The 72,089-nt window shown below is 36.0% G+C and overlaps 1 protein-coding gene across 2 annotated transcripts; it reads right to left on the reverse strand.

Moving 5' to 3' along the window:
• Nucleotides 1-22,038: 22,038 nt before the first annotated feature.
• LOC131153376 (plasmodesmata-located protein 8) lies at nucleotides 22,039-25,567 on the reverse strand. Of its 2 annotated transcripts, XM_058105647.1 has the most exons (3): nucleotides 24,732-25,567; nucleotides 22,541-22,648; nucleotides 22,039-22,233 (listed from the first exon to the last, which is right to left on the reverse strand). In XM_058105647.1, exons 1-3 carry the CDS (start codon nucleotides 25,492-25,494, stop codon nucleotides 22,229-22,231), a joined length of 876 nt encoding a protein of 291 aa, XP_057961630.1. In that variant the 5' UTR covers nucleotides 25,495-25,567; the 3' UTR covers nucleotides 22,039-22,228. The 2 variants fall into 2 exon arrangements, with proteins under 2 accessions (XP_057961630.1, XP_057961629.1); XM_058105646.1 differs by lacking the exon at nucleotides 22,039-22,233 and having other exon boundaries at nucleotides 22,533-22,648; nucleotides 24,732-25,505.
• Between the last annotated feature and the right edge of the window lie 46,522 nt (nucleotides 25,568-72,089).

The following is a 72,089-nucleotide window of genomic DNA, read 5'->3' on the forward strand; positions in this document are numbered from 1 at the left end:
AGCCTGTAGGCAACTGACCCCACTCTCTCTAGTATTTCAAAAGGGCCAACAAACCTAGGGCTCATCTTGCCCTTCTTCCCTAACCTCATAACCCCTCTCAGAGGAGCTACCTTCAAGAATACCCGATCCCCCACATCAAATTCTAACTTCCATCAGCAAGTGTCTGCATAACTTTTCTGCCGACTCTGCGTGGTACTGATTCTTTCTTTAATTAGTTGGACCTTATCATATCCTGCTGCACTATTTTCGAACCCAAAACTTGCCTCTCACCTACTTCATCCCAGAAAAGAGGAGAACGACACCTTCTATGATACAGTGCCTCGTAAGGTGTCATGCTTATGCTAGCCTGATAGTTGTTATTGTAAGCAAACTCAACCAACGACATAAACTAGGTCCAGCTACCCCCAAAATCTAGCACGCACACCCGAACCATATCTTTTAATGTCTAGATTGTCCTCTCAGTCTGACCATCCGTCTAAGGATGAAAAGTAGTGTTGAATGCTAACTGTATACCCATAGCCTCCTGAAAGCTTTTCCAAAATCGTGAAGTAAACCGAGGATCTCGGTTTAAGAGTATGGATACCGGTACACCATGAACATGAACTATTTCCTAAACATATATTTCTACCAATCTGTCCATGGAATAGTCGACTTTAATGGGGATGAAGTGAGCGATCTTCGTCAGACAATCAATGATCACCCAAATAGAATTCAATCCATGTCGTACTGGTGGTAACCTAGCAATAAAATTCATAGAGACGTGATCCCATTTCCACTCCAAAATAAAGAGTGGCTGCAACTGCCCTGTCGGTCTTTGGTGCTCAGCCTTAACCTGTTGAAACATCAAACACTATTGTACAAATTCAGCAATTTCCCTTTTCATTCCACTCTACCAAAAATACTCTCGCAGATCCCTATACATTTTAGTACTTCCAGGATGGACTATATATAGTGATCTGTGAGCCTCTTCTAAAATCGTTCTTCTAATATCATCATTTGCAAGCACATACAATCTGGTGCAAAACCTCAGAACTCCGTCATCAGAGATACTGAACTCCTCTCCCTGACCATCTCGTACTCTAGCTATTACCTTTGCTAATTCTGCGTCATCACCCTAAGTGGTCTTAATCTTTTCATATAGTGTAGGCTGCACAATCAAGTTAGCAATAAATTCCTGAGGATTATCCTTTACTAACTCTATGCCAAGTCTCTCCAAATCCATCAGGATTGGGTGTTGAATCTCCATAGCTGTCAGTACTGGTCCCATTGATTTCCTACTCAAAGCATCTGCTACCACATTCGCTTTTCCTGGGTGGTAACTAATAGTGCAGTTATAGTCTTTAATAAGTTCTTGCCACCTTCTTTGTCTCATATTCAATTTTTTTTGGATAAAGAAATATTTGAAGCTTTTGTGATCCGTGAAGATTTTGCACTTCCTACCATATAGATAATGCCTCCAGATTTTTAAAGCATAAACCACTACATCCAATTCTAAGTCATGCACAGGATAGTTCTTTTCATATTCTTTAAGTTGTCTGTATGCATAGGCTATGACTCTTCCCTGCTTCATATTCTTGAACTTCACGTATAGCTTTCTCTCCCTCAATGTTTGCAATACTAGCCTCAAATGATGCTCGTGCTCCTCAAAACTCCTCGAGTAGACCAGTATATCGTCAATAAATATAACAACAAACTAGTCCAAGTACTGATGGAACATCCGATTCATTAAATCCATAAATACTGCTGGTGTGTTAGTCAACCCAAATGGCATCACTAAGAACTCGTAATATCCATATCTCATTCGAAATGCTGTCTTTGAAATATCTTCCGCCCTAACTTTCACCTGATGATAACCCGACTGAAGGTCAATTTTAGAATAGACCTAGGTCCCCTGAAGCTGATCAAACAAGTAGTCAATCCTAAGAAAAAAGATATTTATTCTTAACTGTCAGTTTATTTATCTCTATGTAATCTATACACATCCTCATGGTCCCATCTTTCTTCTTTACAAATAGAACTGATGCTCCCTAGGGCGACACATTAGGCCTGATAAATCCTTTATCCAGCAATTCTTGCAATTGATCTTTTAGTTCTTTTAACTCGGTTGGAGTCATTCGGTATAGTGCTTTAGATACTGGTGCTGACCCCTATAGAAGATCCACAATAAATTCAACTTCACGGTCTAGTGGCAAACCAGGTAATTCTTTTGACCACGGGAATATCGGCTTGTTTCAGTTCTTCTTTTGACAATTCCTTTATGTAGGCAACAAATCTCTAGCAACCATCTTGAATCAGTTTCTTCCCTTGAATAGTTGACGCAAGCTGTGGCAAAGAACGTACACGTGAACCAAGAAATTTGTATTCTTGCTCACCTGGAGGTCTGAAAATCACTTCTTTCAAATGACAATCGATACTAGCATGATTAACTACCAATCAATCCATACCCAGAATTATATCAAATCCTTGCATGTCTAATATCACAAGATCAGCTGGTAGTACTTTTCCATGAATGGTCACTGGAAACTTTCTGAGTATTCTCCTACATCTCACCACAGATCTGGTCGGCGTAACTACAGCCAACCCAACATCCAACAAGCGTGCCTCATACCCCGTCAACTTGGCATACACTGAAGAAATAAAAGAATGGGTAGCACCTGTATCAAACAAAACAACTGCTTTATATGAAAAAGTAGTAAGGGTACCTATAACTATGTCTCCGGCTGCCTCGACGTCACTCGGCATCAATGCGTAGACTCTCGCCGATGTAGTGTTCCTCTGCTGGCCTCCACAGGGCGCTTGATAACCACCCTGAAATGGTCTGAGAGCTTGTGCCTGGGCCAACAATCCCTAACACGACCATGACCTATACCCGGGTCTCTCACAACGATAGCAGACATCCTCTCCCATTCTACATTCACCTGGATTTCTCCAGCCATATTTAGGACAGGTAGGAATAGCCCGTCTACCATAAGGACCACTGCGCCCCATCATCCATCCCTGACTACCTCCATATCGGTCTCCTCTCCATGGCCCTCGGCTAGAACTTGCCTGAAAATCCTGAGGTGCAGGCGTCTTCCTTTGACTTTGAGCTGTGACACCCCTCTGCATGCCACTCTCAATAACAGTAGCTCTATCTACTACCTCCATGAACGTCTGAAGCCCAAAAATCGATGACTTGCTCAAACAAATTCTGCGTCAGACCTTCCTCGAATTTCCTTACTTTCTTTTCCTCATCTGGTGCCAAGTGTAGGGCAAATCAAGACAACTCAATAAATTGTGCTGCATACTGTGACATTGTCATCTGCTCTTGAGTTAAATGCAAAAAATATGCTACCTTCGCACTCCAAATGATAGCAGGGAAATATCGCTCGAAGAACGGTTCCTTGAACCGACCCCACGTCACTGGCACTAGATTAGGCCTCTATTTCTCAATCAATCGTGCTGATATCCACCAGCGCTTTGTGTCTCCTGTTAGTTTAAACAACGCAAATGACACCTTCTACTCGTCATTACATGCAAGCACTGCCAAAATCTCCTCAACATCCGGAACCCATTTTTCAGCTATAATCGAGTCAGCTCCTCCAGCAAAAGATAGAGGCTTCATTTGCGTAAATTGCTCAATCATGCAGCCACGCTCTCCCCTGCTCCTAGCCATCTCAGCCATCATCTGCTAGGTGACGCTACGCAACAATGCATTTATATCTCCACCTCCCATATTGGAGGGTCCTGGTCTATCACCTCCAATATTCGTACCACTACTCCCTGGATCCATCCTAAAAAAAAAAAAAGAACACTATTTTAGGATCCTATCTCCAGTACCGATCTAATTTATTTCATTCAACTAAAACCTCAAATTTACTATTAACTATTCCCCCTGTTCTTAATTAAAAATTCAATCCTATAACCTAAACACACGACTCGTCAATAGTTTACTATGGCTTTCCTGAAATCGTCACCCCAGGAAAAACACAGAAACCACCATGAAAATCCGGTATCCAGACCACAAAACAAAACCTCAAATCTTTTTTCCTATATTCTGGTATTGTTTCCGCTGCATTCTAGGGTCTACAAAACTTAGCAACCTAAGCTCTGATACCAAATTGTAACGACCTGCTACTTGTATCGTTTTTTTTTTTTTCCTTAATATATATAAAACATATAACCAATTTGTCTATAATACGACTGAAGGCATCTCATGCCCAAAAGAGGACTGAGGAAACTCTGTACACCATACATTCCTAAGCAGCGGTAACTGTAAAACTGTAAACAAGTATATACAATACCAGAAATCTATAAACCCCAAACCATATATATATATCCCAAAAATAGCCAGTGACATCATCAAAATCTTGGGACCTACCCCAAACCACTAACACCATAAAAACACCTACCCTTCCGGTAAGGGCAGCGCAAGAAGTCCTTTACCCACTCGCCTAGCTGAATCACCTGAAAAATGGTAAGTCACTGGGATGAGACAATGCTTAGTAAGAGGAAATATGCTATTACTAGTGTGAGGCGGCTGAGTTAGATATTTAATATACAAATATAATACCCATACTATAAAACAGGTAGGCCAATATACTATACAAATCACATGTATTATAATTTAAAATACAACTGTGTATCTAAGTTTTCTAATCATACATACTTCTAATATTATAATATAACTGCTGTTGTATGGTATATCTGTGTATATATATACCCCTCATGACAGGGTTATGCAGCTTGTAGGCAGGACTTACTCTGGTTGGCCTACCAGGTAAGTCAATTTGAATCTCTAACAATCAACAATCTGGCCCACTGTAGTCTCTCCGGGCACACTACTACTCTACCTCGTCTAATCGGCCACCTCAACCCAGCTTGTTGGGGAGACTGCAATCTCTCCTGGCACGGTTAGATGGAATTCACATACTATATGAGATATGTGGTTGCACTCCATCTGAAATAGCAACGATACCGTACTCTGCTGTTTGAATCTGACTGAAAATGTAAGAACCCGAGCCGTGATATATGGATTTAATTAATAAAGAGAAGGGTAAAATGGTAATTGAGCATGCTTCATTGACGAAGCCAGAGTTCGTCGACAAAGGCTTTCTATTACTTGGCAACGAATTTCAAGGGCTCGTCGACGAGGAGAAGTCGAGAGGTTTTGGGAATTTGAAAATCTCAAGCTTGTCGATGAGGTCACCGTCTCATCGACGAATTATCTTCAGTGCCTCGTCGATGAAGACACCTTCTCGTCACGAGGATGGCCGAATCAAAGGGCTATAAATATCCATTTTCATTACTTCTCAGCTAAGAAATCTCAAAATCTCTCTCTATCTCTTTAGGAACTCGAAACACACACTCTCTCTCTCTTTTGATTTCTTTGTCCTACGTTGCTAGAATCGTTGATTTGACATTACCACGAGGATCAGGGAAGGATTCTCTACAAGATTTACGGATCCGATCTTCGTTCCGAGCGTTTGTGGGTTTTGGTTCGAAATTGAGGTAAGGCTCGGTTTTCAATTCTATTTCAATAGTTGTGTAGAGAACAAAGCTGTGAGTATGTTATGTACTGTGCTTTGTAGGTTTTGGGAACTTGGTTCGCTGTTTAGGGACCGTAGAGTTCAGGTCATTTGGGGAAAGGTAAGGGGAATTATGTTTATGTCGGTTATTTTTTAAATCAAACTCGGTGGAATTGTGGTCCATGATCTTGTGTGCATGTTGGTTACTCATTTGGGGAAATATAATAGGTAAAATTATGGGTTTTTCATGTTACAGTTTTGGGGAAAAGGGGGTATTGGATTGCATCTCTGGTTTTGTTGGAAAACCGTAGATATGTTGTGATATATATTGTGTTATAGGGATGGTCATACCATGACTTGTTTAAACTATATGTATTTGGAAAAACATGATTTTAGATTACCAAATGGGTGTGGATTTTTTTGGTTATATGAGCATGCATGAGTTGTGTTTTGATGAAATGAAATAGGAATGGGGTTCCGAATTGTTCCAGGTTTTGAAATATGTATTTTGCCGAAGAGTGCGCAATACCACTAGATCAGCCGAATTTTGCCGAAGGATGTGAAAACACCAGATCTGCACCGGTTCAACACTGTGGGCTGATGCTATGCCACGTTACCGGGGGCACCGGCATTTATCGAAGGGTGTGAAATATCACCAGACTGCCGGCATTTGCCAAAGGGTAATATCACCAGATCACTGGTTTTTACTAAAGGGTATGAAATACCACAAGACAGTCCGGCTTCGAGCTAAGGGGTGTGACGACACTAGATTGTATTGCTTGTTTTGTGAAAATACTAGAACTGGTTTACACTGTTTGACTGTTGAACTATGCATGTTAGTATGTCATGATAATACTCATATGCCACACACTGATATAACCTGATTCTTCCTTACTGAGAGGTATCTCACCCCTGCTGTACATACATATTTTATAGGTCTTTCGAGTAACAAGAACTAGCATCCTGGTGTGGGAGCGTAGTGGTCGATATACTGCAAGTGGTACTTGGGTAAGTACTAGGACTGTAATGGGTTGTCTTTTGTGGTGTTGGCTGAGACCCGGGATTGTGTTGTACTATGGATCCTAGTTTCTTTTGTATAGACTCTGGTATGATGCGAAGTATGTATAGAATGACCTTGTTCCACTGTGTATATGGTTTGTATAAGTATGTGTATAGGGTTCCTAGGAACCCCATGGGGTTGGACCCTCATTCATTGTGTTGTATCATTGATAATTGTATGATACAAGGATAGGTTAGGTTACTAATTCACCCCTGGGTCCCATTACCGAGTTCAGGGCGTGACAGCTTGGTATCTGAGCTAACCAGGTTGTTAGGTCTTGTAGATTTGGTTAGGCTTAGTTGTGTGTACATACCAAAGTATAGGATGTCGGAAATAGGTAGAATAGGTTGAGGGTTGTTTTGTTGCTACATAGGGACTCGTCAGCGGTGTTCCGTGTTTTTCCTGGAATGACGATTTTAGTAAAATCCTAGAAAACCATTGATGAATTTCGTGTCGGTGTGATACGACAGACCTGGACCTATGAGGTGGTCGTTAACATGATTAGTTTTAGATGAGTGTGTTAACAGTACGTGTTCTATATTAATGGATTCCTATTGTGTTTTTAGAATGGAGCCTAAGGATAACAACCTGGGAAGTGGCTCCAAGGAGACTGCGAGTGATGAGTCTCCTTCCGTACCTCGAGATTTGACGAGGCAGGTTATGTGGGAGATCGGGCGAAGCGTTAAGAGACGCAAATGCTCTCCTACTGTTGCGAGGTGCACCATTGAGAGGTTCACATGCATGCATCCTTCGATGTTCTCAGGGGGGACCTAACCCGATGATAGCTGAGGATTGGGTCAAGAAGACTGAGAGAATTCTGGAGGTTTTACACTGTACAGATAAGCAGAGAGTCCTCTATTCCACCTTCCAACTATTTGGGGAGGCAGGGCGATGGTGGACTACGGTGAGTCTACTAAAGAAGCAGAGAGTCGGTCCTATGGAGATGACGTGGAGCCGTTTCAAGGAGGTTTTCTTTGAAAAATATTTCCCAGCTTCCACGCGTGACGCTAAGGTGGACAAGTTCTCGGCTCTAACTCAGGGAAATATGATGGTGCTGGGGTATGCTGCTCGGTATATAGAGTTATCCCAGTTCACGCCATGTTTGATTTCGAATGAGTATGAGAAGACTCAGAGGTTTGAGACAGGCTTAAGGAAGGACATCCACAGGCTAGTGGGGATGCTTCAGATCCATGATTTTTTGGTCTTGGTAGATAAGGCCACGGTGATCGAGACCGGCATCTGAGAGGATGAGGTGGATCAAGAGCCGAAGAAGAGGCCAGTACCTTCTAGTTCTCAGTCTGGATCTCACCAGGGATCATGGAAGAAGAGGAACAGGGGCTTGGGTTACCGCTAGAATACCGAGCGTCAGGGTTCTTAGGTGAGCCAGTCGCGTGATCGATGTATTAGGTGCCACAAGTGGCATGACGGGGAATGCCAGCTGTTTCGGGATAACTACTATAACTTTGGCCAGTCAGGTCACATGGCTTAGGATTGTCACGCTCCAAAAAGGGGTACGCCTTCTTCAAGTCAGAATCGGGGTAGTAATCAGGTATTTCGTAGGACTTATCAGGCGAACATAGCTCCGGCAAAGGTGCACTCGCTTACTTTAACGGATGCTGAGCATGCAAGGAATGTGGTGACAAGTACTATGATGTTGCTTTTAAATAGAACTATGGTTCTATTTGATTCGGGTGTGACCCGCTCCATTATATCTGTTAATTTTTTTAAATTGTGTGGGGTGGAGACCCAAGTCATGGGTGAAGGATTGTCTGTAGCTACATCATATGGGAGTGTATCATTCTGTCGGAGGATGTTAGAAGGCTACCCAGTGGTAATTCATGGGAAGTTGCTATCGAAAAATCTTATGGAATACGATATGTCAGGGTTTGATGTCATACTGGGGATGGATTGGCTGTTCTCTAGTTATGCTGTGATCAACTATCGTAGAATGGTGGTAGTGCTCAGACCTCTTGGGGAGTAAGAGTACGAATTTGTGGATCGTGTGTGCGTTCGATGCCACAGGTTCTATCGGCACTACAGGCGAGGAGGTTACTCTTGGACGGATGTCAGGGGTACCTAACTTGCGTGAGGGAACCGTCGTGGGATGAGTTAAGGCTCGAGGATATTTGAGTAGTCAGCGAGTTCCTAGATGTGTTTCCATAAGATTTACCCGGTTTACCTCCAGATCGTGAGGTGGAGTTCACGATAGAGTTTCTGCTTGGTAAGGCACTGATCTCTAAAGCTCCGTGTCGGATGGCTCTAGCAAAACTTCAGGAGTTGAAGGAGTAGTTCCAGGAATTACGAGACAGAGGTTTCATTCGACCTAGTGTTTAGCCTTGGGGAGCTCGAGTTTTTTTTGTGAAAAAGAAGGATGGGTCAATGCGTATGTGCATTAATTACCATGAGATTAACAAGGTGACTATGAAGAACCATTACCCTTTGCCTCGTATTGATGATCTCTTTGATCAGTTGCAGGGGACGAGGGTATTTTTAAAGATCGACCTACTGCCAGGATATCATCAGGTGAGGGTTAGATCCGAGGATGTGGCGAAGACTGCTTTCTAAACCAAATATGGCCACTACAAGTTCTTGGTTATGCCTTTTGGGTTGACGAATAATCCGACAATGTTCATGGATCTTATGAATAGGGTTTTTCATAAGTACGTGGACCAGTTTGTAGTAGTGTTTATTGATGACATTCTAGTATACTCGAGGAGTTTGGAAGAGCATGAAAACCATCTGGGGTTAGTATTATAGATTCTGCAAGAGAAGAAACTATATGCTAAGTTGAAGAAGTGTGAGTTCTGGTTGAATCAGGTTGTATTATTAGGCCATGTGGTGTCTAAGGATGGAATCTCAGTTGATCCTAGCAAGACCGAAGTTGTGGTCGACTAGGTGAGGCTGAAGAATATGCAAGAGGTTCGGAGTTTCCTAGGACTGGCAGGTTATTGTCGTCGATTCGTGGAGGGTTTCTCTAAGTTGTCTGAGCCTCTGACTTGATTGACCAAAAAGGGGGTGAAGTTTGAATAGACCAGTGATTATGAGCAGTGCTTTCGGGAGTTGAAGCACCTGCTGGTTACTACTTCGATTTTGACCATTTCTTCTGGGGATGGCAATTTTGTGATTTATAACGCTGCATCTCTGAAGGGTTTGGGATGTGTGCTTATACAGTAGTGTAAGGTAATAGCGTATGCTTCTTGGCAACTGAAGGAATACGAGAAGAATTACCCTACGCATGATCTAGAATTGGCTGTCGTTGTATATGCACTGAAGATCTGATGACACTACTTGTATATATGGTGTGCAATACAAGATTTTCACTAATCACAAAAGTCTCAGATACTTTTTCACGCAGAAGGAGTTGAACATGCGATAGAGACGATGGCTTGATTTGATCAAAGACTACGATTACACCAGCAGTTATCACCCGGAGAAAGCTAATGTGGTAGCCGATGCGTTAAATCAAAAGTCAGAACATGCGGTTGTATCTGTAGTTATGGCTCAGCATCACATTAGACAGGATCTGGAAAGCCTCAATATTGAGTTGGTGGTCGGAGATCATCAGGCTTTCATTGCTAGCTTGGTGGTCCAATCGACTCCATTTGAGCATATTAAAGTCGCGCAAGCTAGTGATGTGTAGTTAGTTTAGATTGTAGAGAAAGTGCAGCAGGGTTGGCTGCTAGGTTTAGCATCTCTGAGGAAGGTGTGTTGAGATTTGGAACCAGGTTATGTGTTCCGAACGACGACAATATCAGAAGGATGATTATGGAGGAAGCGCATTGTTCGTTATATACAGTACATTCAGGTAGTATAAAGATGTATCGAGATTTGCACAAAACCTTCTAGTGGAGTGGTATGAAAAGGTAGATTGCCAAGTTCGTGGAGCAATGTTTGACGTGTCAGCAGGTGAAAGCTAAACATCAGAGACCAGAAAGGCCGTTACAATCTTTAGCTATTCCAGAGTGGAAATTGAAGCATATTTCCATGGATTTTTTGACCGGATTGCCGCCAGCACTTCATGGGCAGAATGCTATTTGGGTGATCGTGGATAGGTTGACAAAATCTGCTCACTTTTTACCAATGAAGGTTAGCTATCCTTTGAGTACGCTAGCAGACATGTACGTGCATGAGATAGTTAGGCTGCACGGAGTACCAATGTCCATTGTGTCAGATCGAGACCCGAGGTTTACTTCTCAATTTTGGACGAGTTTGCAAGAAGCACTGAGGACGAAGCTTACTTTTAGTATAGTATTCCACCCCTAGAATAATGGACGTTCAGAGAGGACAATACATATTTTGGAGGATATGTTACGGGCTTGTGTGTTAGACTTCGGTGGTAGCTGCATACAGTTTATGTCACTGGTAGAGTTCACCTATAACAATAGCTTCCAAGCGAGTATCGGGATGGCACCGTTCGAGGTTCTGTATGCTCGGAGGTGTCGATATCCTCTGTATTGGGATGAGGTTGGTGAACGTCAGGTGTTAGGAACTGAACTTGTGCAGTAGGCGTCTGAGAAGGTGGGTTTGATCCGGGATAGGATTAAATCAGCTCAGAGTCAGCAAAAGAGTTACGCAGATGTTCGCCTCCGTGAGTTAGAGTTCGAGGTGGGGGATAAGGTAATTCTAAGGATCACTCCGATGAAAGGGGTGATGAGATTCGGGAAGAAGGGTAAGCTGAGCCCGAGGTATATCGGACCATTCGAGGTTCTTGAGCGAGTGGGTCTAGTAGCCTACAGGATTGCACTACCCCAGCACTCTCAAGGATCCATGATGTGTTTCACGTATCCATGTTAAGGAGGTACGTATTGGATCCTTCACATGATGGTAGTTACAAGGACTTGGAGATTGGGGATACTTTAACGTATAAGGAGGTACCTATTCAGATTATGGATCGTAAAGTTCAGAAGCTACGTACCAAGGATATACTGTTAGTGAAGGTATTGTGGTAGAATCACGAGGTTGAGGAAGCTTCTTGGGAATTGGAAGCAGAGATACGCCGAAAGTATCCACAGTTGTTCTGAGTGTGTGCATTACCCTACTTTGTATTGGAATAGGTGGTTAGTCTTGGGGAGTTTGTGTATTGGGGACTCTTGAGATGGTTTATGTATGTAACCACGGTATTCCTTCATCATAAGTGAGGGTATGTATATATTGTGACAGGGCTACGATATAGTAGTCGGCGATTATTTCTAAAGTCGAATGTGTGTTTGATTGTAGGAATGAATTCATGAATGAGAGATTGCAAATTTTGAGGATGAAATTTTTGTAAGGCAGGGAGGTTGTAAGAACTCGAACCGTGATGTATGGATTTAATTAATAAAGAGAAGGGTAAAATGGTAATTGAGTAGGCTTCGTTGACGAAGCCAGAGTTCGTCGACAAAGGCTTTCTGTTACTCAGCGACAAATTTCAGGGGCTTGTCGATGAGGAGAAGCTGAGAGGTTTCAAGAATCCGAAAATCTCAGGCTCGTCAATGAGGTCATCATCTCATCGACGAATTATCTTTAGTACCTCGCCGACGAAGACGCCATCTCGTCAATGAGGACGGCCGAGTCAAAGGGCTATAAATATCCATTTTCATTACTTCTCAGCTAAGAAATCTCAAAATCTCTCTCTATCTCTCTAGGACTCGAAACACTCTCTCCCTCTCTCTAGATTTCTTTGATGTATGTTGCATCGTCGACCGACGTTACCACGAGGATCAGGGAACGATTCTCTACAAGATTTACGGATCGGATCTTCGTTCTGCGCATTTGAGGGTTTTGGTTCGAAATCGAGGTAAGGCTCAGTTTTCAATTCCGTTTCAGTAGTTGTGTAGAGAACGGAGTTGTGAGTATGTTCTATACTATGCTTTGTAGGTTTTGGGAACTTGGTTTGCTGTTTAGGGACCATAGAGTTCAGGATTTGTCATTTGGGGAAAGATATACGGAATTATGTTTATGTCAGTTATTTTTGAAATCGGACTCGGTGGAATTGTGGTCCACGGTCTAGTGTGCGTGTTGGTTACTCATTTGGGAAAATCTAACGGGTAAAATTATGGGTTTTCCATGTTACAGTTTTGGGGAAAAGAGGGTATTGGGTTGCATCCGAGGTTTTGTTGGAAAACCGTAGATATGTTGTGATATATATTGTGTTATAGGGATGAACGTACCTTGACTTGTTTAAACTGTATGTATTTGGAAAAACATGATTTTAGATTACCAAATGGGTGTAGATTTTTTTGGTTATATGAGCATGCAAGAGTTGTATTTTGATGAAATGAAATAGGAATGGGGTTCCGAATTATTGCAGGTTTTGAAATCCGGATTTTGCCGAAGAGTGCGCAATACCACTAGATCAGTCGGCTTTTACCGAAGGATGTGAAAACACCAGATCTGCACCGGTTCAACACTGTGGGCTGATGCTATGCCAGGTTACCGGGGGCACCAGTGTTTGCCGAAGAGTGTGAAATATCTCCAGACTGCCGGCGTTTGCTGAAGGGTGTGAGATATCACCAAATCGCCGATTTTTACCGAAGGGTGTGAAATACCACCAGACAATCTGGCTTCGAGCCGAAGGGTGTGACGACACCAAATTGTATTGCTTGTTTTGTGAAAATACTGGAACTGGTTTACACTGTTTGACTATTGAACTATGCATGTTAGTATGTCATGATAAGACTCATATGTCACACACTGATATAACCTGATTCTTCCTTACTGAGAGGTGTCTCACCCCTACTGTACATACATATTTTACAGATCCTTCGAGTAACCGGAACTAGCGTCCTAGTGTGGGAGCGTAGTGGTCGGCGTATTGCGAGTGGTACTTGGGTAAGTACTAGGACTGTACTGGGTTGTCTTTTGTGGTGTTGGCTGACACTCGGGATTGTGTTGTACTATGGATCCTAGTTTCTTTTGTATAGGCTTTGATATGATGCGAAGTATGTATAGAATGACCTTTTTTCCTTTGCGTATATCGTTTGTATAAGGATGTGTATTGGGTGCCTAGGAACCCCACGGGGTCGGACCCTCATTCATTGTGCTATGTCATTAATGATTGTATGACACAGGGACAAGTTAGGTTACTAATTCACCCCTGGGTCCCATTACCGGGTTCGGGGCATGACAGAAAATTTCCTCAGGGATCTGATACTGTGTAATACTAAAATAAATAATTATATATATATATATATATATTGTTGTTTTATCATGATTTCAAAATAACCATAACACTATAAATCTGAACTGAAATATCTGACTGAAATATATGTAGTATCTGACTAAAATATCTGTAATATCTGTCTGAAATTTCTAACTGTATAATCTATAATGTTTGGGTGTTATGGTTTTAGAAAATATGTCATTCTGAAAAATACTATAAATCATATTTTCTGCTAACATATTGGCATAACCGGATATCTGTAAAATTGTATAATCACCAAACTAAACCGTAATAAACTCATGCCACACAATTGAGTAATTAAAATCTCATGCTCAATTTCTATAATTCCACTGTAATAATAATAATAATGTGGAAAAAACTGATCAATAAACTGATATATATATATATATATATATATATATAATCATAAGCTTCTGATATACATTCTAAAATCCCTAGCATAGCATATTTTCCTTGCCTAATTATCGAAAAACCCCTATTGTGTCTAGTCTTATACCCGTTGGGTTCCCCGCTCAATACCCTGAAAATAACATCTCCCAAAACAAAGCTTCAGTATTTCTCCATGTACTACATTTCTTATAACTATGGAAAAGCCAAATATTGAATAAAAAGTCCAACCTTGAATTTGGGATGAAATCCAAGGCAGCCCCACCAATGATCCACTCTGGAAAATTTGAAAAGAACTTTCCCAAGAGTGTCATGGTGGCCTCAGATCGTCAAACCGGTGAGAAACCGGCCCGAAATCTTAGAGAGAAGGGAGAAGGGGCGAATAGGAGAGAGAAAGGAGAGTTTTCGTGAGAGAAATCAGCAGAAATTTTGGTTTTAGGCTATTTATACACTGGCCTTCATCCATGAGCCACGTCACTTCATCGACGAGGTTAAGAAGGAAGTTTGTCGACGGATACCTACTCCTCGTCGATGAAATTCAAAACTAAAATATAACCTCTTGGTATCTTCTCGTCGACGAGACACGTGTCCCCGTTGACAAACCCCTCAGCGCACTCGTCGACGAACGTCTTATGTTCGTCGATGAGACCCTATTTAAATTTCCAATATTTAATTCCTTCTTCCCATCCTTCTCTTATTATTAATTACGATAATTATCCAGGTCTCTACAGTGTGCCTGTGTCTATAATGTCAGATCAAGACTTGCGTTTCACGTCACGATTTTGGAGGAGTTTGTAGGAGGCTCTACGGTCTCAGTTATCTTTCAACACGGCATTCCATCCTTAGTCAAATGGGCAAACTGAGAGGATGATTCAGATATTAGAAGATATACTTTGAGCATGCGTGCTAGATTTTGGGGGTAGTTGGATTCAGTTTATGTCGCTAGTGGAGTTTGTGTACAATAACAGTTATCAGCCAGCATTGGCATGGCACCATTTGAGGCACTTTACGATAGAAGGTGTCGTTCTCCTCTATATTGGGATGAGATGGGTGAACGGTGAGTTGTGGGACCAGCGTTAGTACAGCTAGCGTATGATAAGGTTCGGCTCATCAGAGATAGAATCAGTGCAGCTCAGAGCTAACAGAAGAGTTACGCCAATACCTGTTGCAGGAAATTGGAGTTTGATATCGACAATCATGTGTTTTTTAAAATAGCTCCGTTAAAAGGGGTTATGAGATTTGGAAGGAAAGGTAAACTTTGCCCTAGGTTCATTGGCTCATTCAAGATTCTAGAGAAAGTGGGGTTGGTTGCCTATAGGTTAGCTTTACCACCTGTGTTGTCCAGGATAAATGACGTATTCCACGTCTCCATGTTGAGGAAATACGTCCCAGACCCTTCTCATGCAATCAGTTATGGTGAATTAAAGTTCAGTAATTCACTAGTTTATGAGGAGGTACCAGTACAGATTCTAGAAAAGAAAGAGCAGGAATTACGTAATAAGAATATTTCTCTAGTGAAAATCCTGTGGAGAAATCATGCAATAGAAGAAGCTTCTTGGGAGCTTGAGGAACAGATAAGACAAAAATATCCAAAATTGTTCTATGGGGTTTAGTTATAACCAGGAAAAGTGTAAGTAAATATGTTATGTTTCTTTTGCAGGTTAGTTAGTATATGTAGTAGTTTAGTTAGTAAGTAGTATTTTGATTTTGGGAGAATTTTATTTTTCATATCTAATCTCCCAGAACTCTGAATGTAACCACGGTATTCCTCCACCACAAGTGAGGGTACGTAATAAAATAAGTAGACTGATTGTTTTTAAGGGATGGTAAACCATATGGATAGTAAATTTCGAGGACGAAATTTTTATAAGGAGGGGAGAATATAAAAACCCGAAGAATTATGGTAATTTAATAATAAGGGAAAGGAGAGAAAGGAAATTGTATTTGGAATTCAATAGGGGTCTTGTCGATGAACGCAGCACGTTTGTCGATGAACACGCTTGATGAGATCGTTGATGGGGACATGCGTCTCGTCGACGAGAAGTTACCGAGAGGCTATTTTTAATTATAAATTTCGTTGACAAAGAATAAGCATTCGTCGATGAATTCCCTTCGTAGCCTCGTCGACGAGGTGACATGTCTCGTCGACGAGTGCATGTGTACAAATAGCCCTAAACTCAGATTTAGCGTAGATCTTTCAACCAAATTAGATTCTCTCTCTCTCTCTCTCTCCTCTCTCTCTCTCTCTCTCTCTCTCTCTCTCTTGTTCGTCCCCTCTTCCTTCTCTCTAAGATTTTAGGTCCGTTCTTCACTGGATTGACGATCCAAAGCCACTACGCTACTCCTGGGGAAGTTGTTTTCAAGTCTGTTGGAGTAGATCGTTGGTGGGGGCTAACTTGGACTCCATCCCAAGTTTAGGGTAAGGCTTTAAGTTGAGTATTTGGCTTTCCTACAGTTGTAGAATAAGTAGTACTCAAAAAAATACTAAATTTTTGTTCAGGACAATGTTGTTTTCAGGGTTTGAAACGGAGAACCCTGCGGGTGTAAGACTAGTTGTTTTAGGGAATTTCCAGTAGACATGTAAGGGAGTAAACTATAGTAGTAATTTTCTATGAAAATTATTATTATTTAATAGCAAATTAATTTTCAGAAAGCATGTATTATGTATGAGTAGATTTAGGAAACATATATATTTGGTAAAATACTATTGTTACACAGAAATATGCTTTTAGTGTAAAATGTTAGAAAATGTGATTTCAAAACAAAATTCATGATTTTATTCAGTTTGTGTGGTATGAATATTATTTCACGTATATTATATTATGTTAAGTCAGATTTATAGGAAAATAATGTTTACAATTATTTTTAGGAATAATATGATAAAACAGGAAATTATGCTTTCAGAATTTATGATAAACAGTATATATGCTCAGTTTAGTATTTATGAAATGTTCGGCGCATGACCGTGATTGATACTCGGCGCAAGGTTGCAGTTATACATGTTATTCGGCGCAAGGCCGCAGTTATATATGTTATCCAGCGTAAGGCCGTGATTATTTCTGATATAACAGAATTTCAAAAAATGCTATCAATTTATTTATGTCAAAACGGTATATTATCATGTACTATATGTTATCAGAACTCGGATGATAGTTCATATCAGTTTATCATGAGCATGGTACCGTAGCTATACAGTTCAATTCAGTTCAGACTTGTGCTAACTACCCCTGCTAGTAGAGGGGGTGGGAGATGGATAGTCGATGTGGCTTTCAGTGTAGAGTTATAAATGTCCACCTGATAGTCCGCACCAGAGTGTGGCGAGCCCATCGTACTTACAAACATTTTTTACTCGGCAATTGTCGACCAGCCATTATCTAGTCCCACCTTCGGACTGCACAACCCGTTATGGGGGTCAATACATGACATCAGCTAGCTATTCATCTTGGATAAATTTCAGAATTACTAGTTATATCAAATGATTTTATGAACACTGAGATATAGTATGATTCAGTATAACTATGAAATTATATGTTTATTTAGTTATGATATTATCAATGTTTTCAGGCATGTAATATGTACTGTATATTTATTATAGCATGTAAATATTCATGTTGTCACAAAACTGTATTTAGTTAATTTCCCTTACTGAGAGGTGTCTCACCCCAGCTTAAACCATTTCAGGTAACCCAGAAAGACAGGCGGACCGAGCCCACCGTTGAGGTAGTTTTTGCTACCCCGCTAGGAGGGTGAGTTTTTGAAATAGGGTCAGTAGGTTTTTTATGTGAGATCCTAGTTTTATCTTTAGATGTCTTGAGGATTGTATATCTATGTAGTAATATGGTGGAATGTAAGTAACTCTGGTATATTGCATTCCATGATTGGGTAAATGATATTTATATTTACTACTACTTAGGTTTCCACTATGTATGACAGGTGTGTCCCCGTTACCCCCTGGTTCAGGTTGACTTTACCATATTATTAGTTATTGGTATCAAGACATTTAATATGGTTGATTGTGTAGTAAATTAAGTAGGTCGTTACACCTAGTATGTAGCATGCCTAATCTTCGAGACAAGAGGTCCAGAAGGAAACATTGGACTGCCACAAAATCCTCCAAATGAACTACCCTACGCAGTGCAGGAGCAGAACGGGTCGGCTCATGGAAGATTGCCTCAGTAAAAATGGTCGGGCCAGGAACATTCGCTGTAGCAACATTCATCGCAGCAGGAGGCTCACTCTCGCCTACGGAGACCGCTTCCCTATGGGATGATTCCCCTTCAAGCTCCCTCCTCTTCTTCTTGCTCCTGCTCGCCCTTTGCTTCTTGGCTTCACCCATGAGAGACTCATACTTGTTGAACTCCATATCTTCAAAAGGAGAAAAGCAAATAAGTGAATAGAGAACCACAGGGGTATTTGAATATACATCAGGAGATCAAGGGTAAGATAAGACTTGGAGAAATGGGGCTGATCCCCCACTACACAGGGACTCGCTCCTTGAGCAGCTCCTCGTGTGAGACTATCCCCTACCGACCAAGGGCTCGTAGGTCTTTGAGGATGGCCTACTCAAAGGGAGATAGAGTGGGAGGTATATGAAGCACCCGAGCTAATATAAAAAGAAGAAAGAGGTAAGCAAAAAGTACCTACACATAGATCGCGCATATGTAGAAAGTAAATAAAAAGAAGAGAACATCACCATCAAAAAGGGCAGACCAAACGCGAGACTCGGAATAATTCAACTCCCTGGATACAAAAAAGTACCAAAACTTCCAATTGTAAATGGAAGAGCTACCCGGGGTAAAGAGCTTATACCCGGACAAAGAGTAGAAGTAGTACAATTCCTTCTCCACGGAGTGCGTCCTCATTTGGAAGCAGCTCCGAAAGAGTGGCATCGTGGGCTGATAACCTCGACGAAGGAGGAGAACATCATAGCATACCAATGAAACGTAAAAGTTTGGAACAAGTTGCGAGGGGCCTATACGATAAAAGGGAAACACCTCAGAAATGAAAGGGAGAAAAGGCAACCTGAGTCTTAGGTCTAGATAGTTGGTGTACAAAAAAATTTCATTGGGGCCAGGATCAAAAGCAGACTCTGAACTAGTCAACAACCTAACGCTAATGTTTGCAAGGATAGCAAAGAAGAAGTAGACATTTTGCATATCTAAGGAAGAAGGATCACATCGAGCACCCCTCATCATGACTAGAGCCTTCGCTAGGGGCGCTAAAGACTCCATGACAAAAGCGAAGTACAAAATAAACGCGAAAAACAACTTACGCAAGTATACAAATGGATCAAATAGGTAAACTTCCCACAAAAACAAAGAAGTTACTGTATGAAAGAAGATCAAATAGGTAGACTCTACATAAAAACACAGCAAACATTATGCAAAAGAAGATCAAAAAGGAAAAATTTTCATAAGAATAGCAAAGAACACGAAGAACAAAACAAACATACAATGCCACACAAAAACGGAATAAAGCAACTGAGGAAGGGCAGAATGAGAGCATACCTAGCAGACAGAAGGGAACCCTTTGGGTGAGACGAGAAGCAAATGAGGGAGCCCGCGACCTTTATAGAGAAAGCCTACATAGATCCCCAAGAGAGTTAGCATCTCGATAAGGCGGGAATCCTCCAACTCGGGTGTGCATCTCGAGGGAAAGAAATAAAATCCCCGCACATACACCGACGTGGCACCAATTCCAAGGAGTATTGGTTCTCCCAAGGTACGACTCAATTGACAAGCAATTATTAACTTTTGCAGGGTGGCGAACATCATGAAAGGACTTCCACGTCGCATCACAGTGGCTAGACTGACAGGCACAGCAGACGACACGAAAAGAGAGCCCAGCAAATGAGCATAGCTCATTAGGCAAACCAGACCCAACTGACAAGCACTGCTCGTGAGGCCATGCAATAGCCTAGAAAATGAGCACAGCTTATTAGGAAAACAAGGCTTAATTGATGAGCACTGCTCGTGAGGCCATGCAACATTTCAGGAAATGAGCACAGCTCACTAGGCAAACAAGGCCCAACTGACGAGCACTGCTCGTGAGGCCATGCAACAACAGCTCAGCAAATGAGCACAACTCATTAGGCAAACAAGACCTAACTGACGAGCACTGCTCGTGAGGGCATGCAACAGCACAAAAAATGAGCAGTTCGAAAAAAATTCCTCGAAGAGCAACTCGAAAAAATGGCTTGATTAAAGATGCCTGAAAGAGTTACTCGGTAGAAATCAGCTCAGCAAAATTGCCCCCTAGAGCAGCTTGGAAAAACTGCTTGGTAAAAGTGCCTCCAAGGAGCAGTTTGGCATAACAACTCAACAAAAATGCCTCCAAAGAGTAGCTCCACAAAAACGGCTCAACAAAAATGCCTAGAAAAGCAACTCGGCAAAAATTGCCCCCAAGAGCAGCTCGGCAAAACCGCTTGGTAAAAATGCCTCCAAGGAGCAGTTCGATAGAAAAGCTCAGCAAAAAAGCCTTTAAGGAGCAACTCGGCAAAAAGGCTCGAGAGCAGCTCGGTAGAAAACATCTCGGCAAAAATGCCCCAAAGAGCAGCTCGGCAAAATCGCTCGGTAAAAATGCCTCCAAGGAGCAGTTCGATAGAATAGCTTGGCAAAAATGCATCGAAGAGTGGCTCAGCAAAAAATAGCTCAACCAAAGATGACCCGAATAACAATTCGGCATAACAGCTCCACAACAATGCCTCGAAGAGCAGTTTGGCAAAAAGAACAGCTCGTCCAAAGATGCCCCGAATAGCAACTCAACAAAACATGGAAAAAATGCTCGAAAAGAAGCTCGGCAAAAAATAAAAAACAACTTGACCAAAGATGCCCCGAATAGAAACTTGGTTGAAACAGCTCGGCAAAAAATGACCCAGACGAAATAGCCATTGAGGTCGACTCGGCAAAATCTGGTCGAAACAAAATTCCATCTGGAGGCTGCTCGACACAAACCCGCGAGGGTAGTAGGACAAGACGACCCGCTCGACACAGCCTGTCTCCCATATATCGGCCCAGCCAAGCCGTTTGAGCCACATCATCGGCTCGGACCTGACGACCTCCCGGCATCAGCTCGAATCAACCATGTTGTGCCCCTCCTCAGCTCAGATCGGCCATGTTGTACCACTCATCAGCTCGGACTAGCTGACCGAGGTTGAAATCAGCTCAGCAAGTTTGTTCAAACCCCTTTTCCCGAATTAGCTGAGGTTCTTTGAATCTAAACTAAGGGGGGGACAACTAATATGCCCCAAACATATCAGTCTTAAAAGTAGTCCATTTATCATAAAGAGCATTAAGGAACAGCCACAATTAGAGCCATTATCACTCAAGGGTAGCTGTTCTGAAGGAGTCAACCCCATGCACACCCAAGCGGTTCACGCCCGCGCCATTGACAGCTGTCCCTGGCTCCATAAAGGCTAGAGCGATTTGCGCCCGCGCCATAACTAGCCAATAAATGGTTATACGCCCTCAGGTCAACTTCAACCACTATAAGAAAGGACATAGAGAAGAGGCCAAGGTAAGTCATTCAACACTCACTCTTATTTTTGCATTTAGCTTCTTTGAAGCATTTGCCTTACTTAGGCATCAGAGTGATCCCCGGAGTACATCCTGGGTCTTCCAAGACTTTTTACTTTCATTCTTTTCAGGTCAACGGAGATCTGAGAACAATCTTATTGGTCATCGCTGATTTTATCCCACAAGGGATGGTTTATGTTGGAAGTGATATTATTGCAAAAGTGGAACATTAATGCTTAGTGGGTTGTCGTAATGACAGCGGTTGATTGATGGTGAGATCAATGGCAATATAGGATATATTTCAATTGATAAATATTTTACCATTTGGTATATTTTAATTTTATAAAAATTAAAATTACCTTAATTCTTTTGTTTAAATTTAGGTGTTTTAGAATATTATCATGGATATTGCAAAAATATTAACATAGAAAAGATGAAAAGGAGGCCAGAAGGCCTTTAGTTGGAGCACAAGGGGAAGATGTTCTTTTTTAAAGGGACAGCTCGAGTCCTACTTTATACCATGAGGATCAAATTAAAGAGGCTTAAAACAAATGTGGGGCCACCCGCTCCGGAAATTAAACCGCCGTACTCTCGCTTCTCAACCTGCATCATAAATATCAAGGTGATAATTAATGAAGATTAAAGTTTCGAATTTAAAATTACATAAATTTAATTTAGGATTACATAAATATGGAATTTTAAAGCTTCCATATGAATTTGGAGATATATATATATATATATATATATATATATATATAATGTTTTTTTATTGTATTTTAGCTTAAAATTTAATATAAATTAAAAATATAAACATTTGTCTAAAGTGACATTTGAGTTTTAAAAGGATAAGATGATAAATACATTTTTAAGAAGCGTAGGAGATTAACTAAGAAAGCAATTAATTAATTACCAACAGCTTTTCGCAAAAAGGAGAGTAAAACGATGACAACGACGAGACCGCCCAGTACTCCTACGATGATGGCCACGATTTTTCCCATGTCGTCCTTGTTGGTGGAATCTATTCACATAAAAATAGGGTAAAATTCAATAATACCCCTAAGTTTTTTAAATATGACACTCCATCCACTGTGTTTTTTAAAACTATCACAAACCCGCTAAAGTTTAAATCTATTGACAACATAAATCTTTCGTTAGTCAACCGTTAAGTACATGTGAGAAAAGTAAATTTTTGTTTTTAATAAAATAATATTGACTCAAATAAATTAAAGTAGAAAAATTGGTCAGTATAATAGCTTGAAAACTAAATAACCAAATTGGAAACTTAACCGATTCTTGAATTGAACGGTTTACTGTTCTAGTCTCTTCAGATCAATCAATTGACATAAGTATGACAAAATAATTTTATTATTATTTTAATTTTTTAAAAATATACATATTAAAATAATAATAAAAAAATGATATCAACTTAAATAAATTAATTTAAAAAATTGACTAGTGTAATATCTTGAAAAATGAATAAATGAATAGGAAACCTAACCGATTTTTAAATTGAATAGCTTACTAGGCTTATCACTTTGAACCAATCAATTGACACCATGACAAAATAATTTTCTTATTATTTTAAAATTTTCTAAAAATACATTAAAAAAATACAAATTACTAATAAATCATAACAAATGGCTAATAATTATAGTATTACAAAATGTTTGTTAAATGTAATTTAATAAAAATTAAATGACTAAACACATTATAAAATAAATAAAACATAATTCAATATTTTTAAATTCAACCTATCAAACATAATGCTAAAAAAAACATAAACTAAAATTTGAAAATTCATACTTCATAAATCAAAATTACCTATCAAACATAATTCTAAAAAAAATATAAACTAAAATTTCAAAATTCATATTTCACAAATTAAAATTATAAAGTTGAATGTTAGTTATTTTTTATGAAAGATATGAGTACTAAATAGATTAAAAAAAAAACACCCAAATTTATATTAATTGGTTGACCTTTGATCTAACCAATTCACCAATCAATTAATATTTTATCCAAGTTGTTACATTATTAAATATGAGATCCGACTCAACTCAGAAAACAAGTGGCAATTTGGTCAATCGGTTGACATGAGTCAATTTTTAAACTATAATTTAATTTTAGAGATATGTTTAGTCATTTAAGTTGCATGTAAATGGTATATAACAAATTTTGGAACAAAAAATATTTAAGTATTTTTTGTGAGCTATTAGATTATTTTTTTTCATATATCTTAAATTTTTTTTTCAAATAACAATTTAATTATAATGTCATGCTTATGCCAATAACTTAATCCGAACCAGTCAAGTTGGTTAACTCGGGAACTAGGAGTCCACTTCATTTACAAGTTCAATTTTCAAAATATATTTTACTCAACTGAACAATTTTTTCAACTTAATTTATTAAATTAATATAATTTTCTTAAGTTATCTATCACAAGTGAACAAAAAATAAAGGACAAAATTATCATTTTAATCATTTTTTTTACATATACTTAACGGTTGGCTAAGGTCAACTAACGGAATGATCATTTTATTACTAAATTTAAATATCAGAGGTTTTTTGATAGTTATAAAGAAAAAATAGGGGGCGGAGTGTCATTTTCAAAAAACTCAGGAGGTGTTGCAGGATTTTTGCCCGATAAAAATACACCAAATTAAAGCAAGAGTGAAATGGGAATTAATTAAATCGCACCATTCATAGCATGCATAAATAGATAATATTGATTGATAATAAAGTGTCTTTCGAAAAGAAAGCAAGTAAAGTTGCATTCCAATACCTGTTAATATGCTCTTTTTTACTTTATAAAAAGATTAGTTTCCCTTGGAATTTGTTGGAGTGGCATCTATAGCCTAGCTTTGGAAAATGCATAAAGCCACGGTCCGTGTCATCACAGGCACGGCTCCCAGCTTTTCCTAGCTCTCCCCGCCTCCCAATGTGAAATTTCTATATCAATTTTTCTTCTCTTTTCGAATTTCAAGCGAGGAGAGAGCATGCATTGACATATGAAAGCATGGCGTCTCCGATTCCCTTGCTACGCCAGTTTAGGAATACACGAGAAGATTAATATTCAAGGATATATGGAAAGTATGCATTACCTGAAGAGAAGTCATAGTAGCCAGAAGCCCAGTAACGAGAATAACACTTCCCCAAGAACACATCCGCCGCTGCTGCGGATCCACACAAAGTCTTCAACTGCCCCACAGCTTGGGAGAGGCAAGAAGAGCAATCAGCTGAGCTCAAATCCCCCAAGCACTGAGCAAACCCTTCCACCAGACCCGAACTGCTGACACGAAACCCCGTCCCGGCCTGCAGGCCCGCCAGAACATCATCTCTTCGCTTGACGACGTCGTCACTCGCGCTACTGGTGCTACACTTCTTGTACATCACACCCGTGTCGAGCCTTCCCAAGAAGTCCACATGCTCGTACCTCACATAACACCCCTCTAGCTGCAGCCCAGCCCCGTAGGAAGAGGGACAAACCAACCCTATTTGGCTAACTGCGCTCTGTATACACCTGGAGCAGTCCAGGGTCTTTAAATCGCCCCGGCACTGATACAGGCCGTAAACAGCGCCTTCGGGGCGCGTCGAGGTATCGTTTCCAGCGGCGAAGCTGTTGTAGGAGGCCCGAGATGCGGAGCTCACTGTGGAAGAGAGAAAGGAGTTGAGGTTGGCTTCGAAGGGTGAACCAGGTTGGTACTTCTCCGGGGAGCACCCTGCGTAGATGAAGACGCCCGCTTTGACGACGAGGCGGCCATCGTTACTGATGAGGAAAGAGAAGAGACAGAGGAGACGAATTAGGGGCGTTGGAGTGAAGACGAAGATATTGTGATTGGGGTGTGGTTGAAGCCTTCTTGACATTTTCGTCTGTCTCGGGGAATGGCAGGGTCGTCTCAGCTCTTTTTCGTTATTCCGAGGAATTTACAGTGCTTATAAATAAAGCATGGGCCAAAAGTTTTATAAATCTACAGAAAAAAAATTCAGTAATATTTTTTATGAGTACTTTGAATAGGACATTACATGATACTTTTAACCTATAATATATTTTGAAATTTGAACTTACAAATAAGAATGCATGTTCCAATAACTAGTTTAGTTAGCCAGATGACATAAAAATGACAACATAATTAAATTATTATCTTAAAAAAAATTTTAAATATATAAAAAGTAAATAAATAAAGAAAAAAAAATACTTGAATAATTATATTGTTCCAAAATATTTGTTATACATATTTCTTGCAAATTAAATGATTATATTTATATACATATATATATATATAATTTAAAAATTATCATGGATTGAATGATTGAACTCGCTTTGTATGTATGATTGAATACCATATCTAATAATATAATAAGTTAAATGAATTTAGGAAAATTAATGAATTGGCTCGAATAAAGGTCAACCAATTAATATTAATTTGAGTTTTTTTATCCATTTAGTGTTAATATTTTACACATAGAATATTTAACATTTATTTTTACAATTTTAATTTATGAAGTATGATTTTAGTTTACATTTTTCTTAACACTATATTAATTTGATAGGTTACTTGAATTTAAAAATATTGAACTATGTTTTAGTTTTTATTATGCGTCGAGTCATTAAATTTTCATGGAAATTGCATTCTACAAGCATTTTGTACCATTATAATTAGTAGGATTTTTATGATTTATTAGTAATTTTTACTTTTTTCATATATATATATTTAAAAAACATGAAATAATAGCATCATTTTTTTGTTATGCTTCTCTTAATTGGTTGATTCAAAATGATTGAATTAGCTAGTCTGGTCAGTTTGATAATTAGTTAAGTCTTCCATACACTGATTAATTTTTTAAAATTAAAAGAATTAAAATGGTATCATTTTAAAATATTATATTTTATTATGGATAAAATTTATTTTTCCACAGATATACTTAACAGTTGACTAATGGTCAATTGATCAAAGGTTCATTTTGTAAACAAAATAAAACCCAAGTGATTTTTTTATAGATTTCGAAATCAAAGATGCAGTGTCATATTTGAAAAATTCAAGGAGTATTGTTGGATTTTACCCATCTTTTACTAGTGGAAATTTCCTAACTTATGGAAAAAATCTCTCCTATTCCATGTTAGATAAAATAATAAAATTCTTTTTTTGTTGATTTTTTTAAACTTATTATATTCCTTTTTTACATTATCATGTTATTCAATTTCATTTGTATGAATTAAACATTCTGCAAACCAAATCCAACTAATTACTCTTAGTAGAAAATGAGCTTGTGCATGGCACGGAAAATTGTTATCCATAAAATTTTTAGTATAATTTAATTATGTAATTAACAAAATTTAGTATATTTGTACATTATGATCACTAAATTATTTTGTTTCCGTTTTTTTTTTTTTACCTGTGAAGAATTCTTATGTGGTTTTTATATTGTGCCAAGAATACATATAGTTTCCTTAAATCTCCAAACCAAATACCAATAATGGTATGTTTTTTGGGATGGAGCAATGTTGTAAAGCCCTAAGGCTTTTAAAGGAAAGAAAATTGGGGAAAAAAAGAAGGGTGGGGTGGGAGAGATGCCCCCAAGTTCCTAGTTTAAAATTTTGAAATGACAAAAAAGAATAGGCATTAAATAATACTATAAAAAAAATTGAGTATTATATATGTTAAAAGCCTAATTAATATCTTACAACCAACTAATATTTTAATTTTTTTAAAAAAATTAAAATTATCCAAAATTTTTATTTAAATTTTAAGATAATGTTTGATAAAAAAATTAAACACCTTTTAAGGGATGTTGATGATGAAATTGAGATGGAATGACATGGACTCGTTATGTTATCCAATGTCAAAGGTGTAAGGATAGGAATTGAATCGTGCAAATGACATGTGAGAGAGATAGGGAGGTGAAAGGGCTTAGACTAAAAGTGGGGAAAGGAAATAGGAGGGGATAGATTAAGGTAGAAGGAGACAAATAAATAAAGAGAAAAGGGGATAAAAGATACTGAGGCATGTTATAATACTAGGTTATTGCATTATGTATTTTGAATAAATTTGAAATATCTTATAAGATAGTTTGTATCCCAATTTATACCCCTTTGAGGTTAAACTTGTATCGATTCTAAGGTTACAAATCATAATTAAAGTCATAAATTCTAATCTAATTTCTAAAGTAAAAGTTTTATCATAAATTACGTTTGTTTTTAAACATTAAACATCCAACTATTATAGTTGACATTCATAATTGTCCAACACTTATCTGCCTTATCGCTTGATGACTAGGCGATCCCTGATGACTATGCAATATTTGTCGCCTAATGTCTAGGAAATCTCCATCACTTAGGAGGCCACTTATGGTCTTCTTGCCTACCTGGTGACTAAGCAATCAACGTTGCCTAATGACCTGATGACCTTTGTCATCTAGGTAACTACTTGATATTGCTAGGTAGCCTACATGACAAGTAACTTGTCTTGCCCAAGTAATTTTTCCAATATGACTCTTCAAGTGATTTCTGTAATTGGAAAACTATCATCATTCTACATGACAATGCAAAAAAAGATAGTGCAAACAATTCCCCTCATGGTTGCTCCATTTAGTTGCACTTAAATATTTATAAATGAGCTACCATAATGCTTTCGACCTAGAATATGTATTACATTCGCTATATTCCTAGGCCAAATCATCTCCTAATGGGTCAATTTGCTTTTAGGTAATGCCCCTTAAGCCTGTTGGAATTCATTTGACCTATCAATGGTGGGGATTAAAAAAAGATCACCTAATACCTAGTCTAGGCCAAACTAAAGGAGGATCCTGCGTAATTCAAATTTTTTTCTTATGAATCTAGTAATCTCCATATTATTCTTGAGATCATTTTCATTCTCAAGATTTCCTTGGCCTTCAATAGGCTTCAATTATTAAGGCAAAAATGAGTTATTCATGTTTAGCCAAGTTAGTCTTCCCTCTCCTTAATGTAGTTAACCACTAAGGAAGCTTCATAATTTTCATATTCACCAGAAAAAATATATATTTTTTGAATTCTTAATGTTCAATTGAATCAAAATCTTCTTTTTCTTTTGTATGTTTGACTGCTAAGAAATCCTCATAATTCTTGTCAGTGGTGGAATTGATCTCATAATCTTCTTCTATATAATTGACTAATAAATCATTTTTATGATCTTCATGACTGATGTTATCTGCAAAGAGATTTGATCGCGCCTTGTATTGATGTGTTCGCCAAAATCATCATAAACGATGATACGCCCAAAGGAGATGATGTTTGTGGGGTGAATGATGTTTGCCCCTCCCAGCATCCACTTGCAAAAGAGAAAGTTGTCTAAATTCATCATTGTACTTATAAGCGATGGTTCGTCTATGCCCATAGGAGAATTGTGGGCGACTAGCAGCAAGGTTTTTATGGGTGTTCTGGTGGTGAATAACTTCTAAATATATCTTTTCTCATGTTCTCCATCTAGGATCTCATCTCAATCTTCAAAATCTCCCATGATCATTTTCATCACAATTGACACCTCATAAGAAGTGTGAGAAATTCATGTAAAGACCCAGAAAAATAATAACAATAAAATAATAACAGAAAAGGGAAATTAAAAGAAAAAGGAGGAAAAGAATTTAAAAACCACTATCTGTTCATGAATTTAATATGCAAGCTTTAAATGCTTGCAATGAGGATGCAAGATCTCAAGCAAATATAGAGTTTTCCCAATCAATATTTATCAATATGAAATACTATGGGAAAAACTCTCTAAGCTAACCCTCAAAAATATTTTTCAAAATATTATGCAAGATGAGAGTTGTATGCTTAAAGATGAATGGAAATATGTACAATAATAAAAAATTCAAACTCCCTTTCAAGTTGAAAACAAAGAGTATAAATAAATGATTCTCCTTAAGAAACGTTTTTTAAAACAAAGTGTAAGGAGAATGAGCAAACATATTTTGAAAGATTGAAAATGTCGACACACCAATTTCAACAAGGCCTCCCCGAGAAAGCCGACCAAACAAGACTTGATTTCAAACCCCGACCAAAACCCTTTTGTTTTAAAATTGAGACCCCGAGTACCCCGTAACTGAGTTCCGTTGTTTTAATTAAGTATCTTGAATTTCAAAACAGTAAGGAGCTGAATTTTTAATAAAAAAACTCTCAAGTCTTCAAATGGGTTGGTAGATTGAGTCGTTTTGATCTTAAAGTCCTTTTAAATCAGAGTTCTTCAGCTTTGTTTTTAAAAATCAATTTTTAGTGTTAGTTTCCTTTTATTAGGTTCTCCAATTGAATTCACATGGTAATTCCAATTTACTCCTCATTCAGGTTCTTAAATTTTCGGAGTGAAGTGGGATACTTTAATTTTTCAAAATTTGTGAACCTTAGTTAACTCACTTGAAGCCCTTGAGTTAAGTATTTTTGGTTTTGGGTTTTTAATTTTGAAAATAGGGGTTTTGGGCAGGATTTAAAATCAATTTTAGAAAAATTAGGGAACTGTACATACCATTGGGTCAACTCAAAAGTCAAAAATCAAATTGCATCAAAAATTTATTAAGGGGACACGTATGCATGCCAAAGTGCTACAACCGGAAATCCAAAAGCACTTAAATACAATAAAGAGCATGCATACATCAAGAAATAACTTATACAAATAACAGTTGCACACTTAGCAACTCGGGGGTACATGCAGAAATTACAAGTAAATAAATATGACAATACAAAAAGCAAAAAGCAAGATCCTGCATCCTCCATTCTTAGGCCACCACCTGGCCAAGAAGGAAGGAGGGGGTGGTAGATAATGAGAGGCACCTCATGAATTCTTTTCGATTCTTTTTATTATCTGTTCAATAATCAAATAATGACATACTCCAATAATTTACATTCTTATTCTAACTCAAGTTCTGCCCCTTCACTAGGAAACAAAACCGTCAATGGATTGTCGTGATTTTCTAAACCTTTCGATTGATCTAGAAAAACATAGAAGTCTATCAATGGATTTCTGTCTCCAGGTATGCAAAGCTAAACTCAAGACCTTATTCCCATCCTAAACTCTGGTATAGTCTAATCTACAAAATCTAACAACCTAAGCTCTGAATATTTCCATAACCAGGCAGTGTGAATCACATCACACTTTTGGTTGGTTTAGGCTCTGATACCAACTGTAACGCCCTAACCCTTTATACGGCCCCAGAGTGTTACTACACTTGTATAATACACCTGTCTCTGATAAATATGCATATACAACGCGCCCTGAAAGGGGCATACGGGTGTTTTATACTGATCTGTAATCTCATGCATAGCAGAAAATATAAACATTCAAACGGAATCTAATAGACATAGCAGAGTTCTAATCGTATCCTCACATACAATCATACGTATTTAAAACATAATATGTTCTTACAAATCCCAAAAAGACATTCTGAACTAAGTCTATTACATATACAAAACACTTACGTAAACTACATACAATACTATGCTCCAAGCCCCTCTAGCAACTAAGACCCGTGCCCTGCAAGACCTGAAACAAAGGTTGTATGTTGGGGAGAGACACTTCTCAGTAAGGTGGAAGATATTACATCAGTGTGTGACAACATGTGTTTAAACCAATAGGAAGCAGTTACCTACTTAAAGCATTCTCAATCCGATAATATAGGAGATATATATAGATATAATTCCAGCAATAGATAGTTTAGCATCATAACAAGCGAGAGTTCCCAAGGTTCGGGTAGGGTACAGACCCATTCACTGTAAAATCTCTCCACCCGGTACTCAAACCTGTGACTTTACCCATTTTAGTTTTTAAATCATGTATATGCATATTTAGAACACCTTCCAACTTAGAAACAATCATAACTAAGGCCAACACTACCCCTTGGCACGGGTTGTGCGATCATAAACCCAGAACCAGCCCTACCTTGCGCAGGCACTATCAAGTAATATACATATTATAGTCTGACTGGATCTAATCCACCTGGTCCATTAATCCACCAGTGGACACACCTATCCAGCCGACTATCTTGGTACCCACACTGAAAAACAGATGTGTGGTTGCACTGTACCCAGATTATAGCAACGATACTGCGCTTAAGCTTTTTAAGGTTTCCATATAACATTGAGCTTCTTTCAACTCTCTTAGCAACAAGCTACGGTCCCAATATCATATATACAATTTACAATAAAACATATTAACCTATTTCCATTTCACAAATCATTTGTGCAATTCCAATATTTTTCACAATCTCATTCATGCATTCTTTCATACATTCTTTCTTTTATTCACACTGTGGTATAAACTGGCACGCACACTCTCGATTTAACCTTTTTCACATATAAAGTTTGATATCTAATCAGCATCTATTTTCTGCATTTCTTGATAATCATTTGGGACTTTAGTCCTCATATTTCATATACGTACTTATTTGAATTAGTATATTCCATTATAATACCATTTCATATAATATGTCACACTCATTTGGTTAAAATATACATTTCATATAAACTGGTTCATAAACTATCATTTATGCTGGAATTAATGGTTTCAAACATCTCCTACTTTAAGTTTAATACAAAAAAAGAAGTTTTTTGAAAGTTTGGAGATCATATGCCAAAACCCGAATTTTTACCAAAATCATAAAACCGACATTTTTACATGGAGAAACTTTGCAAATAAGCAGTCATATAGTACATATAAACATAAACTTACTTTTTAACGGTTTAGTTTTATAAAAATACTAATGTAAACAAATCCCCTTACCTATTTCTAAAAATAGACGGACGTTCGGAAACTGACCCTTGACCCTTTTCACGAACTCAAGAATCTGCTCCTCTAGTATTAAAGATCTTAGCTCCCTGATCCTTGTGGTAACCTTCGATTGTCAAAATGGGTGACGAACGGCGAAGGATCGAAAAGAGAGAGAGAGAGAGAGAGAGAGAGAGAGAGAGAGAGAGAGAGAGAGAGAGAGAGAGAGAGCTTTTGTGACTTCTTAACCCCTAAGCAATGAAAAATGATATTTATAGACCCCTTGACCCGATCAAATTCATTGATGAATTGATGCCTTCGTCGATGAGCCACAGAAGGCTCTTGGTCGACAAACCTCTTCCTTAATCAACAAACCCAAGTCAGATTTTTCCTGTCGGTCGGGATCTCTTCGTCAACGAGGCTCTGAATTTAGGTGACGAACCTTATAAGGGCATTCGTCAACAAGAACCTTGGCTTCATCGACGAAGCCTGCTAAAATTACCTTTTTACCCTTTTCTAATTTATTTCCTTATTTTATGGGTTGGGGTCTCTACAAGAGTTCTCTGTTGTTAGTCTTGATTAGTTGTAGACGTAAAGACACAATTGATGCTTGAACTAGTAACAATATGTTGAGTATCTTATATTATACTAAAAATTGTGGCTGACTGTTGTATTGTTGGATCATAATCTCTTGGAATGAGAAAATGGTTAAGAGAAGAAGAAATTAGAGGTATATTTATTACCAAACCAGAAATGAGAGAAATTTGCATCTCAAGTGTTATATTTATTTTCTTTTATAAGTTCAATTCAATTTCTACACATTTTCTTTAAAGTTCTTAGTTATTGGTAAATTTAGATACATAGATTCATCATTATCTTCAAGTCCTACTTGTGTTTAAACCTCATTTCTCTATTTTTGGTTTCATTATTTCAACCCCTTAACTTATTGTTTTAAGAATTTCTTGATGAACCTATACAAATAATAAAGAGCATGTATACATCAAGAAATAACTTATACAAATAATAGTTGCATAATTAGAAACTCGAGTGGTACATACAAAAATTACAAGTAAATAAATATGACAATACAAAAAGCAAAAAGCAAGATCCTGTGCCCTCCATTCTTGGGCCACCACCTGGCCAAAGTTCCAGTCCCTCCAATCCAAGCCGCCAAACTGGAACAACCCCGAAAGCCTGCCATTCCTATACAGCCACCTGGGGTTCCAATTCACCTACACACAGAAAAGAAGAATAAAAGTTAGTTAGCCAGAAATTCACAAAATCAGAAAAAAGGAAATCACATGTGAGTTTGTTAGAGGGAATTATTCCCTGCTAGGTGGAGGAGAAGGTTGTTAATTGGCGCTAAAATACATTCCCGGACTCCCTATAAATAGGGACTCACAGCACTGTACCAACACTGAGGTAGAGAGTATAGAAGCCCTATTAAAATTGAGAGAAGTGAGGAGAAATTTAGAAAGAAGGGGAGGTTCTGCCAGTTTAAAAACAGAAGAGAGTTAGAGGAATCCTGCAGAAAATTCATTTGAGAGCAGGGACCTCTGCTGAAGTAGAGAGAGATAGTAAATTGAGAGAGGAGAGAAGGAAGGAGGAGTTGCAGATAATGAGAGGCACCTCATGAATTCTTTTCGATTCTTTTTATTATATGTTCAATAATAAGATAATGACATACTCCAATAACTTACATTCGTATTTTAACTCAAGTTCCGCCCCTTCACTAGGAAACAAAATTGTCAATGGATTGCCGTGATTTTCTAAACCTTTCGATTGATCCAGAAAAACATAGAAGTCTGTCAATGGATTTCTGTCTCCAGGTATGCAAAGCTAAACTCAAGTCCTTATTCCCATCCTAAACTCTGGTATAGCCTAATCTACAAAATCTAGCAACCTAAGCTCTGAATATTTCCATAACCAGGCAGTGTGAATCACATCACACTTCCGGCTGGTTTAGGCTCTGATACCAGCTGTAATGCCCCGACCCTTTATACGGCCCTGAAGTGTTACTACACTTGTATAATACATCTGTCTCTGATAAATATACATATACAACCTGCCCTGAAAGGGATATACGGGTGTTTCATACTGATATGTAATATTATGCACATCAGAAAACATAAACATTCAAACGGAATCTAATAGACATAGCAGAGTTCTAATTGTATCCTCACATACAATCATACGTACTTAAAACATAATCTGTTCTTACAAATCCCAAAAAGACATTCTGAACTAAGTCTATTACATATACAAAACACTTACGTAAACTGCGTACAATACTATGCTCCAAGCCCCTCTAGCAACTAAGACTCGTGCCTTGCAAGACCTGAAACAAAGGTTGTATGTTGGGGAGAGACACTTCTCAATAAGGTGGAAGATATTACATCAGTGTGTGACAACATGTGTTTAAACCAGTAGGAAGCAGTTACCTACTTAAAGCATTCTCAATCCGGTAGTATAGGAGGTATATATAGATATAATTCTGGCAATAGATAGTTTAGCATCATAACAAACGAGAATTCTCGAGGTTAGGGTAGGGTACAGGCCCATACACTGTAAAATCCCTCTGCTCGGTACTCAAACCTGTGACTTTGCCCATTTTAGAACACCTTCCAACTTAGAAACAATCATAACTAATGCCAACACTACCCCTTGGCATGGGTTGTGCGATCATAAACCCTGAACCAACCCTACCTTACGCAGGTACTGTCAGGTAATATATGTCCGACTGAATCTAATTCACCTGGTCCATTAATCCACCAGTGGCCACACCTATCCAGCTGACTATCTTAGTACCCACACTGAAAAATAGATGTGTAGTTGCACTGTACCCATATTATAGCAACGATACCGCGCTTAAGCTTTTTAAGGCTTCCATATAACATTGAGCTTCTTTCAGCTCTCTTTGCAACAAGCTGCGGTCCTAATATCATATATACAATTTACAATAAAACATATTAACATGTTTCCATTTCACAAATCATCTATGCAATTCCAGTATTTTTCACAATCTCATTCATGCATTCTTTCATACCTTCTTTTTTTCATTCATACTGTGGTTTAAACTGACACACACACTCTCGGTTTAACCCTTTTCACATATAAAGCTCAATATCTAATCAGCATCTATTTTCTGCATTTCCTGATAAATATTTGGGACTTTAGTCCCCATATTTCATATACGTACTTATTTGAATTAGTATATTCCATTATAATTCCATTTCATATCATATGTCACACTCATTTGGTTAAAATATACATTTCATATAAACTGGTCCGTAAACTATCATTTATGTTGCAATTAAGGGTATAAAGCATCTCCTACTTTAAGTTTAATACAAATAAAGAAGTTTTTGGAAAGTTTGGAGATCATATGCCAAAACCCGACTTTTTACCAAAACCGTAAAATCATAAAACTGATATTTTTACATGGTGAAACTTTGCAAATAAGCAGTCATACAGTACATATGAACATAAACTAACTTTTTAGCGGTTTAGTTTTCTAAAAACATTGATGTAAACAAATCCTCTTACTTATTTTCTGAAAATAGACGAACGTTTGAAAACCGACCCTTGACCCTTTTCACAAACTCAAGAATCTGCTCCAATAGTATTAAAGATCTTAGCTCCCTAATCCGTGAGGTAACCTTCGATCGTCAAAATGGGCGACGAACGGCGAAGGATCAAAGAGAGAGAGAGAGAGAGAGAGAGAGAGAGAGAGAGAGAGAGAGCTTTTGTGATTTCTTAACCCCTAAGCAATGAAAAATGATATTAGATCGCTTGACCTAGTTAAATTCGTCGACGAATTGATGCCTTCGTCAACGAGCCACAGAAGGCTCTTCGTCAACGAACCTCTTCCTTCATCGACGAATTCTAGTCTGATTTTTTCCTATCGGTTGGGATCTCTTCATTGACAAGGCTCTAAATTTCGGCAACGAACCTTATAAGGGCATTCGTCGACGAGAACCTTGGCTTCGTTGACGAAGCCTGCAAAAATTACTTTTTTACCATTTCTAATTTATTTCCTTATTTTATGGGTTCGAGTCTCTATAGGAGTTCTCTATTGTTAGTCTTGATTAGTTGTAGATGTAAAGACACAATTGATGCTTGAACTAGTAACAAGGCTTTGATGTTTTCTTTTATTTTTTAAATTTATTATACAATATGTTGAGTATCTTATATTATACTGAAAATTGTGGCTGACTGTTGTATTGTTCGATCATAATCTCTCTGAATGGGAAAATGGTTAAGAGAAGAAGAAATTAGAGGTATATCCATTACCAAGCTAGAAATGAGAGAAATTTGCCTCTCAAGTGTTATATTTATTGTCTTTTACAAGTTCATTTCAATTTCTGCACATTTTCTTTGAAGTTCTTAGTTATTGGTAATTTTAGATACATAGATTCATCATTATCTTCAAGTCCTACTTGTGTTTGAACCTCATTTCTCTCTTTTTGGTTTCATTATTTCAACCCCTTAACTTATTGTTTTCAGAATTTCTTGTCGCCCTAAATTATAATATGATTTCTTGTGTTATAGTTGAGACTTTAATGCTTGCATAATTCTCATTGTCCCCGTGAATTCGATACAGAGATTTACCCTTGTACTACTTTGACAGCTTCTGCACTTGGGAGTCGAAACCATTAGTTGATCAAGATTCTTTAGGCAATTTCTCTAACAAGGTGACTGTCATCATTCTGCAAGAAAGTACAAAAAGACAGGTCAAACAAATAAAGTTAAGTGTTTTAGTATATTATTATGTATATTACAACAATATTGAACATCAAAAAGAAAAAAGAGGTAGGAAGGATTTTAGTTAGAGCACATAAGGGTAACCAATAGTTAACTTTTAAAAGGGATGGAGCTTAAGTGCTACTTTATACCACAAGCATAAAATCACATCAAATTAAAGATACTAAAAACAAAAACAAATAGTCCCTTTCCCCAGGAAATTAAACCACAATCTATCTTCTCAACTTAATTGCATGCACAATATTATCATGATAAATGAGGAGGTGATAATTAATGAAAATTAAAGTTTTAGATTTAAAATTATATAAATTAAGACAAAATAAAATTTAAGCAAAAGATAATGACCTTTTTTAAGGTTTGGTAAAAAGACAATAAGGCATGGTCTTTCTCGAGTCTTCAAAAATATCACAGACTTCCTTAAGTTTAAAATATGCCTCTTCATATTTGATTTTTGGGTCACTTATACTCCTTAAAAGGCTTATATTTTTATCCAATATAAGAGGAAGTATGTATCTTTTTTAAAAAAATAAAAAATAAAATTTTAAAACCCCAAGAGAGATTTTTAAAATAATTGAAATTTTAGAAAAGATTCACGTCTTTTTGTCAAATTTCAAAAAAAAAATTTAAATTAGTATTTTTACCTTAAAATTAATATAAATAAAAGACATTAACTTATTGTCTAAAGTAACAATTATTCAATTTTAATATCCCCAAATACGTAAATGCAAGTGATGAGCTTTAAAAGGATAAGACCAATATACTTTAAAAAAGCACAGGGGATTAATTAAGTAATTAATTAATTAATTACCAAGAGCTTTTTGCAGAAAAGGGGAATGCAAAGCAACTAAAGTTGCATTCCAATACCTCTTAACGTGCTCTTTTTCACTTTATAAAAAGGATTAGTCGTTTGAATTTTGTAGAAGTGGATCTCTGGCCTAGCTTCTTTTTTTATCTCCCCCCTCTGAAATGTTTATAATAATTTCTCCTCTTTTCAACCGAGGGGAGAGAGGTCTTCTCCATGCACTGACACATGAAAGCATGGCGTCTCCTATTCCCTTCCTATGCAATATGCCTGCATTCTTATATATTTATCACTAAATAATATGATACTATTTTAAATGAAGTTGACACTACAAAACTTTGAAATGAGAATTGAAAATCACTAATTCTCAGAAGGCTCGAATTCGAAGGGTTACACATATTTCAAGCAGGTTTGCTCAAGTGGGAAGAGTAAAGTTAGGCATTGGTAATCATAAAGTTCATGGTTTGATTCCTCACTCGTCGTTTACTTAGTGAATTATCAGGAATGCGTTTATGGACGGATGACAATACTTTTATTCCCTAATTTGATATCGCTTGGATGAATCCAAAAAGTTTATCCAGGTAAGAGTTTCGAATCATTATATATATGCACACACTCAATTTTGTTGGGACCAATTTTGAGCTTTCGAAAACTTCACTTGGGGTCTCATCACTTTTAGAGAAATGAGTGTGCCCACCTTATCTCAATACAATTTTTTTTTGTTTTGTTTTGTGGCTACTTTTAGTTCATGCTTTTGTGTATTTTGTCTTTCTTTGAATTTCTATAATTATTTTGGTTAATTTCATTTCAATTATTTAAAAAAAACTTTAAAAAACTATCTTTATTTTCTCATTTAAACAAACTTCCATAAAAAAATCTAAAAAATGAACCAATTTGACCTCGTTGATTTTGTCAATTTAATTTCTTTGACTTAAAATTTATGATTGAAAACAACAATTCAAATTTGGCATCAATAGATCATTTTAGCTTTTTAATTGTTAAAAAGACCAAAAAAATATTAATTTTTTAAAAGTTTTTTTTCTATCTATTAATTTGAGCTTCTAAAGTTAGTTCCCCTCTCTCACACGTGTTTGTGTACCCTCAATCTCTCACATCTCTCCTCACCTATGCATAGAAGTGAACAAAAACTAATGAAAAACCAAACACTACAAAAAAAAAAAATATGGTCTTTTTAGTGACGAAAGTATTAGGGACGAAAAAAAAAAAAAAAAACGTCACTAATAATGCGCTATTAGTGACGAAAAACAAATTTGTCACTAATAATTAAGGCATTAGTGACGAAACTGATATTCGTCACTAAAAATGCATTTTTAGTGACGGTTTTCCCTTCGTCACTAAAACTTTGGTTACTAAAAGTAGGTTTTTGACAAGAATGTTGTATTCCCAAGAGGGGGGGGGGTGAATTGAGTATTTAAAAAATCTTTCTAGGTTAAATCAAAACCACAATCAGTATATCGCCACCTAGAGTCTATCTAAGCAATTACCAATTCCACAGATATTGGGATATGCGAATATTTTAAATCATACACAACAATAAAAATATAGACATGCAAGTGTTGGAAAGTAAAGAGTATAGGTAAGAGAATAACATAGTTATTTTTATTGAGGTCCGGCCAATCCAGCCTACGTCCCCGCCTCAAGCTAACTAGCAAGCGGATTCCACTATTTGCTTATTTAGCCAAGCGGAGCGACGCCGTTTACAATACTCCTTACAAGGCGGAGTCTCCTCGGCTCAATTACGGGGCTGAGCCATAACCAGTTCTCCTTACGAGACGGAGTCTCCTCAGTTCAATCACTGGGCTAATCCAAACCAAATCTCCTTACGAGGCGGAGTTTCCTTAGCTCACTTAACCGGGTTAGAACCAAATCGGTACACCTTACAGGACAGTGTAATCCTCTTCAGGCCACGCTTGGAATACAAAGATAATAAATTTTTGTGTACAAAATAAACGCTTCTTAAATAAGTAGATGTGTATAATCAATAAAACCAATGCACTTTGTATGATGGGATTTTAAGCTCGGTAGAGTTTATGAAATATCTCTCAAAAATGATTTTATGAAATCATGTTAGAGATGATAATAAAACTAATCTTTGATTCAAATATGTAATATTCACTAAGTGTATTTCAAAGATCTAAGACTCCAATAATATCTCCAAAAATATTTTTCAACAATAAAGTGTAGGAGATTAATGATGATTAGTTTTTCAAAAGTATTTTCCAATAAGCACAAAGACTAGCTTTGAATCTTGCAATGAGTGTGCAAAGATTCCTAAGCTATAAAGAGTTTTCCCAACAATATTTATCAATGAAATAGAATGGAAAAAACTCAAGCTCACTCTCCAAAAAATGATTTACAAATATGAATGAATGAGAGAGTATAAGCTTTAAGAAATGAAATATATGATGCTCACAATGAAGAGTATTCAATTTAACTTCAAGTTGCAGTGACTTTGTAAGTGAAGAAGATGAACTAAATGCTCTCTTTCTGTAATGATAAAAACAAGCAGATATGAGAAAGAGATTGAATATATGCTTGAATATGTGAGAGTATATGAAAATATAGCACAAAATTTTAGAGAGAATTTCCAGCTAATCAAGTTGTTAATCATGCTTTGGAATGGCCTATATACAGAGTTCCCAAAAATTATAGTCGTTAGGGACATGGTGGGAATTTTGGAAAAGTTTAATTACAAAAATAAACACGTTTTGCATTGAAAATATTGGGCAACCCGAAAGGGTCGATCGACTGTGCAAAACGTTGTTTGATTGAGCTAGGTCAAATTTTGAATTATCTTAGGGTTTGGTCGACTAAGAAAGAGGTCGGTCGGCTGACCATAGGTGATTTCCAAAGTTACGGTACTTCAGTCGACTGAGCCTTATGAACGGTCTGCTGAGCATGAAGGTCGATCAGCTGAGGCTAAATTTAGTTCATTTAGCCAGGTCGACTGAGCATTAGTTTTGCCGAGAACTTTTATGGTCGGTCGATTGTCCATTTATGTTCATTTTTGGGCCGGTCGACTAACCTTGAACAAAATTACCATTTTGTCCTTAAGGCATAGTCGTCGACTGAGCTATTTTGAACCTGAAAGGTTCAATCGACCGAGGTCAGAGAAAAACCAAGTTTTTGCCCTGATTCTGACTTTAAAGATTTCACCCCTATATGTATGAGTATGACTTTTTAGTTAGGGGGTTTTTCATGAAAGGTTTTGGGACCTAAGGTCAGTCTATGGCCTTTGTTGAACTATCATCCCATCATGCATGATATGCATTATTACAAATTAAAATCTAAACTAAATGCATTACAAGTAAAATCATGTGTCTTCTTTTCCTTTTGCTCTTCTCATTTCCATGGAATACGCCAAGTGTATATAAGCTTTTAGATCCTTATGGCTTCCATTGTACCCTTCATTTGGGTGCGTGCTGATTTGTAAACCTGCTTATGCACTAAATACACACATTAGATACAAGTGCTTTGTCAACATTTAAACAGTGATCGGACTTAAGTCAACAATCTTCCCTTTTTTGACGATGACAAACACAAAAGAGCAAAATGGGTTAAGCTCAAAAAGGTTCCCCCAAACAATATGCATAATCTTAAAAGATAAATAGTATAGCTTAGACATATTAGGAAAGAAGACATTTCAAATAAATTATGCATTTAATTTAGCATTAAGGCTCAGATGCTCATCCTATTTAGAACTATTAAACAAGCAAGGAGTACAAAAGATGTTTATCATTTCGGTCAACAAACCTCTCCCTCTCTTGGCATTAGCAAAAGGGTTAAGTTAAGTACAAAATAATTTTAGCATTTAAAAGAAATCTTAGCTTAAAAAGGAACTCCCCCTATTTGATTTAAAATCTTGGCATAGCACATACAAATAGTAGTATAATTGGCCAATTGGGATTAAAACTATATGACGTGTTAAACACGGCCAGGCCAAAAATATCCACAAACCTTTGCAATTAAAACACTTTATAAAACCCCTGAAGGATTTGAGTTCAAAGCACACTGCATATGATAGCAAATATGGGTTTGAGTATTAATTCAGTCAAACTAGTTAGCATGTCTTTTAGTGTCCACAAACTATATAATGCCCTTTTCACAAAAAAAAAAAAAAAAAACAAAAAACAAAAATTAAACATCATGACAAGCATTTGAATTTTATAAAAATAAGAACTACATGTCATGAATCTTTTGAGGCAAGAGAAAAGAATTTTAGTTTAAAAATATTTCCTGCCACAAAAAATATTTCCCCTTTAAAATTATCAAAAAGTGCTTTGGGGCTGTGCTTGCTGAAAAGGAAATTTTAATATAAAAGTTCAAGAAAACTTCATTTTTCTAGTTAATCTTTTAATAGCATTCCAAAATATAACCAGAAAAATGCAACCATGTAGATCCATGGAGAATACTAGAACAATTTAAGATAGGGATCATATGGCTAATCCAAAGATCATGTGGCTAAGTAATATTCTCATTTAAAATTTTCAATAAAATCATCATAAATAAGTACATGTCACAGTGAGTTCAAACCAGATCTAAGCCAAAGATATTGGTGAGCATAGCAAGATGGAAATTAAATTTTAGATGCTCCCCCTTTCAATTTTAATCCTAACTTAGATGCAATGAACTGCTTATACTAATCAAGGATTAATTTTATTTAGAGTGCAAACAAGTATAAGAAATTATCAAAAGAACAATTATACTGAGTATCAATTAAACAATTTGTATCACTTGACTAGTATAGTCTCCCTATAGACTACAAATGCATCAAGAAAGAGGTATTAAGGCATTGCAATAGTGCTCATAACCCTAGAACAATTCATATCTAATCATAAAGTTTTAAGAGCTGGATATGATGTTCAAGGTTTCCCAAAAAAGGATCAATGTTCAAAAAGCGTAACATGATGCATATGAGTTCTTTATGCTCTTTATCTAGGGATGGAATTCAGCTCCCTTATGATTGCTTATGCAAATAATTTATGCAAAGCACATGAAACGTGTAATTTAAGGATGAAGTTCAATCTTCGTTTATCATTCACTCATCCTTTCAAAAATATTTTAGCATTCATTTTATCCTAATCACTTAAGCACATGGTTTTTGGACTATAATTGTGTATGGGAATTTTGTCAAAACGGCAGCATGTCGTCTATAAATGATCTTATCTTTATCTTCAGTCCAACTCTTAAGATTTTCTATCTCTTTCTTGTTATCAACTTTCTTTTGTGATTTCTCTAACTCTAGAGATAATTTTCTTATTCTATCCTCTAATTCAGAAATATATATATCTTTCTCATATATGGTAGAGGATAGAGATTGAAGGTCTTCTATCATTTGTTCATTCTTGATTTCTAGTTTCTCAATTTTCAAGTTGTTTTCTTTTTCAGCAAGATTTTTGGATTCTATTTCTTTCTTTGCTGATTCATACTTATGTTCTAATTGCTTGAGTTTTGAGTCTTTATCTCTTTCAGCGTTCTTCAAGAATTCTAACTCTTTCATTAAACTTTCATTCTTATTCTTCAATGAGATGTTTTGTTTATTTGCTTTCATCAGCATCTTATATACTTTGAATAGATCATTTTGAAGTTCATCATAAGATGGCATACCTTCATCACTTGATTCATCACTACAAGAATTATTTGAAGATTTAGTTGAGGAGCTTTCTTTGTTATCCCATGCCATAAAGCACGTGTAAGCTACATCTTGGTCACTTATTTCATTCTCCGAACTACTTGTACTATCCCAAGTAGTGGCTTTCATGGCCTTCTTCTTTTTCTTCTTAGATTCTTTCTTTAGTAGTGGACATTCTGGTTTGATATGTCCAACTTTGTTGCAATTGTAACACGTAGGAGTTTTATTCTTTGATTTCTTACTAACTTCTTCTTCTTCTTCTTCATCTAATTTAGATTTTTGAATTCTTCTCTTGAATTTGTTTTTCCTTCTTAGTATCCTTGCTAACTTTTTAGATATAAAGGCTGCTTCATCTTCATCCATCTCTTCACTACTAGAGTTTTCTTGTGAAGTTTTAAAGGCTATTTTTTCTTGGGCTTTGGTTTTCCCACTCTTTTCATTCATTACCATTTCGTATGTGAGGAGAGAACCTATAAGCTCATCTAAGGATGCATTTTTCATATTTCTACCTTCCGTGATAGCAGTAGCTTTTGGTTCCCACATGGAGGGAAGGCCTCGTAGAATTTTTCTTATCATCTCATAAGTAGTGTAAGTTTTTCCTAAGGCATTTAGGGAATTTATTATATGAGTGAACCTAGTAAACATATTTGTAATTGATTCATCCGGGTTCATCTTAAAGGCTTCATACTCACTTGTGAGCATATCAACCCTATTATCCCTAACATCTGTTGTTCCTTCATAAGTAACTTCTAGCTTATCCCATATTTCCTTACCTGATTTACAAGTCATTACTCGATTAAATTCATTAGCATCTAAAGCACAATATAACACATTCATAGCACTAGCATTAACTTGTAGTATCTTATAGTCTAGGTCGGTCATATCATTTTTCTCTTTGGGAACTTGTTTTCCATCAACTATCTTAGTGGGAATTTGGTCACCTTCCATGACAACTTCCCATGCTTTCCAATTCATAATTTGAAGATATATTTGCATTCTCTTTTTCCAAAAAGTGTAGTTCAAACCACAAAAGATTGGTGGCCTAAGTGAAGATTGTCCCTCTCCAAAGGGAGCTACGCCTAAGTTGGCCATTTAGATCTTTTTATCGCTACTATTTAAGATTCGCTATAACCCCGCTCTGATACCAATTGAAATTAGGAATAGCTTCCCAAGAGGGGGGGTGAATTGGATTCTAAAAATTTCTTTTGATTCCTTTTAAAATACCTTAAACTTCTTTTATTTCTTTTAACCAATTCTTGACTTGTTTTTTTAATTCCTCAATCAATCAAGAACTTAGTTCTTTTATCCAATCAATTAAACACAATCTTCAAACCAAACAACCAATTTATTTGCCAAGTACAAGTTAAACAACAAACAACCAAACCAAGATATAAAGTATTCAGCACTTTGGTAATATAAGATCTTGAGATAGTTTGTTTGTTTATATAAGCCCTGTGATTATGAATTATAATTTATGCTTACTGAAGTAAAGCCCTGTATAAATAAATCCAATCCCTCTTTCCAAATATTTAGAATTCAAATGAACTCTTGGTAAATTTATCTTTGGGGTGTTAACCAAGTAACGTACTCCCGTATGGTTTCCGCAAGATATGGTGTAACCAACGTACTCCCTTTCGGTTTCTGCAACCCAAATCAAAATTGGATTTTAAGTTTACTTGATTTCCAAATATGCGTAGTATGTATAATTTAGACATTTAAATCATCCACGCAGTTGTATATGAACTAAAAATAAAGAATAGGGAAAGAGAGAGTGAGACGAAGATTTTTACGAGGTTCGGTTTATACCCAGCCTACGTCCTCGCCTTTGGAAAACCACGAAAGGATTCACTAAACATGTTCCGTTGACGGGTGGAACAAAACCGATTACAACATTCCTTGGTTAAGGCTAGAGCCTGCCTTCTCCAAACGATATTCCCTCGTTCGGTCACTCCTTACATAGGCTAGAGTCCACCTCTCTAAGCAATATCCCCTTGCTTAGCCAACGAACCAAACACCTTGGAACATCAATGAACTACAAGAAACACAAAATAAAATCTGCGTACAAGTATACTCTCTCAAAAGAGCAAGTTAGTACAATTTCAGCACTATATACTTCAATGTAAAATATCAATAGGAACAAGTGTAGAAAATATCCTTCTTAGAAGAGGATTAGCAGTAGGAATTCAAAGGAAGAAGGATTAGCACTTCAGAGTTCTCAGCAAAAGAATTTTTCAATGAGTGAGCAAGAAAACTTAGGAAGAACAAGAGTACTTTTAGCTTCTCAAAACAGATTTTTCAATTCTTGGGTGTATTTTGATTTGCAAAACCATGTATTTATAGGCTTTCAAACTTGCAAAAGTTTCCTTAAAGATTTTCCCTATTTATTAGAATATTTAAGGTTCAAATGGCTATAATTTAAAACATTAGAATTTTAAAAACTTTCCCGTTGAACAATTTTTAAATGTCTGATAGTAGTGACCCCATTTTAGTGTTTTGGCCATAACTTCTTCTGTATAACTCCAAATTAGGTGTTCTTGGTGTCAAAGAAAGTTAAGAGAAAATCCTACAACTTCCATGTTTACCACTCTTTAAAATAAGTGTTTGATAGAGAAAAATTCACCTCAATGCGGCTGTATAAAAACTGACAGCATTTGGGAAAAACTCTTTTTGGTGCTCTTTATTCCAAAAATGATTCTAACCTTTTTAAAATAATTTTTGACCTTATAAAAATATTTTTCAGGTATTTTAAAAAGTATCTAGGTCTAAAAAATTAACCTAAGAGTTTCAAAATATTTCAAACGATATTTTAAACATTAAAGCACTTACATGAGACTTCTAAAATATTAACATTCTAAGTTCTTGAGTCTTCATGCTTTGTCCTTGGATTGAATCCATCTTTTCTTCAAGCTTCCATATTCTTTAAGCTTTCTTACTTTGCCTTTCTTTGGCTCTTTTGAATTTAATATGCCTTGGCTTTCAACAACTCATTCATGTCCTCATATTCTTCAACAAGTAATTCATGCCTTGGCTCATTTAAGCTTCATTTGATCCTTGTGAGTACTTTGACCTTACTTCCATCATATTTGATCCTTGTGGGCACTTTGACCTTACTTTCACATATATGAACCCTGAAATATCATTACTCATACAAATACATTAAATTTCACTTGTTTGTTAGCATCAAAACAAGATAACAAGATTTTAAGCCTTGTAAGGCCAACACAAAGGTTAATCCCAGCTTCAAAGAGAAATGAACTAAAATCTTAGCAAAATAATAACTATAACAACATTAAAATAACACAAGGAGAGAAAGAGAGAGAGAAAATAAACTCAACAATACTGTGAATAGAAGTCTTCAATGCATTAATCAGCATGAACTCAATATTAAAATATCCATTAAAATAATAAAAAAGTGCACAAGTTACTAAACAAAGTAATTAAAATATATGTATATATATATATATATATATATATATATAGAGAGAGAGAGAGAGAGAGAGAGAGCAAAGGAAGAGTTGGAGCAATGGAGAGATGAGCAGCTCAGGTCAGGTCTCCACAATTCCCAACTGCGGCGCAACCCCCCAAGTACAAGCAAGCATGCCCCCAAAAAAATGTCCCACACAGCTCCCCAAAACCCTATTCACCTTTTACCCTAGCTTACCTCCTTTTACTTCAATGCCCTTAGCCTTCCAAAAGCAACCCAACGCACACCCTCTTTATGTGCCCATTGCCAAGCCTACCTAAAAAACTAAAGAAGCTTCAAGAAACCCTACAAAGAAGCTGCTCCTTTGACTTGTCAAAATAAATTTAACAAATCCCCCCTCTTTGACAATTCGGCCCCCAGCGCCTCTTGCGTCCACTTGCATGGCCAGGTCACATCAAGACCTGGCCCACTTTAATTTTTTTATTTTCTTTTCTTGTTTTTTTTTTTTTTTGTTTCCCAACGAACAAAGGGTATTTTGACCTTCCTAAAGCTAGTATCTCTCAAAACTTGAAACACGAAAGTCGTAGAGCACTTCCTCAGCTTTCCTCAGAATTTTGAATCTTCTCGATCAAAACTTGTATGAGAAAGTTATGCTCAGATTACGGAATAATGTCGATTTTAGCTTCCAATAATTGCCCTGCAATAAAAAAGATACCAAAAATTCATAAATTACTCAATAAAACCCAAATATTATGAATAGAACACAATGTTAAAATATTGAGAGTAATTAGATATTTAATTAAAAGTATAATTCGTAATACATGAATTAAAACACCTAATTACGCAATTTAAGTGCGTAATCAATTGCTTATCGATCAGACAACGTAAGCATTAAGCAAAAATGGATAGTAGGCTACAGAGCTATACTCATAAAACATATAGACATAAATAGAGTATAATCATGAAAGCCTTTAATTTATATAGTCATGAAAGAGATATGCTCCCCTTGAGTTATGCACTCTATTATCTTATGTCTTTTTCAAGTTTTCAAATTTTTCAAATTTCTAGCCAAGTATTTTAGATTTTCAATGATTTAAGCTTAACTTTAAATGCTTAGACTTTAAATGACCAAAAAGTCGCAATCAATATTCCTTTAATGAATAAAGCCTATCATGCCTCTATTCTTATGAATTTCAGTATGTAAGAGGCTCAAGTTCAAATGGCTTTCAATATTAACTGCTTGTGCATAGGTTTCTTAGATATTTGCGCTTTCATATAGATTGAAACCTAGTGCTATCTTCTTAGCGATTTGATACCAATTGAGGGATATGAAGCTCTAAATGATTTGAATTAAGTTTGAGAGCTTATGAAGGGAGTATAGGATAAATACTTTTAATTAATAATAAGTTTAGAAGAGTATTTAGAAGGATTGTGAGAGGACAATATTTAAGATGTTTATGCTGGTAAATGTGTCCTAACCAATTTTGGGCAAAGAGCATTTGGGAATATATGAATTTCTGAACACTACTCTTTTGAGATTAGAGAGCGTCCTTTTAGATATGATCACAATTTTAAGCCAGGGTACAACCCAAGGAATAGGTAGAATCTTTATTGAATGTGATCGTGGTTTGGCAAAGATTTCCTATGGAGAAGAAGATGAACCACAATTAGAGAATTTTACATTTTAAGCATAGAGGGAATATTTTGATTCGTCAATAAAACTCAAATCCCTTAGTGGTAGCTTCTAATTTTGATTATAAATGATTTCTTTCAATAAGCACTAGTAGAATAGAAATTTTTTTATAATTAGTGCTTATGACCATAGTAATGACTAAGTTTTTGATTAAGGCTTTATATTCAAAAATGAGTTCAAGATAAAATGATAGAAAGGGATCCCTAAAACTCAATTTTGTGAATTGGACAAAAGATGCTTAACTTAAGATTTTACTATTTAAGCTTAAGTTAAACATTTAAGAATTATTTACCAGGCATAGATGTCTATGTCAATTTAGAAGTGGATTTTATTTAAGCACACTTCTAAGACATGATGTAAAGACCCGAAAAATTAAAATGATTGAAGTAAAAAAAAAATAGATAAAATAACAAATAAATAAATAAAAGGAATAGTGTGTGAAAAAGAAAAAAAATTTAAAAATAATTAAAGAAATTAAATTAAATTAAGGTAAATTAAATAATTAAATAATTAGTTATTAAATTAAACATTATTACATTGGATAAAAAATCTAATTGAAATAAGAGAAATATATATAAAGTAACTAAAGAAGAAGAAGAAGAAGTCAAATTTTTTTAAGAATACAGAGGCGGCCAACCCCCCCTCGAAATTTCTTCTGCGAGCCTTAGCTCGCTTCGTCTCCTTCTCTCTCTCTTTCTCAATTTCTCGGCGGATTTGTAGCGGATCGAGAAACGGAAGGTGCCCCTGGATTCCTGGTTTCGCTGCCGACATTTCTACTGGAGCAGATTTGTCGTGGAAACGACTTAGGCACTACTCCTGGGGAAAGGTAATTTTTTCCTATTTTTCTAATTTCTCTTTAAATATGCTGTTAAATCGAGGATCGGGTACCACCACGTGATCCTAATCACTGTTGTCGTCATTTTGACGTAAGTAAACTTTCAATTGGGGTTTTCTAGGTCCCATTCCAAAGCGAGAGTGGGATTTGGAAAATTTGACAATTTGGGTATATTTGCTGGTATAACTATTTATTTGGGAATTATGATCCTAGGAAATATTTAAATAGTATTTTATTTAGGATTAAAATAATGGAACTAGGGTTTTTGATTCAGGACTCGGGTGAGCATCGTAGGTATTTTTCAGAGTCCCTATTGGCGTAGTTCAAGAAATCAGGTAAGGAAAAAAATATATATTAAACCAGAATTTTTATGAATTTAATGGAAAAATAAATTGTGTTATATATATGTGTATATGTTTCGGTATGGGTAAAATGCCAATTGTTTAAATTATATTATATTTTCGAGTTTATGGTTGTTTATTAGATATGTATATGCGAAAATGAACTGATGAAAGTGGAAAAATATTTTCCGAATAATTATGTAAGAAATGAAAGGTATTTTCAATATATAAACGTTAAATGTTAGTTGGCTTATTTTACAAGCAATGTATGAATTTTACTGCTAAACTGTGTGGCATGAGATTCTTTGCAAATATATGTTAAATGTATAAGATGCAGGCTAAGTAAGTAAGACATTATGAATACAATGTGATATGGACAATGTTGTCTGTGTATGTTAAATGCAACCATGTAAATGTAAGATAGCTGAAAGACAATCATGTTAGCAGATTCTAGCGCATTTCTATGTGGACTAACTGTAACAGATTCTAGCGCATTTTTATATGGACTAACAAATGATGGCTAAAGAGCAGCTGTAGTACGAATGAATGAAATGAAAATGTTATGCAATGAAATGACAATGGAATGACAATGCAATGAAATGATAATGGAATGACAATGCAATGAAATGAAATGTGAAATGTGAATGATACAAATGGGAAAGAATCACTTAAAGTGAAATGCAATGCAATGTTAAAGTTATGAACATGAACAAATGTGTATAATTGAATAATGATAGAAAGAATGATATATTATGATATTAGAAGTATGTATGTACGTAGAGCATGTTACAATTGGGCGAGGCATACCTTTCGCCTGAGGGCTTGCTGAGTAAGGCGAGTGCACTAGTAGCTTCAGAAGTGGCAGTAGCTGCATAACGTACTAGGGCAGAGGGAACCTATTTGTATGGGCGGGTAGATTTCCCTATCCTTAGGGTCTCTGCCGATAAACTATTGTTGAATAGTGTGAGTACGAGATTAATCTTACACTTGAGGGCTTATTGAGTAAGGTGAGTGCTCTGGTATGTTTTAATTGTGACCTTAGGGTTACCTAAATATCATAGCAGAGAGGTGTTACTTGTATGGGCGAGTAATCACCCCTATCCTTAGATAATCTCGTGGGTAAATCTCTGCATGTGATTATTTAGGTTCAGAAAATGGTTTTAATGTTATGATAATGACTTGCTATATATATATATATATATACCTCATGTTAGCCACACACTGTGTTTAATATATTGTTTCTTCCCTTACTGAGATGTTTCTCACCCAAATATGAATTTATCTTTTTCAGAATTTCCTCGAGATCGAGCTTTGAGAGCTCGAGGTTTTTATAGCATTATTGGGAAATAGAAAAAGAAAAGGGTATATTTCTATGTTAATTTTGGGAAATGTAAATATTTATGTTTTATGTCTTTATGTTTTAAGGTTGTTGAGTAAGGAATGATTATGAAAATACTAAAATGTTTTGGGGAGTTATATAGATTTAAGGAAATGTAGGTGATGGATGATTTATTATGGATTTTAGTTAGAATTAGTAAACTCTGGTATTATGTTATATGAAGATTTTATTTATGTTTTCCGCTGCATATGTATGGTCTAATTATGGAATATCAGGGATTTTATCAGGTATAATGCGCCGGACCCGAGTTTAAGGGTTCAGGGCGTTACAGATGGTATCAAAGCAGTGTCCTGCCGGAAGTGTGATTAATTTCACATCGCCTGGATATAAAAATGTTAGAGTATTAGGTTAGAGATGATTTATACCAGAGTATAGGAAACAGTTAGGATAAGGATGCTAGATGGATAGGTTAGATTAGATGTTGAGAAGTAGGTATGGTGTAGGGAAGTATATGATTTTGTCTCATAGCTTGGAGATAGAAATCCCTTGTCGGACTTTGGTGATTTTCTGATTCGGCCGACAATTTCAAAAAACCACAGTAAACCATCGACGGTGATGTTTCCTAGTCATGAGATTGGTCCTTATATGGAACTTGGATGTGTATTGGATTTAAAGTATATAATTGTGTTGTTGAGATTATGGTATGGGATATAGTAAATCGTAGAATTATGGAAATGAAAGATCGGGTAACAAATTTTGAGAACGAAATTTCTTAAGGAGGGGAGAATGTAAAGATCCGAAAAATTAAAATGATTGAAATAATAAAAAATATATATATAGAATAACAAATAAATAAATAAAAGGAATGGCATGGGAAAAAGAAAAAAAAATTAAAAAAATTAAAGAAATTAAATTAAATTAAGATAAATTAAATAATTAAATAATTAGTCATTATTACATTGGATATAAAAATAAAAATAAAAACTAATTGAAACAAGAGAAATTTATATATATACATATATAGGTAAGTTATTATAATATATAAATATATATATCTATATATGTATAATAAGTATATGTTAAAGTTTAATATATATATACATATATAAAGTAACTGATGAAGAAGAAGAAGAAGAAGAAAAAGTCAAATTTTTTAAGAATACAGAGGCGGCCAACCCCCCCCCCTCCGAAATTTCTTCTGCGAGCCTTAGCTCGCTCCGTCTCTATATCTCTCTCTTTCTCAATTTCTCCACAGATTTGTAGCGAATCGGGAAACGGAAGGTGCCTTTGGATTCCTGGTTTCACTACCGACATTTCTACTAGAGCAGATTTGTCGTGGGAACGGCTTAGACACTGCTCTTGGGGAAAGATAATTTTTTCCCATTTTTCCAATTTCTCTTTAAATATACTGTTAAATCGACGATCGGGTACCACCACGTGGTTCTAATCACGGTTGTCGTCATTTTGACGTAGGTAAACTTCCAATTGGGGTTTTCTAGGCCCCACTCTAAAGCGAGAGTGGGATTTGGGAAATTTGGCAATTTGAGCATATTTGCGGGTATAACTATTTATTTGGGAATTATGACCTTAGGAAATATTTAAATAGTATTTTATTTAGGATTAAAATAATGGAACTAGGGTTTTTGATTCAGGGCTCGGGTGAGCGTCGTAGGTATTTTTCAGAGTCCCTATTGGCGTAGTTCAAGAAATCAGGTAAGGAAAAAATATATATTAAACCAGAATTTTTATGAATTTAATGGAAAAATAAATTGTGTTATATATACGTGTATATGTTTCGGTATGGGTAAAATGCCAACTGTTTAAATTATATTATATTTTCAAGTTTACGGTTGTTTATTAGATATGTATATGCGAAAATGAACTGATGAAAGTGGAAAAATATTTTCCGAATAATTATGTAAGAAATGAAAGGTATTTTCAATATATAAACGTTAAATGTTGGTTGGCTTATTTTACAAGCAATGTATAAATTTTACTGCTAAACTGTGTGGCATGAGATTCTTTGCAAATATATGTTAAATGTATAAGATGCAGGCTAAGTAAGTAAGACATTATGAATACAATGTGATATGGACAATGTTGTCTGTGTATGTTAAATGCAACCATGTAAACGTAAGACAGCTGAAAGACAATCATGTTAGCAGATTCTAGCGCATTTCTATGTCGACTAACAAATGATGGCTAAAAAGCAACTGTAGTACGAAGGAATGAAATGAAAATGTTATGCAATGAAATGACAATGGAATGACAATGCAATGAAATGAAATGTGAAATGTGAATGATACAAATGGGAAAGAGTCACTTAAAGTGAAATGCAATGCAATGTTAAAGTTATGAACATGAACAGATGTGTATGATTGAATAATGATAGAAAGAATGATGTATTATGATATTAGAAGTATGTATGTATGTAGAACATGTTACGATTGGGCGAGGCATACCTTTCGCCTGAAGGCTTGCTGAGTAAGGCGAGTGCACTAGTAGCTTCAGATGTGACAGTAGCTGCGTAACGTATTAGGGCAGAGGGAACCTATTTGTATGGACGGGTAGATTTCCCTATCCTTAGGGTCTCTGCAGGTAAACTATTGTTGAATTGTGTGAGTACAAGATTAATCTTACACTTGAGGGCTTACTGAGTAAGGTGAGTGCTCTGGTATGTTTTAATTGTGACCTTAGTGTTACCTAAATATCAGAGCAGAGGGGTGTTACTTGTATGGGCGGGTAATCACCCCTATCATTGGATAATCTCGTGGGTAAATCTTTGCATGTGATTATTTAGGTTCAAAAAATGGTTTTAATGTTATGATAATGATTTTCAAATGTATTTAAAATGATATCTATATACCTCATGTTAGCCATACACTGTGTTTAATATTTATGCTTTATGTCTTTATGTTTTAAGGTTGTTGAGTAAGAAATGATTGTGAAAATACTGAAATGTTTTGGGAGTTATGTAGATTTAAGGAAATGCAGGTAATGGATGATTTATTATGGATTTTAGTTAGAATTAGTAAACTCTGGTATTATGTTATATGGAGATTATATTTATATTTTCCGCTGCGTATGTATGGTTTAATTATGGAATATCAGGGATTTTATTAGGTATAACACGCCGGACCCGTGCTTAAGGGGTCGGGGCGTTACACATAAGAAAGAATTTATGTTTTCCATCTCAGAAAGATAAGGTTCAAGAATTTTAACAAGTTAAGCTCACAACCTTTATTTTGAACAAATCAAAGGAATGATATGAATTGTGTAGAGGCCAATGTCCCATTTAAGCAATCATTAATTCATTCCTTTTCAATTTAAAGCTAGCATAATGTAGCCAATATCTCCATATCTTACCCAATCATAATGATATATACATTAAGTGATTAGATTGGATATATTAATTGAATTTTCAAATTGGCTTGATTTTCTGAAGATCTTAGTATACAAAGATGAATTTAATGCATATAAAAAGTTTTTGACATTTAGGGCATAAGCCACTTCCTAAGCCTTTTAGTCATTACCATCCCTAAACCTAAGAACTAAGGAAGAATTGTTATTAAATGATTATATAATTCCTTTTGGAACACATTTTTCCTTTTAAGTCCTAAGAGGTTTGCTTTCTTGACAACCCATACTATTTTTCTATCTTTGAGTCTCGGTGGGTTAGGATCAGGTGGTTCTTTGATTCTCCATATATGTTTTGGTTTCACACCTTTCCTTTTAAATGAGCAATTAAATTTTATGTGTCCCTTCTTTTTACATAAGACAAAGGTGGTGTGAACATATGAACTGGAGGAGGTACTGGCATAATGTTTATATTCTCTTACAAAGTACCCCATGTTTAGGTTCTTTCTCTTCCTATTTTCAATCCCATTAAACCCTATGCCCTATTTGTCAAATGTCATCTTTTGTGAACCTAAGAACTTGTCAAAATTTTATTTACCCCTAATAAATGTATGGATGATCTTAGCTTGTTCCTCAATTTTTCTTTCTAGGCCTTGAGTTTTTAGATCTTTTAAGCCCTAACAAACACCTTGTAATTTTATGAATTCTTTGGTCATCGTGTTTGCTTTACACTCAAGTTCAGATATTGGAAAAATCCTTTTCATTTGCAATAGAAACTTGGGATCTTAAATCTTTCAACTCTTTTTCCAGCATTGCATTTTTGTTATCTAATCTTATGATTTTCAAATCCATTTCTTTTACAACAAGAATTTTAGATTCTAGATCTTTCAATATAGTCTCATTCTTTTTTTCCAAAGCAGTATATCTTTTATTTATCTTAATAAGAAACTTATCAATTCTAATATATTCCTTTTTAAGTTTTTCATAAGTTGGCATGCTATCATCATCGGATTCACTACAAGATTCATTACTAGAAGTATCACAAAATTTACCGTAAGAATCATTCCATGAATCATTTAAGGAAGTAGAAGGAGATGAATTTACCTCTTCATCTGTTAAAGCTATAAAGCACCGATTTTCTCCTTCATGATCTTTTGAGCTTAAATCATTTAGAGTGATAGCCTTTTCTTGCTTGGTTTCTCCATACCTATTTTCAAGTTCTTCCCATATTTCCCTAGCACTTTGACAAGCCATGACTTCATGAAAGGCATTAGTATCTAAAGCATAAAATAGAATATTCATGGCATCAGAATTTATTTGCATTAAATTCATGTCATTCTCATTCAACTCATTTCTTAATTTGGAAATTTCAACATTATTAACAATTTTCATAAGCACAACCATCCCTAGAGCAATTACTCTCCAAGTCCTCAAATTCAATGATTTGATCAAAATAGTCATTCTAAGTTTCCAATTTGTGAAATTTTCACAACAAAACATTGGAGGGTTTGTAGAGAATTTCCCTTCACAAAACGGGGATACACCAATGTGAGTCATTGCGATCTTCAACACAAGCAGTTAAACTTTTTGCAACGAGGCTCTAATACCAATTGAAAGGAATGATGTATTCCCAAGAGGGGGGTGAATTGGGTATTTAAAAAATCTTCCTAGGTTAAATCAAAACCACAATCAATATATCGCAACCTAGGGTCTATCTAAGTAATTACAAATTCCACAGATATTGAGATATGCGAATATTTTAAATCATACACAGTAATAAAAATATAGACATGTAAGTACTGGAAAGTAAAGAGTAGGGAAGAGAATAACACAGTTATTTTTATCGAGATTCGGTCAATCTAGCCTATGTTGAGATATGCAAATATTTTAAATCATACACAGTAATAAAAATATAGACATGCAAGTGCTGGAAAGTAAAGAGTAGGGAAGAGAATAACATAGTTATTTTTATCGAGGTTCGACCAATCCAACCTACGTCCCCGCATTAAGCTAACCAGTAAGAGGATTCCAATATTTGCTCACTTAATCGGGTGGAGTGATGCCATTTAATATACTCCTTATGTAACACCCCAGACCCACCACGTGGGGCCCAGAGTGTTATGAGACCGACACACTTCTATGATACCATTCATGCAGCGGAAAATAATAAAATAACCTCGAACAATATATACCAGAGTCCTATATTTGTACATCAACAAACTCATATCATACAACCACATTCTCCATATTACAAAACCTAGATGAAATATAATAAACATACAAACAAAAAACATAACTGTTTTGGTACCACTCACAAAACCACCAAACCCTGGAGCTATCTAAGCTCGATCACCTGGATAACCTGAAACCTGAAAAGATTTAACTAACGACGGAGTGAGACACCTTTCGGTAAGGAAGAAATAGTTTATAACAGTGTGTGGCTGAAGTGTTTAATATATAATTAAAATATCCATCCAAATGCATTCAGGATCCACAAGCATCCCAAAATATCATGCTCATAATCACAACATGGTCAAAGTCTTTGTCATCCAATCACATGCCCATAATCATAAATATTTTACTGATAATTCCCAAGAATAGGGAAGTCTACCTACACATACAAGTAGATTCCCTTTGCTCTAGTGCTAACACCAGGGCACTCACCTTTCTCAGTAAGCCCTCGGGTTATGTCTCCAGGTAAAGTCACCGAGAATAGGGAAGGTCACCTGCCCATAAAAGTGGCTTCCCTATATTCTGGTATCCACATATAATTACCAGAGTACTTGCTTCCTCAGCAAGCCCCCGGGTGGAGTAATCTACTTTATCATAAATACTTAATTAATTAAAGTCACACACAACTAACCATATTTGTTTCACAGAACTCCACACATATACACATATCACAATCAATCCACACAGGATAATCATACTGTCTTCAATCATACCCACACAGGGTCTATACCCACCTATCATGTAATCGTCCACATAGGACTCTAACACACACATCATACGTGTCCACACAAAATTGGTCCACATAGGACTAACCAATCACACAGATTACAAGGTCCACAAAGGGCTAGTCCACATAGGACTAATCAAACCACATAGCATATATGTCCATACAGGACTGGTCCACACAAGACTATCCAATCACATAGATTACACAGTCCTCACAGGACAAACCAATCACACAACATATACATCCACACAGGACTAATCAAACCACATAGATTACAAAGCAAACACTCTGTTCATGGTAAATAGGTAACCAACCTCCTCATACCACTGCCAATGTTTACCTCCCAATATAATCGTACATATGACGACCTCATCATACCACTGCCAACGTTATATGACGGTTATACCAGGTACGATATAACGACCTCCTCATACCACTGCCAACGCTATATCATAATTTACATGAACCACAACACAAGTCAATAGCAACCAATCATTCAACACATCCACAGTATACACAACATTTGTATCCACAATCAACCAGTATATTCAACTAGGCAGATTTCATAGTCAAACAATATTAGCAGTCTAAATGATTTATCATTCCATATTACTCAAAATCATTTAATTATCAAAAATGGTTTCAACCACATCATTTTTCCCAATACAATGTATCTATCTAAAAGCAACATTTTCAATACCAACATGGTTTAGAAAAATTATACTTGGATATGTAGAAATTTATACCCAAAAATTAGTCATTTAAAATTATTAAAAAGTTATTATAAAATATTTCCCCTTACCTGTTCCTCGGGATTTGGCCTAAAATCAACAAAATGAGACCCTATATTCCAAAAATTTCTAAATTCCTCAAATCTTAGTAAAACACCCTTATAATACTTCCTAGACTCCAAATACCTCAAAATAATAAGAATACCTTAAATTATTTAACTGACCCTAGTTTTGGGATGTTTTCCAAACTTCTCAAATCGAAGATCCACTCCGCCTATATTGCAGAGAATCTTCCCAAGAGTCTCGTGGTAGTTTTCGATCGTAGAACCGAGCTAAATCTGGCCCGAAATCGAAGAGAGAAGGTAGTAGGGCCAAAATTCTATAGAGAGAGAGAGAGAGAGAGAGAGGATACATGCGGAAAAATTCACGTTGAAATGAAAGAACTCACTATTTATAGGAAGGGGTTCGTCGACGAGACACACGGACTCGTCGATGAGTCCTAGTACACAGTTTGGCGATGAAATAGCATACTTGTCGATGAATTCCAGTCATGTGAAAACCCCTTTAAGTAATTCATCATCAACGATACATGTGCCCTCATCAACGAGCCAAGACAAAACGCTCGTCGACAAGCCAGGACAAAACGTTCGTTGACGAGACCAGTTGGTTTGTCGATGATTGCTCGCTGTCACCTTTAAAAATTTATTTTTCCTTCCCTTCTATTCTTCTTATTATTTTAAATAGTTTAAAATTTTTCTAGGTCATTACATTCTCCCCTCCTTAAAAGAATTTCATCCTCAAAATTCGTTAATCACCCATTTTCACACCAAAAAACTAACTAACCACATTCACGAATTTCAAACAATTCAAACATATGCAGCATCAAATCATGCAAAGTCAAACAACATTAAGTCATAAACATATTTCCTCCTTAGGTGCTTTATTCGGCGATTCTCGATATTCCTGAGCTATGTGACCCTATTTACTGCATCTATAGCATACGACACTCTTACTCCGGCATTCTCCCCAATGCCGCTAGTTACATCTAGGGCAGTGGGGCGTGACGAATCGCCCTATCATCCCCGTTCATTTCTTTCTGACCCCTGGCCCACTGCATCTTTGTCTCTCCTCCATGACCCTTGTTTGACATTCATTTGGGATCAAGGAGACGCAGCCCTTTTCCTTCATTCTGATGCCTCTACACCTCTTTGCAGACTCGATTCTACAACAGTAGTCTTCTCCACCAACTCCGTGAATTTTTGAATCTGCAAACACACCATATGCTCTTGAATCCTGAAATTCAGGCCCATTTCAAACCACCTCGCCTTCTGATATTCATCTGGAACCACAAAAGGTGCAAAACGAGATAACTCCAGAAATTTAGTAGCATACTGTTGAACAATGAGGCACCCAGTCAAGCTAAAAAATTCCTCCATCTTTGCATTCCTAGTGGTGGCAGGAAAATATTGGTCGTAGAAGACCTGCTTGAAGCAACCCCAGGTCATCACTATAGGTACCGTTCGATGTTCCTCCAATAGTTTCATTGCATGCCACCATCGTTCAGCTTCTCCAGCCAATTTGAAAGTGGCAAATAGAACCTTCTACTCCTCAGTGCAGTTCAATACCGCCAGTATCTTTTCCATTTCTTGCATCCACATCTTAGCCTTAATTGGATCAGTACCACCCTAAAAAACACGGGTTTCAGGGGAGTAAATTAGTCAATGATGCAACCCTGGTGCACTGGTGGATAGCTTGTTCTCCCAAAATCCCGTCTCATTTCTTTCCTAACCTGACAAGCTACTCTTCGTAACAGTTGAGAGGTATCAATCTCATCCCCGCTGGAAGCTCCCATTTCGCTTCCTCCTCCTTCATCCATGCCTTTGCCTCTGGGATCCATCCTTGAATATAAATAGACAACAAAAGCAATTAAGAATCTCCACATCTTAATATATTTGACATAATCACAAAACATGAAACCAAATTAATATCCATATCCTCAATTAAACATCCAACATCCATTTATTCACAATCATCTTAACTTTCAAATTCAAATTCAAAATTTCAGTCTCACAACTTGGAAACATCACCGTCGATGGATTTACCGTGGCTTTCTGAAATCGTTGACTGATCCAGAAAATCACTGAAGTCCGTCAAGAGATTTCTGCCTCCAAGAAAAGAAACAAACTCAAACTTCAGTCAACACCCTAATCTACCCATTCTTACCCTTATTCAACTCAAACCTATACTCTGGTATTAATCCTCTTAAAGTCTGCACGACCGTTATTTTTTTATACCAACTGTAACACCCTTGACCCGCTACATGGGGCCTAGAGTGTTATGAGATCGACACACGTCTCTTATACCATTCACGCAGCAGAAAATAATAAAATAACCTTGAACATAATATACCAAAGTTCTATATTTGTACATCAACAAATTCATATCATACAACCACATTCTCTATATTACAAAACCTAGATGAAATATAATAAACATAAAAACTAAAAACATAACTATTTTGGTACCACTCACAAAACTACCCAGCCCTGGAGCTATCTAAGCTCGATCACCTGGATAACCTGAAAAGATTTAACCAACGACAGGATGAGACACCTCTCAGTAAGGAAGAAATAGTTTATAACAGTGTGTGGCTGAAGTGTTTAGTATATAATTAAAATATCCATCCAAATGCATTCACGATCCACAAGTAGCCCAAAATATTATGCTCATAATCACAACATGGTTAACGTCTTTGTCGTCCAATCATATGCCCACAAATATTTTACTGATAATTCTCGAGAATAGGGAAGTCTACCCGCCCATACAAGTAGATTCCCTTTACTCTAGTGCTAACACCAGGGCACTCACCTTTCTCAATAAGCTCTCGGGTTATGTATCCAGGTAAAGTCACCGAGAATAGGGAAGGTCACCCACACATACAAGTGGCTTCCCTTTACTCTGGTATCCACATATAATTACCAGAGTACTCACCTTCCTCAGTAAGCCCTCGGGTGGAGTGTTCTACTTTACCATAAATACTTAATTAATTAAAGTCACACACAGCCAACCATATTCGTTTCATAGAACTTCACACATATACAAATATCACAATCAATCCACACAAGATAATCATACTGTCTTCAATCATACCCACATAGGGTCTATATCCACATATCATGTAATCGTCCACACAGGACTCTAACACACACATCATACGTGTCCACACAAGACTGGTCCACACAGGACTAACCAATCATATAGATTACATGGTCCACAAAGGGTTGGTCCACATAGGACTAATCAAACCACATAGCATATATGTCCACACAAGACTGGTCCACACAAGACTATCCAATCACACATATTACATGGTCCTCATAAGACAAACCAATCACACAACATATGCATCCACATAGGACTAATCAAACCACACAGGTTACAAAGCAAACACTCTATTCATGGTAAATAGGTAAACAACCTCTTCATACCACTGCCAATGTTTACCTCCCAATATAAACGTACATATGACGACATCCTCATACTACTGCCAACGTTATATGACGGTTATACTAGGTACGATATAACAACCTCCTCATACCACTGCCAACACTATATCGTAATTTACATGAACCACAATACAAGTCAACAGCAACCAATCATTCAACACATCCACAGTATACACAACATCTGTATCCACAATCAACCAGTATATTTAACTAGGCAAATTTCATAGTTAAACAATATTTGCAGTCTCAATGATTTGTCCTTCCACATTACTCGCAATCATTTAGTTATCAAAAATGGTTTCAACCACATGATTTTTCCAAAAATAATTTATCTATCTAAAAGCAACATTTTCAATACCAGCATGGTTTAGAAAAATTATACCTAGATATATAGAAATTTATACCTAAAATTAGTCGTTTAAAATTATTAAAAAGCTATTATAAAATATTTTCCCTTACCTGCTCCTCGAGATTCGGCATAAAATCAACAAAACAAGACCGTGTATTCCAAAAATTCCAAATTCCTCAAATCTTAGTAAAACACCCTTATAATACTTCCTAGACTCCAAATACCTCAAAATAATAATAATACCTTAAATTATTTCACTTACCCTGGTTTTGGGATGTTTCCCAAATTTCTCAAATCGAAGATCCGCTCCGCCTATATTGCAAAGAATCTTCCCAAGAGTCTCGTGGTAGCTTCCGATCGTCAAACCGAGCTAAATTTTGCCCGGAATAGAAAAGAGAAGGTAGTAGGGTCGAAATTCTTGAGAGAGAGAGAGAGAGAGAGAGGATACATGCAGAAAAATTCACATTGAAATGAAAGAACTCACTATTTATAGGCAGGAGTTCATCAACAAGACACGTGGACTCATTGACGAGTCCTAGTACACATTTTGGCGACGAAACAACAAACTCGTCGATGCATTTCAGTCATGTGAAAACTCCTTTTGGTAATTCCTCATCGACGAGACATGTGCCCTCGTCGACGAGCCAAGACAGAATGCTCGTCAACAAGACCAGTTGGTTCGTCAATGATTGCTCGCTGTCACCTTTTAAAAATTTCTTTTTCCTTCCCTTCTATCCTTCTTATTATTTTAAATAGTTTAAAATTTTTTCGGGTTGTTACACCTTATAAAACGGAGTCTCCTTAGCTCAATTACGAGGCTAAGTCACAACCAGTTCTACTTACGAGGCGGAGTCACCTTAGCTCAATTATGGGGCTAAGCTATAACTAGTTCTCCTTACAAGGCAGAGTTTCCTCAGCTCACCTAACTGGACTAGAGCCAAACCGATACACCTTATAGGATGGTGTAATCCTCTTCAGGCCATGCCTGAAATTCAAAGATAATAAATTTTTGTGCACAAAATAAACACTTCTTAAATAAGCAGATGTGTACAATCAATAAAACCAATGCACTCTGTATAATGGGAGTTTAAGTTCGGTAGAGTTTATGAAATATCTCTCAAAAATGATTTTACAAAATAATGTGAGAGATGATAATAAAATTGGTCTTTGATTCAAATATGTAATATTCACTAAGTGTGTTTCAAAGATCTAAAACTCCAATAATATCTCCAAAAATATTTTTCAACAAAAAAGTGTAGGAGATTAATGATAATTAACTTTTCAAAAGTATTTTCCAATAAGCACAAAGACTAGCTTAGAATCTTGCAATGAGTGTGCAAAGATTCCTAAGCTATAGAGAGTTTTCCCAACAATATTTATCAATGAAATAGAATGGAAAAAACTCAAGCTCACTCTCTAATAAATGATTTACAAATATGAATGAATTAGAGAGTATAAGCTTTACGAAATGAAATATATGATGCTCACAACGAAGTGTATTCAATCTAACTTCAAGTTGCAATGACTTTGCAAGTGAAGAAGATGAACTAAATGCCCTCTTTCTATAATGATAAAAACAAGTAGATATGAGAAAGAGATTGAATATATGCTTGAATATGTGAGAGTATATGAAAATATAGCACAAAAATTTTAGAGAGAATTTCTAACTAATCAAGTTGTTAATCATGCTTTGGAATGACCTATATATAGAGTTCCTAAAAATTATAGCCGTTAAGGACACGGTGAGAATTTTGGAAAAGTTTAATTACAAAAATAAACACATTTTGCATAGAAAATATTTGGCAACTCGAGAGGGTCGGTCATGTAACGACCTCAAAAATAATATGCATGGAAGTGTTAAAAATAAATAAATAAATATAAATAAATATAAAAAAATAAATAAATAAAATTAATTAATTAATATTATTAATTGAATAATATAATATATTAATATTATATATTTTATATTTTATATATATATATATATATATATAATGGAAGAATCGAGATGCTAAAAGCATCCTGATTAAAATTAAAGAAGCCCCCCCCCCCCCTAGACCTCTCTGCTCTCTCTCTCAACCTCTCTCTACTTCCTCTCTCATCTCATCTCTCTCTCTCTCCCTCTCTCTCAATTTCTTTGCTATTCCTCAGGCAAATCGAAAAACAAACATCATTTTCGGGTCCTAACACTACAAAAAAACAGCACGGTAAATAATTTTCACGTGAAAATTTTTTTGAGAAAAAATTAGCGACGATTCTAAGGTATTAGTGACGGATTAAATTCGTCACTAAAAGTAACTTATTAGTGACGATTAACTAACTGTCACTACTAATATTTATGAATAAATAAATAAAATTAGTTAAGGGTATTAGTGATGGTTTTGAAACCATCACTACTAGTGTTTTTATTTAAAAAATATTTTGAAAAATTAGTTAAAGGTATTAGTGACGATTTTTGAGAACCATCACTAATAATAGGGTATTAGTGACGGTTTTGAAATCGTCACTACTAATGTTTTTATTTAAAAAATATTTAAAAAAATTAGTTAAGGGTATTAGTGACGATTTTAGAGAACCGTCACTAATAATGGGGTATTAGTGACGGTTTTGAAACCTTCACTACTAGCGTTTTTATTTAAAAAAATATAATAAAAAAAAATAGTTTAGGGTATTAGTGACGGTTTTGAAACCATCACTTTTTAAAAAATATAAAAAAGAAATTAGTTTAATTTATTAGTGACGGTTTGGGAGAACCGTCACTAATAATGGGGTATTAGTGATGGTTTTGAAACTGTCACTACTAATGTTTTTATTTAAAAAATATTTTAAAAAATTAGTTTAGGGTATTAGTGACGGTTTTGAAACCGTCACTACTAGCGTTTTTATTTTAAAAAATATTAAAAAAAAATAGTATAGGGTATTAGTGACGGTTCTGTCAAACCGTCACTAATAATGGGGAATTAGTGACGGTTTCAAAATCGTCACTACTAGTGTTTTTATTTAAAAAATATAAAAAATAAATTAGTTTAATGTATTAGTGACGGTTTGGGAGAACCGTCACTAATAATGGGGTATTAGTGACGGTTTTGAAACCGTCACTGATGCTTAAAATCTAAAATCCCTTAAACGCGTCACAACCTGCTTTAATTTGCTTCCCCGCTCATCTCTCCCGCTATCCATCTCTGTCACTCTCTCTCTCTCTCTCTCTCTCTCTCTCTCTCTCTCTCTCTCTCCCCCTCTCTCTCACAACGCCAACGCTGACATGTCTGCCACCGATGACGATGCCGTAAAGGTTCTCCAACGCCCTCACTCTCCTTGTCGTTATCTTCTTCCAAATTGCTAAGTTTTATCATGTTTCATTCAAAGTTCGACATCTGTAACCTTACGATTTGGGGATGGTAGGTCGTTGTTGTGAAATCAAAACTCTAACTCGTTCAATTTGTGTGTACACGCATTCTGTGGTCCGATCAGGAGCTTGACGAGATGAAGAAGCGTTTGAAGGAGATGGAGGAGGAAGCTGCTGCTCTCTGCGAAATGCAGGCCAAAGTTGAGAAGGAGATGGGTGCTGTTCAAGGCTGATTTCTACTTCGTTTTCTTCTTGCTTCTCTTATGTTGTTTAATTATTTCTTATTTTCTGTTTAAGTATTTAAGGGTTTCAGATCTCTTATTTGGCATAAAAACTTTACTTGCTGTGGTTCCGGGTCTTAAATTTACTGTGGCATAAATTTGCTGTGTTTTTATTGAATATTGTTACTGGCTTCTTATTTTTTTTCTTCTTTTTATTTTAATTGAACATTGTTACTGCGTTCTTATTTTGTTCTTGTATTTATTTTAATTGAACATTGTTACTGCCTTGTTATTTTTTCTTGTTTTTATTTTAGTTGAATATTGTTATTGCCTTGTTTTGGGATCTATTAAAAGTTTAAGTTCTAAAAATTATTCAAGGTGTTTTATATTTATTGCAGTGATTATCTATTTAGTTTCTCAAGTAGTTTTAGTGGTAGCTTTAATATTAATTTAGTATTTCACTATTTGCTTAAGTCCAGTTAAGTTTGGAAAAAGGTTTGTTACAAAATATGTGTCGTGTCCTCGACTCACTCATAAATCTAGTCTTTTTGTTGAAGCTCGTTTTAATTAGGGTCGGACTTCCAATTTTAATTTGCATACACGTGCATATGATTTTCAATTATGTGATTTTTTCTCTTTGCTTATGGCCTTCTGTCAATGATGATCATTTGAATTTGAATGTAGGAAAAAATGAAATTGGGGAGGAGAGTGGGAGATGGAGTTCATATCAGCACGTGGGAAGAGCAGGGTCCATCATTCCGACGGCTTCTTTGGCCGGAACTGAGGTCAGCGTAGAGGAGATTCCAAGTTAGTTTTTTTTAATGCTCAATAAGTACATTAAAAATTATATTTTTGATTTTCTTTGTTACCATTTTAAAATTTTGGTCCTTACCTCTTTGAGAACGATGCCAGCTATTAATTGTGTTCCCATTCTAACCTAAGAATGTTTTTGACAAGCCCTTAAAATAGTCCTATATCAATTTGGAAGTTTTGAATATTATCCCTGTATTATCTGGGATCATTCTTGAACTTTTTAATTTTATTTAGTTATTGGTTCTTATTTCCTCTGTTTCTACAGCTGCCTGCTTAGTTATGCTCTTCAATTTATGCTAATATGTGTTGTTATTTGTTGTAGTTGTTATCTTTTGCGAAAAAAATCATTACATGGCATATTTCAGTGAAAAAGTGAAAGGTCATGAATTTCTAATGAATAATTTTGCGTGTATCTTGCTGCCATATTTGATTGTTGATTATTATTATTATTATTATTATTATTATTATTATTATTATTATTATTATTATTATTATTATTATTATTATTATTATTATCTTTTGCGTTAAAATCATTACATGACATTTCTCAGTATAAAAGGGAAAGGTCCGGGATTCGTAAAAATCATTACACGGCATATCTCACTGTTAAAAAAATTGGATTGGGACTGTGGTTCTTAGTTTAGCTTTTTTGTTGGAGTTGGAAAATTCCTATGTTTTCAAGTCAATATTTTGATGAATTCTCTTGATGATGGCAAACGGGACTCTACGAGGTTCTTTTAGGAGTTCAAAGGACTCTAACAAGGGGTTTCTCCCTTCCTTGTTCCATTATGGCTATGATGGAAGCATTAAAAAAATCATTAAGGGTGAGCTTTAGAAGGGAATTTGTTTGCAGGTTTTATGGTTGGGGATGGGGTAAGGTAAAGTTGGATTATTTTGTTCGTACTTTATGTGGATGATATCTTACTTTTCTTGTTTAGCATTTGAGGTCATTAGTGATTTTTGAGAGGAGTTATATTCTCATTTAATTTGTAAATTTTTAGTTTAAATAAAATTTTTCAAATGAAGGATAACCCTGATATGGATAATATTTGTGATCCTGTGGTATTTATCAATTCTACTCTTACATCATTTGCACAAACTACATAGTCATATATGATTTTTCTCCAATTTTTACATTACATGATCCCTTTTTGAATTCATGTGTTTTTTGAGTATTTATTTATGTGCAACCAAAAATTAATTGTTAATTGCCAAAAAAGGAGATTAAAAGTAATATAGGGTCCAGAAGAATGGATGAAACACTAGAGGAAGTGGCATTATTTCCCATGCAAGTCTATAGAAATTTGTTTCCCATTTTGCTTGTTTGTTCCTTCCTCCCACTCATTTTAGAGTAGCTAATGGCAATAGGGTTTGATTTTGGGAGGATGCTTGGTCTGGTTACAGTCGTTGGAGTAGATGATGTTTCATCTTCTTAAGATTTCCACTCTTCACAATGCACGTATCATCTCTTTCTTTTCTTTGGAGAGGAGCTCTCTTTCTTAGTATTTTCATTTTATTATGAATCTCATACTAATTTTTTTAACTTTCTTAATTTGTAGGGTTTGAAACTACGACAACGTTAGCATGATGTCATGCACTACGGATGCAGCTTTTGACTTTTTTTGTTATCTGAACAGATGAAATGTATTTGAATTTGAATTTGTATAATGTATTTGTATTTAAATTTGAATTTGTATAATATATTTGTATTTCAATTTGAATTTGTATAATATATTTGTATTTGTATTTAAATTTGAATAAGAATTTTGAATAATTTATGAATTTTTTTGCAATTATGGTTTAATGTTATGTATAAGAAAATGTAATTTAATTACAGATTTTTACAGGAATTAATAATTGGGAAAAAATTTAATTTCACTACTAATTGTTCAATTTAAGTATTAGTAACAGTTCTGGAGAGCAATTGTGACGGTTTTAAAATCATCACTAATAATAGAGCAATAGTGACGGTTTTAAAATCGTCACTAATAGTAGAGCATTAGTGATGGTTTTAAAATCGTCACTAATAATAGAGTATTAGTGACGAATTTAAAACCGTCACTAATACTATGGCTTTAGTGATGATTTTTGGTCGAACCGGTGTAGAATCTATAGTGACGGGCTTAGGTTTTTAGTGACGGTTTTAATCCATCACTAATACTCTATTATTAGTGATGGTTTGAAAAATTCGTCACTAATAAGGATTAGTAACGGCAGATATAGCGACTAATTGAAAATCGTCACTAATAACCTTATTTTTTGTAGTGTAACTCTGCTCCTCAACGTTTTAACCAGAGAGATTTCGTTGTTTAGACATCGTAGGCACCACTTCAGGGTTAAGGTAAGGGGAATAGATTATGTCATTTTATCTTGGAATTGAACCGATTAAACGTGAGTATTTTGACACAGAAATATTATATTGGATTTTTTGAAAGAATCAAGAGTATGAAATTTATGATTTTGGGTTTATTATATGCGTATTTGGGAAAAATAAAAGTGTGTAAGGTGATCATCTCCTTTTTCCTGTAATATATATATATATATATATATATATTTCTGAGTTAAATTAAAATTGTTGAGGTGATCATACCCTTATTTTTAGCAAAATATACTGAGTGTATTATGACATACTTTCTCCGGTCAGTTTACTATACTATGGTATAACACTCAAATTGTGTGGCATGAGAATAATTTATTATATTGCATATTTTTTTGACCCTATGGGTCATATCTCGGTTTTGATAATGACAAATACTCAAGTATTTGATGGCTTTCAAGTTTGTGTGCATGTTCTTATTAGCAAGTTTATATTTGATGGCACATGAAAGCTTGAAGCCCAGAGACCCTGAAGATTCGTTGATGTTGTAATTTATATTATCATTCAATTTGGGTCTGTAACAGTAATTAGGATAAAAAGGTCTGTAATATTTAATGCATATCATGCATGTAGTAACTACAAGCTCAAAGACCTTAGAACGACTCTACGTCCCTACACAAAATCATAACCTTCGGAAGACCTTAGTGAGGTCGACCGACACCATATTTTTTCGGCGTCCTCAAAACGAAAAAAGACCTAGAATGACCTTAGGACACTCATACATACGCAAATATATATGGTCATATGGAAAGGGTGATTACATAATTAAATAGAACCGAAATGCACTTAAGTTGTATGTTCGGTCGACTGTACTGCACAAGTACAATATCTCTTGGTTGATCGAACCAGTGTCCAGGTCAATAGTTTGACCACTGCCTGGTCAATCGAGCCATGCCAGTTCATTCCCTCCCGGTCGACCGAACTCCCACCAAAGTCAACATTTGACCATACGGCCGACCGAGCCCAATTCTTAAGCCAACTACCTGGTTGACCGTACCCACACGTGGGAGAATCCAACACTACAGTTGACCGAACTACTTAGTTCAAAACCTCTCGGTTGACCGAACCGCATAGTAAAGAAAAATCACCTTGGAACCCTAGTACCCGGTCAATCAAACTTCTAGTTCAATTTATGCCTGATCGACCAAACGTGAACAACTCGGTCAACCAAACCTTGCTTCAGTTGACCAATGCTCTTGGGTTACCCCAATATTTTTAATGCAGTTAAAATAATAAAATGGGTTTAATTGGGTTAAAATGTTTTAAAACAATCCTAATAATACCCTATATGTCCCCAACGACTATAATTCTTGCCATTTCTATATATAGCTTTTGATTTGCAAAGTTAAGGCATGATTAGGGCTTTAGATTAGCAAAAAATTCTCTGAAATTGCCCAAAATCTTTCCTATTTCCATATTCTTCATACTCAAAATCATATACTCTTCCACTGATCATTCTATTGCAAAACCCTTTTGAGAAAGAGTATTTTGAGTTGTTCCATATAATTCCTACGTACTTATACTCTCACATAAGTGCATTGATTTTGATTTTAGTGAGAGTAAGCCTAGAGGTGATCATAGTGATTTAATTCATAAATTCATTTGTGGGAAACCTTCTTAAGCTAGTGAATCTTTGCATTCTTATTGCAAGACTCAAAAGTTTGTCTTATGTTGTGAAGAAAAATATTTGTGACGAAGCATGTTTTTCAAAAATATCTTTTGTGCTTGAGCTTTTGAAAATCTTGTTTGAGATATTTGATTTTCATATTGAAGGTTAAACAAGGATTTTTCCAACGATTTAATTTGATAAATCTTGTGTGGGAAAAATCCTATAGCTAAGTGGTCTTTGCATTGTTATTGCAAGACTCATTTGGGCTTATATTTTTGTATGTAAAAATATTTTACAAACTTATTTTTGAACATCTCCTTGTGCTTGAATATTGAGAAAATATTATTTTGAGATATTTAGAATACTCTTGGTAGAAATCTTTGAAACCCTAGACTTATGATTGAGATATATTGATATAAAGTTTTAAAGATAGTTCTAGTATACACTCTTGTGCTTATTTGAGAACACACATTATAGTGAGTGTAGATTGTAGAACCCGAACCGTGATATATAGATTAATTATATAAAAGGGTAAATTGGTAATTGAGCAGAGTTCGTCGACGAAGCAAGAGTTTGTCGACGAAGTCTAGATGCTGCTCTTCAATGAAATTAAAAGGCTCGTCGACGAGGAGAAGCTGATGGATTTTGGGGAACTGGTAATATCAAGTTCATCGACGAGGTCCTTGTCTCATCGACGAGCTATCAATATGGCCTTGTCGACGGGGACGCCAAGTCCTCGACGAGGACAGTCGAGTCAAAGGCTATAAATATCAGTTTCCATTACTTCCAAGCTAAGAAATATAAAATATCCTCTCCCTCTCTCTCTAAAACTTGAAGATCACTCTCTCTCTCTTGATTCTTTCGCTATGCATTGCCTGATTTTTAAATCCGGCGTTACCGCGTAGATCAGGGCAGGATTCTCTTTGCGAATAGTGGATCAAAATCTCGTTTCAAGCAGTTTTGCGTTTTGGTCCAAAATTAAGGTAAGGCTCGATTTCCATTTTTGTTTCAAAATATGCGTAGTAGTATGAATGGTAAGGAAGTATTGTTTTGTGTTGTTTAGGTTTTGGTGTAAGAACTCGAACCATGAAATATGGGTTTAATTAAATAAGAGAAGGGTAAAATTGAAATTTGAGTAGGCTTCGTCGACGAAGGCTTTGTTATGCTCATTGACGAAGTTCAAAGGCTCGTCGACGAGGAGAAACTGAGAGATTTCGGGAAATCGATAATGTTAGGATTCGTCAATGAATCCATCTTCTCATCGACGAGCTGTCTAAATGACATTGTCGACAAGGACACCATTTCGTTGACGAGGACACCCGAGTCAAAGTGCTATAAATATCCATTCTTTTGCTTCCAAGCTAAGAAATCTACATATCCTCTCTCCCTCTCTCTTTAGAACTTGAAGGGCACTCTCTCTCTCTAGATTTCCTCTTCATTCATCACTGGAATCGTAGATCCGACGTTACCACGAGGATCACGGAAGGATTCTCTACAAAACCTATGGATCGGAATCCCGTTTCAGAGATTTTTGGGTTTTGGCTAAAAATCAAGGTAAGGCTCGATTTTCTTTTCTGATCTGGTAGTTTGGCAGAGGGCAGAGTTGTGAG

Source organism: Malania oleifera, chromosome 4, assembly GCF_029873635.1.
Source record: "Malania oleifera isolate guangnan ecotype guangnan chromosome 4, ASM2987363v1, whole genome shotgun sequence".
Classification (NCBI taxonomy): domain Eukaryota; kingdom Viridiplantae; phylum Streptophyta; class Magnoliopsida; order Santalales; family Ximeniaceae; genus Malania; species Malania oleifera.

Bases quoted from the DNA above. Each gene is read 5' to 3' on its own strand.
- LOC131153376 (XM_058105646.1), bottom strand. From the start codon at position 25,494: ATGTCAAGAAGGCTTCAACCACACCCCAATCACAATATCTTCGTCTTC. The intron at 22,649-24,731 runs GTAATGCATACT...TTATGTGAATAG, and splicing joins CTACTATGACTTCTCTTCAG to ATTCCACCAACAAGGACGAC.